Source organism: Gossypium hirsutum, chromosome A07, assembly GCF_007990345.1.
Source record: "Gossypium hirsutum isolate 1008001.06 chromosome A07, Gossypium_hirsutum_v2.1, whole genome shotgun sequence".
NCBI lineage: Eukaryota > Viridiplantae > Streptophyta > Magnoliopsida > Malvales > Malvaceae > Gossypium > Gossypium hirsutum.
In genome coordinates this window covers 9,790,437-9,862,317 of record NC_053430.1, presented here as the reverse complement: position 1 = coordinate 9,862,317, position 71,881 = coordinate 9,790,437, and the positions used below count along the sequence as shown (strand labels likewise).

The following is a 71,881-nucleotide window of genomic DNA, read 5'->3' as shown; positions in this document are numbered from 1 at the left end:
TGATAGTAAAATTTTCAGCTCATAAGGTTATATAATGACATGTAATTATAGAGTAATTAGTATATATATGTGGTCCAAATGGGAGATTGTTGGAAAATATGGACATCACATATATAATAAGGGTAATTACATGTTATTATTTACTATCATGATAGGTTAGCCCAAATTAAAAGTGATCTAATTTGGTTAAAATTTTATTGGGCTTTAATTTTTAAATAAAGTATGGGTCAAATATGTGTAGATACTCTAGTAATTAAGTTCTAATCAAATTCTAATTAATGATGGGCTAATTAGAATTTAATTAGAACTAATATGCCAAGGTTATAAATATTAGGGTTATAGTCCCCAAATTATACACAAGATATCTTTTTTAATATCCCATCATTAAGAAAGAGAGAGCAGATATTCTCTGAATTTCTTGTGTGCTAATTTGGAAGATTAAATCCCCAAGATCCAAAAAGTTTCAAGGAATCCATAGATTCAGGTACACTTCCGCATATAGTTCTGTTATTTATTTATTCTTAATGATTTGACATGATAGATCATGGTTTACAGTTCTAATTTTATATTAGTATTATTTAAAATTCTAACACGTGATATTGATGACCTTCATTTTCTTTCTAATATCAATATTAGTAATTCCACTAGGTGGGTTTAATGGTAGGCTTTAACACTAAATGTTGGGTCCAAATTGATAATCGAATGTAAAACCAAGCTGTGCCAAGACCAATTTCAACTCCTTAAGGCACAAGAAATGTAAAGTGCAAAAAAGTAAACAAGACAATAGATATTTACGTAGTTCAATTTCCTTACATCTACGTCACCTTGCCCAGAGATAATATTCACTATATTAGTAGCTCGTACAACAAGTGTTTTCAAGATCTAACACTCAACAGTTTAGACTCTTCACTTTTATACAAAAAATCTAAACATTTCCCTTCTATAATTTCCCCTTGAAAATTTAGGACTTTTAACCAAGCAACACACTTGGTTATTACATACGCAAGGCACTTTACAAACACTTGTTAAGTGTTGTGTAAAAGTTAGTGATTAAGTAATAGATGATGAGAAATACTTGAGAATATCATGTGAAATTATTCTTGTCATGTTATTCCTTGTAATTGAAATATAAAGTGAAAGCATGAAAATAATTTAAAAGAATATTCGTAATTGAATGGTCGTGAAAAGGCCTTAATAAACAAGGTAGAACTAGTAGGACATAATTGGCATGCCATAGGAATATTGTACGCTCCCTGACAATCACACTTCATTGCCCTTGACATTCCCTTGATAACACACTAATTTGCCCCTATTTAATTCCATGTATCCTTCTCAATTCTTCACCATTTCCTAAGGGATAACAAATCAAGAGGAATTGTGGTAAGTGACAAAGATTCAAGAGAAAGTGAAGTAAATGACTAATGAAATAAGTGTTAATGAAAGATAAGAACTAAAAGAACTAGTGGTAAGTAATGATTTTGTTTTTAATATATGTGAGAAAAGAGTAGTGACTAATGAAATAAGTGTTTCAACGCGTAGTGTTTAGGAAATGGTCATGTAAGAAAAGAGTTCAGGTAAGGCTTGACGAATCATATCTCATCTTCAATAAAGTATGGATTATGAATTGTGAAGTTAAATTGTGGAATTACAGTGGCATGTATATAGGTATAAAATTGGTATGGAAGTGGAAGATAGTGTTTTAGGTCCATTGAAGTATTGAATTTAAGTGGAAATGTTTGAGGACATTGTGGCTAATTATAATAAGTGAACATGTGATGTTTTGGATAATATTTTGGTGTATTTTAAGGTTGGAAAATGATTGAGAATGTCTAGGAGAGATAGCGGATGTTTAAGCATGATTTTGAGGTGTTTTAGGCTTGTTTTTGGTTCTCCTCCGTCAGAGTCTTGATACTTGTGGTCCTTGTATCGATACTTGTAAACTTCAAACTTAAAAATCTATAGTAATGGGCTCAAGTCGATCATTAACTTGCTCCAAGAAAATGCAATTTTTAAGTCCTAAAAGGCTTCTAAATGACTCCATAATGCCCTCGCTTCGTAGTAGGAATCTCATGAATGGTTTTAAGTGTTATATAAGACCCTCAAGGATCAAATTGTATATTAACATTTCAACTAATGTGGCACTTCATGTTTTCGTTAAGGTTGTAATGACTATTAACGGTCAAGTGATGAAAATATTAGAAGTTGATAACATTAGTTTTTAAAATGCAACTTTTCATAGTTCAGCAAAAAAAAAATCACAAGAAATTAGTGACCATTTTTTAGTTTACCCTTTTTAGTTGTATGTATATAATAGAGTAAGGTGGATGGTAGAATAAATTGTATCAGTTATGGAGTGGTGATGAATTTAACAATATCTATCTCCGACCGCACTAGTTGTCATTCTTAATTATTATTAAATTCTTTTCAATTTATGTTTAGGTTAGTTCTAGATGGACTTAGTAATCTATTTTATTGTTTACGATAATATTTGAAAGAGTCGGGTCAATTTGCGGTTGAATTTAAATAAGGTATATATGTCTAAAACATATCTAATAAAAATAAAAATAAAGCTAAACTCTTCAAATATAGGAAAATAAATCCATTTTCGGCAATTACAAGAACTCGAATAAAACCTGATCCAAAAAGTTTGTAAGCTTCATAAAAAAGAGAACTCCAATACTACAGCAAAAACCAGGAAGAGGAGGGTTGATCCTTAGTTGTAAGAAGATTTTGATTTTTGATTCATCACAACAACTGGGTATTTGCGAGCATTCTTGATTATCTTAGTTAAAGCGGCTTGGCCAAGATCAAGCCCACAAACATCAGCTAAACGAACAAGATAAAGCAAAACATCGGAAAGCTCATCTTCTAAGTGTTCTTTCTCATCAGCACTCCAGTTAGGCAGTCCTTTCCCAACTTCCCCTTTCCATTGGAATATCTCTGACAGCTCTCCAACTTCTCCCACCTGCATTATTTTAAAACCACGTAAATCAAGACATGGCAGGCTCTAATACGATTATTTACTTTTGTGTTTATGTTTATACAATAGACACAAGTTACATTTTTGTTGAAGTCTAACACTCGGTGTCCAATATATAAAATTTCCTAAAACATGTCAAAAACCTAAGTTGCTTCTTTGTTTTCTTCAAGTAACTTTGTCTCAACATATGAAGACACGAGTATGAGAATATGATTTTAGATATTCCTTTTTCTGTCTCACTAAATTAGCGACTTTTTAATTTTTTTAACTTTAAAAAATGAAATTTATTGTGGATATTAAAATTCGAAAATATATTATATAAGAAGTTTAACCTTAAAAAAGTCAAACATCATATTAAAACATAACCATAACCAATAATCTCAATCAAGTTGAAGTAAAACAGAGATGATGGGGAAAAGCTTAGAGAGTGGACTTACTAGTGCTAATAAGAGATTCCTTGGACTATGATATTCATCCCATCCTCTAACTTGTGCAAACTCTGCAAGCCTGATGCTAAGGTCTTTAAGCGAAACATCCTTTGATTTACTACCAATGCTATCATAAGAATTCTCCATTTCACCTCTCTGATTTCTCATCTATGCCATATTTTGAAACACGCATGCCTAATTTATAGACAAAGTATGGCGGAGAGAGAGAGAGAGAAAGGGAGATGCTACCATTATTTCCACTGTTTCTCTCTCTTTTATCTCACAAAAAGCACTATTTGGTTAGTGGAGATTGGATAAGCACTTTTGAGTATGAGTATAAAAAATAGCAATAATTTTAAATGTAGATTCAATCTCGAATTATTAGGTGGTTGCATTTAGCATATCCATAAAAATTAAAGATTAATTTTTTATTTTAATGAAATGAATTATTATTTTTTTAAAAAATTAAATATATATTAAAAATAAAGAAAATCAATTCAACTTATTTTTAGTTAAATTGAATCGATTTCGAGTAATTCATTTAAAAATAATTTTAAAATTGATTCAAGTATTTATTTGAACTATTATATTGATCAATTTTTAATCTAATTAATTTGACTCCTATTCAATTCCAACAATTATGACTGAATCGAAAAAAAATAAAATTTATCAATTTTATTAAAATTACTTTTCTTAAGAGATCACATTCAAAACTCAAGATAAAAATAATAACATCACGTTAAATTCATATTTATTACTTATTTAATATATATGCCAACAATTTTTTGATTTCGTGGAAAGAATATTATGTTGCAGATATAAAAACTTAAATTTAATCCTAAAGAATTTCATTTCCTTCCGTCTCTAATTATATAAAAAGATATTCACCATGTTTTTTTTCTTTCCATTTTGGTTCTTTTAATATGTTTAAAATTAAATTCTAATTTCTATCTCTTTACATTTTTATAATGTTACTAATTAGTTTTATATTTTTATAATGTTATTAATTAATTGAAAAAGTTAATATTGTTAACTTTCAATTAAAATATTATTTGGTTATACATAATTTGAAAGTAAATTTTTAAATTCCGGGATACCGGTTCGAAAAGAGACATCAGTTTGATTGACCCATGAATACAAACTGATTGAACCGCCTTTTTATTTTGAAATATTTATTATTTTTTATTTATTAATAATTTATTTTATTGAACCGTACGAACCAATAATCTAATTAATTTAATCATTAACCCAATTTTGAAAATCTTACTTGAAAGTATATTTTAATTTCTAAAGTTTTAGTTTATAAAATCTTAACATAAACATGTTTTCTATTATTAAATTATAAAATAAATTATTAGCTCTGCGAATGTTTTCCACAAATGTAGTGAAATGGACAAAGGAGCATCATTACTTTTATTATTATTATTGAGAATTGCAATACCAATCTGGACTATCAATAGCATCATGGTACTATTTCATCAGTAACCACATGAAATGTTTGTACAAAGCCTTGTTTATGGGTGAAGTTGCATCCAAATAATTTATATAAAAGTTGGGGTAATTTTAAGTTTGATTGAATAATTTCATTTTTAAATAAATTTCTTTTGATTATTTTTAATGTTATTGTCTTTAAATTTGTCAATTAATTTGGAATATTATTATTTTTAAGACTTGTGGTACTTGATTAGTCGTTGTTTAAGAACTTTTAATATCAGTCTAATGACTTCTATTAACGGTTAAAATGAACTTTTATAAGTCTTAAGATATGTATTTTTTTGTAATTACATTATGATGGTCTTTTCTACCAAAAAATTTTGAAACAAAAAATACACCCAATTGAATATAGATATAGGTATAGATAATTGCCTTATCTACACTTCCTTTTTCATAAAGATGTTATAAGAAGAACTAAATTGATAGGAAAACCAACAAAATATTCAAGATTATGAAATGGTCCCTCCACAAACTATTTTCTTTTCTCACATGCTGATGAAAATCATTTATATATATGTATCTATAAATATTCTTCCAGTTTATGATTATGGAGAAGTAACTTGTGCTTTTCATACTAAGCCATTAGTTGTGAAAACAAAAATACTTGGACCCTCGCCTTTTAGCCTCAATAGGTGTTGTACCTAGCTTTTTTGTTCATATTGTCCGTATAATGTCGGCCTATAAATGTCCATCCGTATTTGGAACGTGGATTAGTTTGGTAAGATTAATGAAAATCAAAATCTCATTATAAGTTATGATTATATTTGATTTTTTTAACATAATGTTTAAAAATACTTATAACTCATTTCTAACCCACAAATACGAAAATAATACACTTCAATGCATTCGAACTTACGTCCTTTTACATTAACGAAAATACTCATATCAATTAAGCTAAGACTCAATCTAACCTTTTATATATTTTTTAAAAATTCATAATGTTCAAATATACATTAGATAACATGAAGACTCAAAAACTTTAAAGGAATAAAATGTTAGAGCAGCCTTATCCTCCGACCTAGTTGCACTAGGGCTCTTGGAAACACACTCATTCAGCAATAATCAAAGGCAAACATGAACTTGCAGGGCATTAAAACCCCTGAATACCTTCTCTTTCCTTTGGTTTTTTTTCATAATTGACTTAAATAAATAAATTATTTATGAAAATAACCCAAATATAAATTTTTTACGAAAATAACCTATTTTTTACAGTACATATTAGTGTCAGTCATCTCACCACCGTCACCATCCTCTATCATTTCCTAACAATTGCTCGATGATTGTCTAGTCTATAAAAAAAAAATTTTGTCGACATTGTGTTCATCAGTATGTATTTTTTTCAAATACACTTACAAAATAGGAGTATTTCAAGATTTTTAAAAAATAAAAAAAATTTTAATAGGTGTTGGCATTATCGTTATTGGCATTGGTTCGAATTTAAAAAAAAATTATTTTTTGCTTTTATGGTGCCGACGTTTACGTTGCCGACACCGATTCGAACTTTTAAAAAATTGATTTTTTACTCTTTTGAATTTTTTTTTCGACATGCTCTGGTTGTCGGGACCAATAAAAAGAATAGAGGAAGAGAAGAAGGCAAACCAAATGCATGAGCAAGAACAATATAGACTTGAAAAATATAACAATTAATGATAACAGTAACAAGATTAATTAATTGTAAAATAAATAAAAAGCCAACATGGATAAATCAGGAACGAAAATAGATGGTAAAAAAAGAAAAAGAAATTGGGTTTGATAAATTTGACTTTCAATTTTATGGTTTTAATGTACTTAATATCAAAGATATTTTATTTCTCTAAAAGAAAGTCGTATATGGGAATTAAAAGTTTAAGGAATTGAAGAGTTTGTAATGAATTTTTTATTATAATTAAATTCCATTTAAAGGTTAAAAAAACCATGGAAAGTTTAAAAGGTTTTCATGCGATTAAACCATTTAAACCAATTAATTCATGCAATAAAAAGTTGTATATGATTTTTTTTTAGTCAAATTAACTGGATCCTTTATTTAAAAAGCAAAACAATAAAGAGCCAGGCCTATTAAGCCTAGTCCAGAGAAGAAAACAGAAAAAAAAAACAACTAAAACGGGCCTAAAAAAGCCAGTCTAAAACAGAAAACAAAACTAAAACCAAACAATATCCAGTTTGGTAGAGACGGGGAGCTCTAGAGGTTTTAATATAAAAAAATAATTTAAATGGTAAAAAGTTGTACATGGTTTCCATGCAATAAACCATTTACACGTAAAAAAAAACCATTAATTCCATTAATGGTTTTCATGCAATTTAATTAATGTAAACTTTTTAAACTTTCTAATTGCCTTTCCAACGGCTTAATTAATGAAATTAATTACTGTAATTAAAATATATATTCAACATGTATTAAATTCATGTTACTAATAAAATAAATAGGTATAAGTAAAACATACATTAAACATAACAAATAATAAATTATTATAGCTAGATAATTTATCTTTTTTTGTTTTTTATATTAATAAATATAGTTTTTGGAGATCAAAAACTTTTTAGCATTCATGTCGAAAAGGAGTGAAAAGTGTATATTATTTAAAATAAATTAAGCATTAATTAATGTTATATAATAAAATGTTTACATGCTCCTGAAGAGCTAATATTGCATCAAACTCTAAAAGGCTCTTCAAGAGTTAATATTTTACCTCTTTGTGATGCAAAATTTTGTAAAACATAATATTATTTTTCAGATCAATAAGATATATGTTGAAGGAAATATTTATGTGTTTTACATTAAAACCATGGATAGAAATGACATGAGATACTCGTGTTTTTGTGTTATGAATATTCCTCCAAAGAATACATTATACGTATATGACTGACGTATGAGATAGTGAAAAGAAGTCATAGTGTTGGTATGATCGGTTACACCATCCCGAGCCAATGATGGTGCAAAATAATGTGATGAAAATTTATATGATTTTATTAAAGAATTAGAAGTTATATTTTAATAATTGTCATCAAGTTCTTTGGAGAAAATATAGAGGCTAGTTGTGTAACACCCCTAACCCTAATCCGTCACCGGAACAGGGTTACAAAGCATTACCAAACTTTTCAGTTCAAATACAAACATTTCATATCCTTAAACATACGTATCAGAAACCAATCATAAATCACTTATATTGTCCCTTGTATGAGCCCTCGAGGCCCAAATTATGCACTAGAAATAAATCGAGACTAAATCAGGAACTCAAAAAAATTTTCGCAAAACTTAAAAATTTACCTTAAGTGCAGGGGACACATGCCCATGTGGCCAGGCCGTGTGGGCATTCGAAATAAGGCACACGGCCGTGTCCTAGCCTGTGTCCATACCCGTGTAACTCTCTAACTTAGGCGTGTGGCTTGGCCGTGTGACCTCTACACCTTAATTTTCACAAATTAATATGCTCATATGGCCTAGCACATGGGCTTGTGGCTTGGCCGTGTGACCCAAGTCAAAGAGTTACACGGGTATGGACACGGACTGAGATACGACCGTGTGCCTCATTTCGAATGTCCACTTGTTTCTAATGTATGTTTTGGGCCTTGAGGACTCATAAAAAGGACTTTATGAATAATATCTTACATGAATGTTAAATAATATGAAATGTCCATATTTGATCTATATATTTTGTTAATGCCTCGTAACCCTGTTTCGACGACAGATATGAGTTGGGGGTGTTACAGGTTACATTTTTAGATGATAACCAAATAATATATTAGCTCATGTATCACATGTGTGCAGCCCAAAGTTGGTGATATTATTTCTTGGAATAATTTGATTGGTTTTCAAGAAGTCCAGAATCTTGGATCTTATTTGGGGGTGCCTCTTCTTCATGACAGGGTCACTATTAGCACCTTAAATTTTATGATGGAAAAGGTGAGACATAAACTTCAAAGTTGGGAAGCAAGGAAGTTATCCATCACTGGTAGGATCACGTTAGCCCAATTCATCCTTATTTCAATTCTGAATTACTTCATGCAGTCGATGTTGATTCCAAAAAGGATCTGTACTAAGATTGAACAATTGTCCGTCAATTTATTTGGGGTTGTTCAGGAGGTCAGAAGAAGATAGCTCTTGTTGGATGGGACTCAATTTGTCAGCCACGATCTCATAGTGGCCGTGGGTTTCTTCATTTGCGAAACCAAAACACCTCATTCCTCATGAAGAATGGGTTTAATTTAGTGAATAAGGAGAGTGCCTTATGGATTCAAGTTTTTTGAGCAAAGTATGGCATTAGAGATTAGTTTCTTGAATCTATTTTTAGGTGTCATGGTTCGCATCTTTGGAAGTCTCTGTCTAATGTATAGCCTTTATTTCACGAGAACTTATCATGGTCAGTAGATAATGGAAATAGCCTTTGTTGTTGGAGAAATTCTTGGATCCCGTCTGTAGGCCCTTTGATATCTCAAATTCCTTCTCATGCCAACCTTGATTTGGGTTGCATTCTTAGTGAAATGGTTATGCTATATGGTAGTTGGAACCTTAATTAGTTTTGTGTTTGGTTCTTTGAGGAAGTGATTAAGTAAATAATTTGTATTCCTCCTCCCCATCCCTCTTCGGGGTCGGACAGAATTATTTCGTCATGCATGACTTCAGTTTTTTTTTTTTGGTTCACAACTCCTTTTAGTCTCTCAAGGAGAATTATTGGAACTCTAAGGATGTTTTCTGGAAGAATAGCTAGAATTATGAGTGTAATGACCCAAAATTCACAGGCACTGAAAAAGCGAGTTATAGGGCCTCCGTCTTAGTGAACCGAGTTTGTAAATATTTATTAGGAATATTTGTGAGACTAATTGTGTGTTTAATTAGGCTTTAATTAAGTGAATTTAGCTTAATTAAGAGAAATTAGGAAAAAGGGCTAAATTGAATAAGGGGTAAAAGTAAAATTATATATTAATAAAAAGAAAAGGAGACCAAAATGGCCAATATACCATTCACCACAAATGAGGCGGCAAATGTTGATAAAAATCTAGGATTTTTATTGTTTAATTATTATTAAATTATAATGTATATAATTATTTTATTATATGGTAATTTATATTAGTTATAAATTAAAAATATTATATTATATGAATAAATAAAAAAATTTGCCAAACGGATGGTGATGATATTGTACAATTGTAAAAAAATATATGTACATTTGTAATACTTATATTTAATTAGTAAATATATATTTATTATTTATTATTACTAAGTAAAAGATATTTATTAGATAAATAATTAAATTGTGAGATTTTTGTATAATAAACAAATTGATAGTAACAATTGTAATAATGTAAATATATACATTTGTATTATATTTATTTATTTACTTGAAAATTAAGTAAAAGATAGTTATTAATTAAATAATTATATTATGAGATTTTCGTGTATGATAAACAAATTAAGTGGTGACAAATGTAATGTAAATATGTGTTATTAAAAAATATTTATTATAATTATTATTATCATTATTATCATTATTAACTAATATATATATGTATAAGATATAAAAGAAATGAAATAAAGAAAGAAAGCAAAAGAAAGAATAGCAAAAGCCATTCGAAAACAAGAAGAAAGAAAAAAGGGGAAAACTATGGTTTGAAGGTTTAAAGCTTTAACAGTTAGTAAAAAACTCGAGGCATCGGCACCGAAAGGAAAGTAAAAGTTATCGAGGAGTAATCAAACAAATCTGGGTTTGTATTACTATAATTCAAATCTATTTATTATTAATTGTTATATTTTAATTAAAATGCATGGCAAGTAAAATTAGGTAAGCAATTGAAATGATGATATTAATTTGAATGAAATTGATTCAAAAATGTTTATGGCTATTGAAATTGAATGTGAATAAATTGAAAATTAAAAGTGATTTAAATTAAGTAATTGAATTATGAATTATGTGAATATCTGAAAGTATATTGATTGGAAACTAAAAGTGATTTGAATTGAATGAAGAAAATATGTGAGTATCTGAAATTTATATTGATTGAAAAGTAATTAGTGATTTGAATTTAATTGGAAAATGAATTAAAAATATGAATTAAATAAAAGTGAATTAATTTATGAATATGTGTGAATATGTGAATTGTGTATTGATTGAAAAGTGGTTTGAATTGAATTGAAATATGATTATATGTGATTATTTGAAATATGTATTGGTATTGAATTGTTTATTGATTAGAATATGGAAAAGAGAATTTGAATTGAATGAGAATTGAATTGAATGGTGAATGTGTATGTATAATTGAACTGTATATTGATTTGAATGTGAAATTGTAATTGAAAAGTGATCTTGAATTGGAAATGAAAGTGAATTGAGAATTAAATCGGGCTGAATCGGATATAATTGGCATGCCATAGGATTTAGAAGAGTACGGGATATATCGGCTTTGCCGATTAGGAACTTTACATGTCGTTTTTTAAGTACCTCGTGTGTCGTTTCAGGCACTTATGTGTCATATATTGATTAGGTACTATGTACCGTTTTAGGCACAATGTGTCGTATTGGTGTGTTTGGGTTGGAATCCGTGTATCCGCCAAAGTCCGGGTTTATTAATAGGGTGAATAACTGAAATGAGAAAATTAAATAAATTTGATTGATCGTACTATTAAAAATATGAGAAAGAAATTATGAGTTAAATTGTGAATGGAATTAAGATGTGAGATTTGAAGCATGAACTTAAGGTTCATGAATTTGCTAAAATATCGAATTATTGATATTGAAATCAGTTGAATAAATGAAATGAGAAAATCAAATGAATAGATGATTGAACTATTGAAAGTATGAGAAAGTGAAATTATGAATTGAAATGTGAATTGAAATTGAGATATTGAAATACGAAGTGAAAATAGAATGAATTGGAAATAATGAAATAGTGTATGAGTTAGTTGAATATAATCTTATGAATTAATTATAATTGAAAAATGTTGGTTTAAATAATTATTGAAAGACTAATGTTGTAAGGTTTTAGATATGGAATAGAATAAGTTATTGAATTAGGATATAGAAATGAAATATATGAAATAATGATTTTATAAAATGGTTATTGATGAAATGCATGAAATGGATATTTATATAATAAGAAGATATATAAATTAAAATAAAGAAAAGCTATTTAAGATATATATTATTAGAATAAATTTAAAGTTTAAATGCATGAATGATTTATTGAAGGTAAAATAGTATGAAGATTTAATGTGTATATATATTGTTTTTACCTTAAGTATTTGAATTATAGTAATACCACTAGGTGTATACTCAGCGTACGGTTTGTTTCCGTCCATAGATTAGATACAAAAATTTTGAAGATTTGTATTTAAGATTACGAATCTTTATCTTATCACATCTTCAAGCAACAAGAGGATACGTTTTAAAATTTTGAATAGAATGGCATGTACTTAGGAAAAATTTAGTATGTCCCAAGTAGTAGTAATGGATTTAAATATAAATTATTTAAATTTATTATTTGTCCGTTTTTATGTTCAAATATAATAGTAATTAGCCAAGAATTACTTTGGCACCAAATGCAATATTCCTATATCAGGTTCCTTGAGTCGAACATGGTATAGGGATGTTACAATGAGGGGCCACAAAGAGTAAAAATTTTCCTTTGGCCAGCTTCCAAGCAAAGGCTCCTGACTAACTTGGAGCGTCCTAGGCGAGGAATTGGACATAATAGCTCTTGTCCTATTTGTAATGACCCAAATTTTTACAGTTATCAAAAAAATACATTTTCGGGTCTCCGTTTCTAAAAAAATAGATTTGTAAATATTTATTAAAAATATTTACGAAGTTAAGAGAGTGATTAATTAAAGTTTAATGAAGCAAATTAGCTTAAATAAAGGATAATTAGATAAAAGGATTAAATTGAATGAAGTGTGAAAGTTTAATTATAGAATAAAGAAAATTAAAAGGACTAAATAAGTAAATAAACCAAAAAGAGTGCCAAGTGTATGGCAAAAATAAAATACAAGTATAATAAATATAATACACACATTTGTAATACATATATTTATTTGCTTATTATTTAAGTAAATATTAATGTATTTATTATTAAATTACTATTATATGATAAATAAATTAAAAAGTTGACAAATGTATGGTATGTATAGTGACATGTGTGATACTAATATACATACATTTGTAAAATACATGTATATTTACTTATTATATAAGTATATTATTAAATTATATATTATTATTAAGTAAAAGATATTTATATAATAAATAGATTAAAGAAAGACAAATGTAATAATATATGTGTATACAAATGTAAAATAGATATTGGATATTAAATAGATATTTTGTTATAACTATTATTAAGTTATTATAATATATATATATAAAGTAAAAGAAATAAAAAGAAAAAGAATAGAAAAAGAAAGAAAGGATGAAACGAAACAGAGAGCAGGGGAAAGAAAGAAGGGAGGAAAAAAAGAAAGAAGGAAAAAGGGAAAATTTGGGATTTCAAGGCTTGAAAGTTAAATAGGTAAGTCAATTTAGTCATTTTTACTTAATTTTGATGTTTTGGAAGCTTTGGGATAAGGTTTTGATGAAATTAAGTGAATATTTTGAAAGTTATTAGATTTTTAAATATTTTTCATGTTGAATAAAAAGATGAATTAGGGGTTAGATTGATAGGAATTCAAGTTAGAAATGAAATAAGGATTGAATTGTAAATTAATTCATAAGTTTTATGTTGTAGGGACTAAATTGATGAAATTTCGAAATTAGGAAAATATGCTGGAAATTTAATAGTTAAGTATGAGTTTAGTTAAAAATTGAGTAGAAATAAAGTACGAATTAAGATAGAAAAGTAAGTGAATTTAGTTAGGATTAAATTGAAATTAAAAGTAGAAAATCAACATTTTGCACTAAAACTATTTTGGAGGGATTGCGCATGCAATTATCCCATTCGCTGCAAAAAAACACGTGGATCCTCAAGAAAAATGGGTCGGGACACGGGTCAAAGGCCAAAACAACGTCATTTTGGCCTCTGAACCCACATATCAAAACGACGCCGTTTACTTCTTATTACTTAAGTCAATTTTTTTTTTAAATTTCTTTTTTACCAAGTTTTTTTTAAAAAACTCAAAGAACCCCCCATTTTCTCTCAATTCTCTGCTAGGGTTATGAAAACCCCTCATTGCCGCCGTCTGATCGCCACACCACCACCGTATCCAGTGGCCGGCGATGTACCAAAATGGGTCTTTTAGCCCTGTTTCAAAAGGAGTTCGAAGGTCTAGTCTTCTTGACCCGAAAAGAACCGAAAGAAGAGTCCTTACCCCCTTTCGATCCCGACGACGGAAGAGAGACCTCCAGTGACGTAACCACAGGCGATTTCAGTGAGACCCTCTTCTCTTTCCTTTTATTTATTTTATGCCTCTCTTTTTAGAAATAGATTTGTTCAAAAATAAATAAATAAAAATAAAAGGAAAACAGGAAACGAAAAGAACAACCAAAATAAAATAAAAAATCAACCTTGTTAAACCTCTGTTTTTTCTTTTTGATTTACTCGTACGCGTAAAAATTACAAATTGGAAGAATTGGGCTCTTATAGCCGATTAAGATGACTATCCACTTCATATTTTTTGAAGTTTTTGCTTCGTTTATTCTATTGCCTGTGTATTGCTCTCTGCCTTCACATTTACTTCTTGTTGTAGGTGTCAGAGATGCGTAGGACGTGTGGAGGGGTGGCCTGCTTAGAGAAATGGAGCTAGTCAGGAGCGTGGTGGTCGAGGGGAGGCCAACCGTTTGGCGGCAACATGCTTGGGTGTTAGGGCTGTTGTTGTTTTCTTTTCTTTGTAATTGTCTAGGGTTTCATTTGGGCTGTTAGGTTAGGTAATTTAGGCTTGATATTAAGCCATTTTGTTTGGGTTATAAATTTGTAAGTGGACTCTTAAAAAAAATTTTGAGATTTTTATATTTTATTGGTGTTTTTTTATTTGGGTTAGGTCCAGGCCAAAATTGGCCTATTACAGTTGCCCGTCTTTGCTCATTGTAGTGTAACGAGAAAGGAGCAAAGACTCTAAAAAGGTCAATTTTGTCTGGTCTTATCAAATCTTGACTTTTTGGTGCCTCATTTCTTCAAGTAGACTCATTCCCTCTCACTGCATCTTCAAGGGTATAGGAATTGGTGCTTTGACCCGCTCCAATGTAATTTTAGGAAAAAGAGACTTGGAGCTTCGATCTACTCCACTGCAACTTCAGTGGGATGAGACTCGTATTTTCAATCTTCTTCTCTGCAACTTCAGGAAAATAAGATTTGCTATCTTCAGTCCACTCCACTGCAACTTCAGGGAGATGAGACTAGTGGTTTCTATCTGCTCCACTGTAACTTCAGGGAGATAAGATTCGTAACTTCAACCTGCTCCACTACAACTTCAGGGAGAAGGTTTGTGGCTTCAATATGCTCCACTGCAACTTTAGGGAGATAAAGTTTGTGGCTTCAATCTGCTCCACTGCAACTTCAGGGAGATAAGATTCGCCATGATAACTTCAATCCATCCCACTGCATCTTCAGGGGTATAGGATTTTTGGTTTCTTTGATTTGTTACACCATTCTTTGGGGAACATGACCTGTTGAATTTATTTCATGGGAGATGGTTAGGATCTCATGATCAGAATGAATCAAATGCTCCTACTTAGATGTGAATGATGTTTGCATGAATGTAAAATGTCATTTTTAGCATGATTTTTTAATGCTTATGTTGGCATTGCTCGTTGTTCATTAACGTATTATTCGGTCATTTTTCTTCAGATGATATCTTTGCAAAAGACCCGAAGAATAAACACAATTTGGGGCTATTCTTTCATCAACCGTTTCAAGTTCTTGTACTATTTAGAAGTATTTCAGAGTAATATGCAGAACTCCTTTTTCTTTGAATATTATTAATCCATTAATCGTTATTTCAGTAAAGAACAAAAAGATTGTCGCAATGGACAAGATGGAATTTTATTGAGAGCAAAGCTCGAAGATGAATAAGGTAATCAAGATAGCAAATTTTGCTAAGATACAAAATGAATAAAATGAAAATAGATGCCCCAGATATCGTAGCATGAGCTTCTCTACACAAAACTTCTTGAGGACCCTTTGAACTTGATATGCGTTTAGAAGACCAAGAGCACTTTATTGATGCCCCAAGATGTAGCATCCCTCCATCTTGTTAATTCAGAGAAGACAAGACTACCGCATGCCCCATCTTCGATCAAAATTTGAATTTCCCATTATTGGGTTTTCAACTCAAAACCACTTTGGTCTCAAAGCGCCCTTTTACGGGTTTTTGCGTTGGCCTCTCCCTCTTTTTTTTTTAGGTAAAGTACATCTTGACCGAATCTGAATTCACGGGATTAGGCAGGCTTTTGCCATCTATCTCGGTCAAAATCAGAGCTCATCCAAAGAAAGCCTTCTTCACCACCTAAGGTCCCTCCCAATTTGGCATCCATTTTCTTCTGAAGTCCTTTTGTATGGGGAGGATCTTTTTCAAAACAAGGCCTCCTTCATGGAATTCTCTAGGGTGAACCTTCTTGTTATAAGCCCGCATCATTCGCTTTTGGTACATTTGACCATGGCGAATAGCTTTCAGCCTCTTTCCTTCAATTAAGTTCTACTGATCGTATCGAGACTGGATCTATTCTGTTTCATCTAACTTTAGTTCTAACAGCACTCGTAGAAAGAAATTTTCAACCTCAATAGGCAAAACCGCCTTCATCCCATAAATAAAAGAGAAAGGCGTTGCCCCGGTAGAAGTCCTGATAGATGTTCGATAAACATAAAGGGCAAATGGTAACTTCTCGTGCCAATCTTTATAAGTCTCAGTCATTTTTCCTATGATCTTCTTGATGTTCTTATTGGCTGCTTCCACCGCACCATTCATCTTTGGGCAATATGGCGATGATTTGTGGTGTTTTATTTTGAATTGACTGCAGACCTCCGCTATCGTGCTATTGTTCAAGTTCAGTGCATTGTCTGATATGATCCTATCTGGCATCCTATATCGATATATGATTTCTTTCTTCAAGAATTTGCTGACTGTCGACTTTGTGACGTTGGCATAAGAAGTGCCCTCTACCTACTTGGTAAAATAATCAATGACTACGAAGATGAATCGATGCCCATTAGACGCTTTTGGTGAGATTGGCCCAATGACGTCCATGCCCCACATGGAGAAGGGCCATGGTGAAGTCATGACATACAGTGGTGAAAGAGGTACATGAATTTTATCTCCATAAATTTGGCGTTTATGGAACTTTTTGGCATAGTTGATGCAATCTCCTTCCATAGTAGACCAATAATATCCGAATCTCATGATTTGTCTGGCTATTGTGAAACCATTAGCGTGTGTTCTGCATACACCCTCATGGACCTCTTCCAAGATTTTCTTAGCCTCAACAACGTCTACACATCTTAGGGGCACCTGATCCTTCCTTCTTTTATATAGGATCTCTCCATCTAAGATATAGCCACTGGCCAGCCTTCTCAATGTCCTTTTATCATTCTCAGTCGCTTGGTCTGTGTATTCACGATTCCTCACATATCGTAATATATCTTGATACCAAATGTGATCATCTTTTTCTTCTTCTTCATCGATGTTGTAGCAATGAGCTGGAGCCTCATAAATACTCTTTTGGATAGGTTTCACATCCTCTTGCTTGTTTACTTTGATCATAGAAGCTAAAGTAGCCAAGGCATTAGCCATCTAGTTTTCATCCCGTGGGAGGTACCAGAAAGTGATATCGTCAAACTCCTCAATTAACTCCAGAACTAGCCTTCAGTAATTGATAAAATTGGGGTCTCTTGTCTCCCATTCACCTTTGAGCTGATAGATCACTAATGCATAATCCCCATATACCTCTAATACCTTGATCTTGCGTTCTATGGCTGCACGGATGCCCATGATGCATGCCTCGTATTCTGCCATATTATTTATGCAATCAAAATCCAATTTACTAGTAAAGAGATAATGATCTCCGTTTGGGGAAACTAGAATTGCCCCGATTCTGTTGCCCACTGCGTTTGAGGCTCCGTCAAAATTCAATTTGCAAGGATGGCCTTCTTAAGAGTCTTCTTCAGCGATTGCAACATACATTAGATCCTCATTCGGGAAATCAAAGCTCAAAGGCTCATAATCTTCTTGTAACACCCCCTTTAACCAAGACCGTCGCCGGAGTCGAGCACGAGGCATTACTAAACTTATTTGAGCACTTAAACAAATTCAAACAATTTATATCACACTTTCCAGACAAGCTGTCCAACTGCGTTACAGACGCAAAAAAAATCATATCTTGAGTTAAAAAACTCGAAATCCAAATCCGTAAATTTTCCCAGAATTTAGGATCATATATCTACTTACTAATTTTTTTCTAGAATTTTTGGTTGGGCCAATTAGTACAGTTTATTAGTGGAAGTCTCCCCTATTTCAGGGTTCGGCTGCTCTGACCCCTGTGCACTACGAACCAAATTTCTCCATGTACAGAATTCAAATAACCAAGCCGTTTGTTTCTATTAAAAATAGACTCAATAAGGAATCCATACATATATAGTATGACTCCTAATTAATTTTTTTACAATTTTTAATGATTTTTACAAATCAGAACAGGGGAGTTCAAAATCACTCTGACCTTGTCTCACAAAAATTCAAATATCTCCTGATATGAAAGCCTTTTGCTTACACTGTTTCTTCTATGTGAAACTAGATTCAATAAGATTTAATTTAATATTTTATTCAACCTCTAATTAGATTTTCATGATTTATGGTAAATTTTCAAACTCAAACTACTGCTACTAACCAAAAACTGTTTTAGTACAAAATGTTGTTAACTAGTTTATAACATCTTTACTTCATTTCATTTAAACTCTATACATGCCATATAAATCTTCAAACATAAAACAAAAGATACCGGAATTGATCTGGATAGTGTGCTTTGTTGTGTTGATCCGATCTACCCACTTCACTTCAAGTTAATCTACATAAAAATATTAAACACACACAAGTAAGCTTATTGAAGCTTAGTAAGTTCATAGGTTTAAAAGTAATGCTTACCAAACATAATATTTCCAAACAATACCAAAACATTTACTAAAGTTTCCTGCGATTCACAACCATTGTTATAATAATTCACATAGTTGAGCTCAACAGTAACAACTACTCAATCTCTTTCATTTGGATCACTTCTCTTTTATTTCTTATAATCAAATTAGGAAACGGCTTACGAAATTGAGTACGTCGTTGCTCAATGCCACGATTCAAAACTCAGTATGGTTTTCCTCATTGAAATACCATACCTACATTTTTCAACTCGGTATGGGAAATGTCATACCTACATTTCTTAACTCAGTATGGATTTGATAATACCATACCTACATTTCACAGCTCAGTATAGATAATACCATACCAACATTTCACAACTCAGTATGGATGATACCATATCTACATTTCACACTTTGCCATGGAACAACCATGGTATTATCCGTCAATTCATCACACGTCACGATACGAACGTACTCAATCCTGCGTTTTTCCTAATTTGCATTTCCACATTTATTCTTTCATTAACAAAATCTACACAATCCCACAACTAATTCGTATATAATAACACATTATATACTTCAATCATTCACAAATAAACATCTAAGTTCAACCATATGAACTTACCCGACTAATTTGTAGAAGATATTGAAATTTAGGGACTATTCCGCAACCTTTTCTTTTCCTCGTTCTTCTTTGGATTCTTGATCTATAATATAAAATATTTCTACTCATTAGCATTTATTTGATTTCTATTTTACTTCACAATTTATGCTGTTCAAATTTCGAAATTACACTTTTACCCCAAAATTTACAGTTTTCACAATTTAGTCCCTGCTCTTCACCCATCAATTGAACTAATTTTTCTTAATTAACACTTTATTTTATCATTATAAACTATTTAAAAACTTTTTATATTCTGAATTTCAACAGAAACCTTCAATTCACAAATTTTTCACAATTAGGTCCTAAATATCATTTCCTATCAAAATCACTTAATAAAACCACCTTAATATGAAATTAAAACTTAAATTTCATAATAATTCATCATAAAATTCCCTTATCCATCCAGGGTAACTTCCAATTTCACCCATAAAATCAAAAACTAATGAATTCTATAAGTGGACCTAATTGTAAAAGTCATAAAAACATAAAAATTATCAAGAAAAAGCAAGAATTAAACTCACATGATGTAATAATATGAAAAAATAGCTTTCTCCAGACCTTCTATGGCGTTTTGGCTGAGAAAATATGAAGAAATGTCTAGATTTTTCAATTACATCATTATTTAACTATTAACTTTTATACTATTTCCAATTTTGCCCCTTGTTCACATTGTTTTCTTGCTTATTTCATACCCAAACCGTCCAGCCATTAACCTTTGAGTCTAATTGCTCTTTAAATCCATCTTTTTAAATACTTAAGCTATTTACTCACAATTTAACAAATTTTGTACTATTTTCAATTTAGTCCTTTTTAATTAATTAGCCATCCAAACGTTAAAATTTTCTAACGTAACTTTAATACTAACTCAATGACACTCCATAAATATTTATAAAAATATTTATAGCTCAATTTTCAATTTTGAGGTCTCGATACCTCGTTTTGACCCGTTTGACCTAATAAATTCTTTTAATTCACTAATTTCACCATTTCACAAATTCTTCTAAATTCTTACTTGACTCATAAATATTAAATTAGTATCTTGTTCAATCTTATTTTTCGGATTTAGTGATCTCAAATCACCATTTCCGACACCACTGAAAATTAGGCTGTTACACTTCTACAGCTCTACTGGCCAGAAAATCTGCTATTGCACTCCCTTTTACAGCCTTTTGGTTCACGTAGACTATGTCAAACTCATAAAGTAAAATTTTCCAACGAGACATTCTTCTGTTCAAAGCATTTGACTCTATCATGTACTTCAGAGGGTCTAGTTTTGATATGAGCCAAGTTGTGTGGTACAACATGTGCTGTCTTAGTCTTCGAGTTGTTCAAATCAAAGCACAACATAACTTCTCGATCGACGAATATCTTGTCTCACATTCAGTGAATTTCTCGCTGAGATAGTATATCACTTTTTCTTTTCTTCCTGACTCGTCATGTTGGCCTAGCACGCATCCCATGGAGTTTTCGAACACTGCCAAGTACAGTATCAGTGGTTTATCCGAGTAAGGTGGCATCAGTACTGGGGCATTGGAAAAGTAATGCTTGACCTTATCAAAAGTTTTCTAGCACTCCTCATCCCATATACCTGGGTTGTGCTTCCTAAGGAGGCGGAATATCGGGTCATATTTCTCCGTTAGTTGTGAAATGAATCAGGCGATGTAATTTAGTCTTCCTAGGAAATCTCAAACTTTTTTTTAAGTGCGTGGCGAAGGTAATAGTTCGTGAATAGTTTAATTTTTGTTTGTTTATTATGTTCTTTTATTTAGCTAAATAAACGAACATAAACAAGTTTTTAAGTCTCATTTATTAAATAATCTGAACACAAACAAAGCATATTTAGTTCATTTATGTTTATGAACAAGCTCATTTATGTTCATTTAATAAATCATTTAAAGCTTGTTTATTGCTCCATTAATATATATTAATAAAACTATTGTGGTTTGAATGTTTTTTATTACTTGTAAATGGTTAAAATACATGTAAGTAAGTAAAGTTATGTTTTTGAATTTATATCATTTGGCTACATTGGTACATTTTGGTGCTTGAAGAACCAATAAGTGTCTTAAGGTAGATTTTAGTTTTCTAAATTTAAAGTTTGCATGATTTGGTTTAGTTGATAATTTGCTCAGTTAGAATAGGTGATTATGCGTTGAAAGCCATAATTACAAGTAGTTTGAATATGTTTTTATATGTTAAATAAGTGTGCGTGGGTATGTCATGGTATTGATATAAGATAAGTGACATTTAAACATTATTTTTATAATTGAAAATGTTGTATTTTGTACAATTTGGTATGTTGGTCTCAAGACATTATGGTCATGTCTTGAGACATCATGGCATTTTGTATATTTTTTGGTTTAGGTCTTGAGACATGAATAGTTTAAAGCTAAAGGTTTGAAACAAATAAGTTGTATAAGAGATTAAGTCTGAAGACATTCCAACATCAAAACAGAAATGAAAATTATTATGTCTCTAGACATGAAGGCCATGTCCCAAAACACTCAACTGAATTTTGATATTTTAGTTTAGATTTGAATCTTGACTTTATATTTGACTCTGAGCGACCTCGAATCTTGTTAAACAAGATTGATTATCATCTAAAATGTATGTATATGATTATGAATGAAGATTGATTAGGAATATTCAATAATTAAGTTGCTCATGCAACGTAATGTGATGTAGCTAGTAGTCAAATCTAACAACCAAATCAGCTATAGGGTGTCATAGTATATATTATTTTCTTCATTTCCAATGACAGTTGAATTGGACCCTTGTGTATGCGAACCTTGATTTGAAAATAGAAATGGGGCCGACCATGTGATCCAATGGTACCAGGCTATGTCATTAACTTGTCACATGCTTGAAACTTAAGTCGAGCTACGTGAAGCCTTACGCTCAAACAACCAGCTATCAATTCCTAAGTTCAGCCTCGGTGAGAGCTTAATATGTTGGCAAGGTGCAAATAAATGTATGAGCAAAGGAAAAGTGCTAGCAAGAAGGCAAAAGGCCAGTTAAGAATGCTAGAAGGCTTTATTACAATGATCAAGTTTGTTTACCAAGGGTGGCATTACTCCCATTACGTGAAACGACTATCATTACAGTCCACACTTATCTTAGCCTAAAATATCTGGTTGATAATGCATGCAATTGATAGTTGTCGAGGTGTATAAACATCATTTCCGTCAGGAGACCTCTATCACCTGCCTGCATTATCAAGCTCTTACTCCGGTGGCTAAAGGTGACATTTTGCCTTCGCATTCTTATGATGACAATAGTGGGCCAAAGGGTCTTGATCCTAATCATATTGAGAGCCCTTCTAAAGCCTCCGAATTCAAGGAATCCAATTGAAAAACTTAGCAAAAAGATCTTGGATCTAGAACTACCAGTTGATGCGTCCTTTGGTACTGAAGAAGAGGGATTTTCATAAATGAAAATGGATCCTGAAATACCAACTAATGCTTCTAAAGAAAACTACCGAGATTGGAGATAGCAGAGAGAAAGAACCATCCATTACTGGCAATGGCTGCAACTTGATTCCTAGTTTTGTTTATTCGAAGAAAAAAGTAATGGCTGATTTAAATATTCCTGTCAAACTCGAGGAAGATATACTTCCCAAGTTCAACGACTTGCGGGATCTTGTAATTGGCCACTGAGAAACTTCATTACAGGATCCTCTAAAAATTCGGTTTCAAATTTTCATGTTCTGAACAAAGAAATGATGCCAAATAGCGAGGAAATGAAATATTGCGAAGCAAGCTTGTAAATTTTACACTTGGCTAAGCAGAAAATGCAAAGAAAACACGAACTAATTACTGTTGTTGATGAATTTATACGGTTGGTAACTTTGTTTCCAGGGTAAGGCAGCAATGGTTTGAATTCTCACCGTAAGATCTGTATACTGGAAAATTATCAACTACACACATCAATAATGAGCGAACTTGTGATCCTGAAATGCCTCATCGTTTGGATGAGACTAATGGAAAGCAATGCGATGAAACTTTACAGCATGTTTCAAGAGATCTCTACGAGTTACTATGAAGCGACTGCTACTTCAAGCATGTGCAGCTCAGATCATATTGTTCTTTTGGCTGATACGGTGAACTCCAAGTCATCCTCTGTTTCATCTTGGAAGCATGCTTTCAAGTGGAGTCCTATTGCAAGTCAAGCACTTCCAGGTTTTAAGGGGAAAAGTGCTAAATTAGTTATTATAAGCCCTCCGCTTGTCTTGACAAAAACCTGTTATCTAGTCCGAAGTCATGTAGTCTTATGACCGGCTTGCAGACTACAAGTTCGAATGGACTTCAAGTATGTGAGGTCCGTAAAGAGCTTGGATCTCAATCTTGGCTTGCCTAGTTTCTCCACCATTGCGATTGCTGCAGAAGATGTTTCGATACATGGTGAAAATACACCTTTAACACTCAATGAGTTGCTCTCCTCAAAGTCCAAAATGCACATACACTCGAGTGAAAGGAAAGACATAACCTATTCCACTGGAATCTGCCCTCAGATAATCTAATTTCGTGTGTGTACATGATGTTAAGTTGGAGAAGGTCGAGGAAGGTCGAGACAAGCAACAGACTTCTAATACTGAAGTCGGTAATCGACATAGAAGACTAACAGAGTAGGGGAAGACAACAAGAAGACGTCGAGGGCCATGATGTTCGTTGAGTAATTCTGAGGTTATATCAGGCCGAGTGTAGAAAAGGGCAACTTTAAAGACTTTTTGTGGGGTAAGCTAACTGTGTCATCTGATTTATCATGTAAATGTCATCTAAAATATGGGAGAACAGACGTTTGTGTAGTCAGATATGGATGATTCGAGTATCTTCAAATTTTTTTTTTGGGGGGGGGGTATATTTATAGGATTCCTGGATCTAATCCCTATTATCTTTTAAAAGCAACTGAATCAATTATGCAGGCTAAATTCTAATTGCCAATTGTAGAATTATTCTTGCAGTCTTTACAGCATAAACAGTAAAGCTTCAGAACACAATGGACATTAATGGCTAATCAGATAAATATATAAAGAAAAAAAAGTGGGGGGGGGGGAGGCAATTATAAGACATACAAATCTAAGTTATATTATACAAAGATCTTATATCATGCGACAACATTAATCCTGTTTTATGTTGTTTGATCGCGATGGACTGCTGGCTGTCTCTGTCGTTCGATTCATTTGAGACTGATACAGTGCTGCCATCTTACTGTAGAGTTCCATATTCATGGACTGCAACCAAAAAATTAAGCATTAATATTATTTACATTCAACTTACTCCAATTTTAGATACATGTTTGATTTGAATATTTTTATTTTTATTTTAACTTTTTTTATAGAGAGAAGGGGAACGATAATAAGAAAAAACTCCGGCCCCAATTCAATTTGGAATTTTCTGTTTAAAATTTAAATTGAGCTCAATTGATTGACTCAATCTAGATACTTGAATTTGAGTTCAGCTCATATATGAATTTTTATTTTAAATAACAAAAATTAAGGTTTGGTTTTTCAACATATAATAAGAATAAAGTAATAATTTAATATTATAAATAAAAAATTTGATTAATTTTGGGAGTTCGTTGAAATCGAGTGTTGATATTAGAACGTTTGATAGAGAGTTCAACAATTACCAAATCAAATTTAAAAAATTTTTTAAGTTGAATTTGAGTAGATTTCACAAGAATAAAAAAGTGCATATACCCTATATTTGACATACTTGAGTTAGGAAAGCGCAAGATGGGTCAGGCAAAGGGATTGAGTCACTAGAGCTCGCATTTGGATTTGATTGAGCTGCTGCAGTGGCGGTAGCTCTTGAAGGAATCATAGGCGGCAGTGCAGTTGCCAAAAAGGGTGGTGGAAGGTGCAATAGAGAAGGAAGAGATTGGGAAGCATTGGGAGGCGTGGCGGCGTTGATGTCTAGCAATCCCATGCCCATTCCTAAAGCATGGTTAACTCCCATGCCGGCCATGATCCGACCTAAAAGAGACATTTGCAGATGCTGGTGGTGGTGCAAGCCTAGTGGCATCAACATCATTGGAGGGAGGCTTCTCATACTCATCACTTGTACTTGTGCTTGAAGTTGTTTTAGGTATTCAATTACTTCATCAAGCATTGAAGCTTTATCTGTCTATAATCATGTTAAAACCAAATTCTCAAACTCATCCGTGTATTTATATATATATGATCAAAATAAATCTATCTGTACATATATTATAAATAAAAGAGATAAGTCCAAAAGAAATTATTATTGCCATAAATTTGCTAAATACAAACAACACAAAGGGTGCAAACAAAAGCAAGTTATTAGGGGTTGATTTCAAACTAATAAAGTTTCAAAACCTCAAATTTGAGTTTTATACTCTTACCTTCAGTGGTGGACCCACTAAGAGACCCAAGGTGGCATGTTCTCCTAAAATGGTAAAATTTTAATTTAAGCCTTTTATAATTTATAAAATTTTAAATTAATAATAATAAAATTATATTTTAGCTTTAACCCTTCAAAAATTATAAATATATAGACTATTAAAATGATAAAATTATATTTTTACTATCATGAAAATATATGATTTAATTCCCATCACTCAACAAAAGTTTTCTTGCTTCACTGCTTACCTTGCTTGCATTTGGCACCAGCTTTTGAAGAGCCTTCATCTTTTGATTAATTCTATCTCTTCGCTTCTGCCACAATGAAATATAAAATGTTAGCCATTGCAATTGCAATTGTTATAAAACCTTCAAGGGGAGATTCTAAAAGTAAAATAATTTTAATTAAGATTATCATATTGCATATTCATAGATTATAAGTAAATTAAAAATGTTTAATACTTCAATACTTTTAGAAATAATATATAATCATTTATCCATATAATAAAAATATAAAATTAAAATTTCATGCATAACAAAATATAATTTATATTAATAAATACGACTGGAATTTTACCCTTTCAGACAGATTATGAATAGCTGCTGCTCGACTTCGCCTTGTCGGATGAGACCGTCCTGTTTCATCTCGGCTTTCCTAAAAATTTTCAACGTTGTTCCCAAAGCAATTGTAATGAAATCGTTAACCAAAAAAAAAAAGGAGTTTGTGTGTTTTCTTACCGATCCATCGTGACAACCAGAGTCCACATCTGTGGTTTTGGTTTTCAAGCTTTGAAGAGATTCATCATGGGAACCCCAAGTCACCATTGTTGCATCATTGTCGATCTTGTAAAACGTATCACTGCCGCATTCACTACGATCTGCTTTATCTTTTTGAATCCCACAACTTATATTGTGTTTCCTGCATTGATCCGAATCTGAAATCGGCTGTGCCCGTTTCTTTGTCAACCGCGCTGCTACCGACACCGGCGGCAATCGACTGGAGCTTTCGCTGCGATTTCCCCCCGATGATGCAGCAATGGAACTTGTGTTTGTCGGGGTCTCATCATGGTTGTGGTATGTGGCTTGATGGACTATGGACTCTAATGTGTCATTTGACCTACATGTTGGCTTTGTTGGTGCAGTAGGAAGGAACCCACTGAACCCATGCATGGCTAGCTGCTGACCATATTGCCATGTTAGGTCTGCAACTTGATGGTTGGACCTGAATTACAAGCACAAAATAAGTTTTAAACATGTTAATTGGATTCAAATCTGACATCTGATATTGCATGAGATAAAAGCAAAAGGGCATGCATGCAACATAGAGTAATAAGTTCATACACGGGGACGAGATTCTGGTTTATATTATTACAAGGGTTGAACATGTGGAACGAAGATCTCTTGGTTTCCTCTTCTTCTTCTTCGACTTGTTGACGTCGTCGCCTTTGGTTTTTTAGATTCCAATTTGGTACTATACAGTGACTCATGATGATTTGATTCTTTCAAACTCTCTTTCTCTTTTGTTTTGTTTCAATCCGCAGCTTTTGAGGCTGAGTTTGGAGTTAGAAGTTCTGAGTTCAAACTGTCTTATGGGTCCCATTTTTGAATGTCAATTGATTTGATTTGACACACATGTGGTAGGCAATAGTTGTCGTAAGGTTGCCTTTGCCATCGCTTTCAACAGTTTTATTTATCTTTTTAAGAGACATACAAGAGAATCATTTTCTTGTAATTACTATCAAAGCTCTTATTATTTCCCTACACACTTACCAAAGATTGATTATTCTTTTATTCTTTTTTTATATTAATGAAGACCTTGAAAGAATTAAAAGATTTTTAGTGTTTTACCATTTTTCTATCTAAGCCTTTAATCTATAAAAATTGTAAAGTTTATACATTTTGTTTGATGAATTAGAAAATGCTTAATTGAGATATACTAATTTAATGGAAGTAGAAAATCATTATAAATCAATTTGTCTAAATTTCCCTTTTTTTCTTTTTCTTCTGTTAAAAAAATTATAGAAATTTTCTAAAATCTTAATTCATTCATGTTACAACGTCACAAATCGACTTCACATGATGGAATTACGGGTTGAGCTCGCACAATGAGCTCGCAACTCGCTTGTTGAGCTTACTCCCCTGCAATGTTATACATGCATAAGAACACGTAACACATATTCAACCTAGAAGAGGATATATATCGATATGTATGGAGCCTACTTAGCTTGTCATTTCAATGAACAATACTTATATCATATCATATAAACATACATACATCACAAACAAAAAAAAAAAGAAAAAGAAAGAGAGAAAGGCCTCAACAGCCCCATTAAAATATCAAAATAATAAATTTTGAGTCTAACAAATTCAAATAATTTTTTATTATTTTGATATTTTAAGTTTTGTGTTTGCATACGATTCAACCGCATTTTCTTATCAACATGATAATTTAAATTTTTATTTGCTGTTCATTAAATATGTGAAACCTCCCATGGAATATTTGAAAACTAATAAATTTAAATTTAAATTAATTAAAAAGTGAACGAATAATACATGGAAAGAAAATTAAAAAATAATTCAATTAAAATATCAAAGTAAATAAAAATACATATAATTTATCATATAAAATAATTAATAAATATTTGTATGACACATGGCAAATTTTGAAGCCACCCATGTGTCAAATTTATAAGCTATCCAGATATGATTACTTTCTTTTCTTATAGAGGTTTCATTTTTACTAACTTTTAATCTCACGTGTTTTACACATTTAATATTTAATTAATTTTTAAATATTATAATTTAAGTGTAATAATTAACATAAAATAATATATCTTATTTGAATTAATGAATATAATAAACAAATATATTAATTTATCAATTCAAATATTATAATCGAAAATTTTCAAATAATAATTAAAGTATTTTAACATATTCAACATACAACATAATTTTACTTTAAGTAATTAATGCAAAGTAACATGAATTATCATAACTTTTTTCTTATACTTTATGTTTAGAATTTTATTTAAGTAATAATTTCATTCTATACCAGTAAGATGCTTGGATTTACGTGATGAAAATAGAATTACAAATGTAACATATAAAACTATAGATATAACATAAATGTATATGGTGGACGTAACGATCCGTGGGAGTCCCTCGCAAGTTCCCTCTTTATAACAAAATATACTTTATGAATGCACACATGTGATGAGGTATAGCCATTCGTGGGAACCCCTTGTGAGTTCTCTTTTCTCATATATATATATATATATATGCATATACAGGCATGTATAGATAAACATATCGGATGGTAACCATCCATGAGAGTGATTGCCTATGGGTGTGAGAACAAAGACATTGGGTGGTAACTGTCCGTGAACATTAATTGAAGTAATTTTGCAAGAAGCAAATGTCAGATCAAATAGTCTCAAATAGTAAACAGGTATAAATGTCCGTAAATATCAATTAAGCCCCTTTTATTTTAGTAACCAATTGAATCTCTAAATTGATAATCTTGACTAGTAAAACCTTTTGACCAATGTTAACAGTTAAAAACTAATGGAAATATTTACGTGGCCATTAATGACTACCAACAAATGTTGACATGAAAATATCATATTAGCAAAATAAAAATTTTCAAAAAGAAATTAAGATATCAGCATTTGTTTGGTTGATGTGGTACCTGTTAATGACTATGTCTTACTTATCAAAATTATCAATTCAAAAATTCAATTGGATGAAAAAAATTTGAAAAAAAGCTTAATTAATTATTTTAAATTCTTGGAAGATATTTTATACATTTAAACCTACTTTTTTTAGCGACCCAACTGCTGATGCAATGAGACAGAATCTTTTGTTTTGGATCCAACATACCTTAAAAATAAACATTCAATCATTTCGTTTTGTAACGTTTTTTATAATCGATTGATTGATGTTGATTTTTAAAAATAAAAAATTAATTGAATCAATTAATAATTAAAACTCAATTTATTATATGATATTATTAGGTTTGTTGAAATTACTAACAAGTTTCTGATAATAAAATAGTTTATTATTCTTTGTGGCTTCGATTCATAAAAGAAAAAGTACTAATTATCAATATAAAGGAATAATAATAAGTAAAATCCGTCAAAAATAATAATAATAAATAAAATATTTAGAAATATATTCTTATAAAACAAGAGTGTAAAATTAATTACGATAACAATATTATAATGCAACATTAATTTTCTTGATGGACTATAGAGTTTATTTGATGTCCAAAATTTATAAAATATTATATATACCGTTAAGTGGATTTATTTATAAACCATTCTTATTTTTGGGTAGGACCCCTGATTTTATTGTTAGATTCCATATATGTTGCAAAATCATAGCTTTTAAAAAGATTTTCTTTGGAATTAATATTACAAATTTACATTTTAAAAAATAAAATATTCCACATCCACTCATTAGCAATTATTTATATGAAAGATGGAAAGAAATTTTATTCTCATTTCATGTCCTCCTAATAAATAAATGTCCTATTGTCGGTAGAGGTATATTTGTTCATCCTTTGGACAACAACATTTTGTATTCCATCCATTTCTCATTCTTATTTTAAAATAATTTTATTATCGAGGGAATCATTCATTTTGATGTAAAATTAAACTAGTTTTACACTTTTTTATATTTTTTTCTACAATTAATATTTTAATAATCTAACCATTATATTTTATATTCCATTCATATATATTATGCATGTCAAATTTAATGTAAATTATAATTTTTTAACTATTTTTTTATTTTAAAAACTTTCAACCATTCAATATATATATATATATAGTATTTTAGATCTATATGATAAAAATATTGAACCTGTTCAAAAATTTACATGCATGGAAAGTATACTTATATTAATAATTCAATGATTAACTCATTAAAATATTAACATTATTCGTACAGAAAGATACAAAATGGTGTAAAATTACTTAGATTAAAATTTGATTATAGAAATGAAACCAAATCATTGGGTCACAACTTGATCTAATCTATAAACAGACCAAACTGGGGCAACATTTTCTTTCAATCCTATGCCGTCCTTATCGATTGGGATAAGTTTTAAAATTACATATATGAATTTTTTTTTAAAAAATATAATGTTATATATAAATTTTGATTTTGTGCAATTTTATATATGAAATATTAGTTTGATTCAATTTTCACAAATCAGTAACACAATTACTGATTTAACATCACTTTACATTTATATATTTCATACAAAAATATTTATATTTATCTTATATAAATATAAATCTATATATTTACTCAAATATGTATAATTAAATCAAAATATATTTTAATTATACATCTAAATCAAAACTTTATATATCTATATATAATCACACTAAACCAAAATTTATATCTGCAACATATAATAATAATGCTACAAAAGCACAAGTAGTATTGTTGATAAGAATGCTTTCCAAGTTGCAACACCAACAATGCAAGCCATAGAAGATTTTGTGTGATAGTAGTTGTAACTGCTATGTCAATGGTTACAACAAGCACATTGACAACAAGATAAAATTATATTATTTAATGAATTTAAAAATATAAACATGTACTAAAATCATATGTAACATTAAAATAGAAAATTTTATCTAGCTTGATGTTGGACTCAAATGTCAAAAAAATTAATTTAATTTTAATATATATTTGATTATTTTAATTAATAAATTAAAATACTAATTTAAACTCTAAATTTTAACTAAAAAATTATTACTTTTAAAATCAATATTAAAATTATCAATAAAGCCTTAATTGTGTTGATAAAATTAAAAATTGAGAATTAAATTGTCTAAATTTGAGTTTTATCCTATATAGTTTTTTTCCAAATTTATTATAACAAAATGAAAACTGAAATGGATGAAATTCATTAACAGCCAACAGCTGCAATAGATTTTGATTTGTTCTCAACCAGACATAGGAGGTAATGAAACGTTAAACTGCCACGTGGACCTATAGTAATGAGCCACACTTATCCTCTTCGATAGCGACACTTGTCATTGTCTTGCATTAGATTTGACAATGAATCTCAACGCTCCCCCGTATTAATCTTTTACCTAATCTGTGGACCCAAAAAATAATAATTTCTACGCATGAAATTGAAATTTCTATTTTAAATTTTAAAATACGAAAAATTCAATTTATTAAATATCCAATCAAATTAGCATATGGAGAACAACTTAATTTTTTTTTATTTTCATCAAAAGAAAATAACTTAAAATTCAATACGAGATGGTCCTATTAGTTGAATTTAAAGATAGTGAATAGGCAACAATCTATAATAAAACAAATTGAGAATTGAAAATTTCGATTTTTTTATATTTTAAATTTAAGAAAAGAAAAATATTTATTATTTTATTGAAGATGTCTTAGTTAGCAATGCACTATTATTAATGCTCCAAATCTAAGTTTGAGTGAAAATTTTTATATTAGTAATGTCGATGAATCATATATTATCAATTTAATTTAAAATTTTATTGATGATTCAAATAAATTTAGATAATTTTTATTTTAACTTAAATTTATTAAAAAATTTATAACATCCATCCTGAAAGCAAATGATCATGTATATATATTAAAATTACTTAGAAAAAGTAGTCACCAAATCCTAAACAATGGTAAATAATAAGTTAAATATTCAACCCTCACAAAATTAACATTGAATATTTCTGTTTATGTATTATTGCAACTCAATAAAATATTTCCGACTAAATTTTAGTTCTATTGGCATCATTATTATTAATAAGTATGTAAGTTCAATGTGCTTAAAACATTAAGCCAGTGGCATTGTGATTATGAGACTGAATAAAGAATCAAAGCTTTTAGAGTTAACTTTGAATTAATGTTTTTTAAATTGAACTGGTGGTTTGTACCAATTAAGCCATTAGTTCATCGATCTCATTAAAAATTATTAAATTTTAAAAAGTTTAAAAAATAAAAATTTAGTTCAATCAATTCAACTACCCAATTCAATCGATCTGTATTCATTTTTGGATCAATTAATTTAAAATTTCTCTCCTAATTGATACCTTTAAAAAAGATTGCTTAAATCAAATAGGGTAAGTGAGGGAGAAGAGGAACACAAACAACGGGGTACGAGTGTGACTTTGAAAATGTTAAACATGTAGTAAAGCAACCTCGTTTTGGCTTTACTTTTTACGATATTCACCTTAATTCAATAATAAACCTTTAAACTATCTTTTTTGTTTTTTGGTAAAACCAGTTACTTAAATTATAATTTTGTAAGATTTTGAGCATTAACTATTATCTCATCTATTCAAGAATTAACAACTATGGATAAATAAATAAAAAGGGTTAACACGTCATTGGTCTAGTATTCAAAAACTATGGAAAAAAACTTTCCTGATAAGGATATCTTTCATTCGAAAATTGTGGAAAATCATCGTTTGCATGGTCTAGTATTCTAGCTGTGTTGCGTAAGTTGGCTATTGAATTCTTTTGGCAGGTTGAAAGGGGTCGTCTATGCGAATATGACATGATATGCAGGGGTTCGAAGATTTGCATGGCCATTCGTTGAGCTATAATGGTGTGTTGCCAAGGAAGGCAGTGGTTAGTGAGTTGTTGCGGACGGGTGGTGGGGGTGGGATAGGGAGTTGGTAAGGCAGGCTTTTATATTGGATGAGGCAGAGCGCATCCTTTCTATCCCGATGACTAGCCTGGGCCTAGCTGATACACTTGTTTGGAGCTACTCCCCAAATAGTTGTTATTCTATGAGGTCGAGTTATAATTGGTTATTGCTTCAAGGTGTAGGTTTTGGTCTATATGGTTTCTTTAGGAAGGCCATCTAAAAGTGCAAACCCTCCCAAAGATCAAGGTTTTCACATAGCGGGTTGGACATGAGTTCTTGCCTACAACAGCTAAGATAGTAAGATTGTCTCGATTCCCCTTGCTAATGATGCTAGCCATCAAAGACGTGGGTTTCCAGCTAAGACCGTCCTACATGCTTTGAAAGACTACTAGGTATCACATGACACCCTTGTTTAGCTAGCTTGAATAATGCTATGTTGAATGCATGTGTGTTTAGTTACATAGATTGGTTGGAAATGGCTATGCGGTCGCTTGACAAAGTTGTCTTTATAGACCTTTTGGTGCTACTTTGGAATTTATGGAATGACCATGATAATGCGGTCATGAGAGGACCTAGCACGGTACCTCATGTCATTTTAACTCAGGAAAAGGAGCTAAATGAAGCATTTTGTGCCCATAACTTGATTCATGCCTCCATGCTACCACTGAAGATGCGTGAGGTTCAGTGGTTGGCGTTATGTGACACCACGCCATACTCAGGTATGTCTTCTCTCTTAATGGGTGATGGAACCCCTGCTCAGATTTCGTCGATCGGTAATGGTGTTTTACCCACTCTATCTAAATTGCTACATTTGTCTAGTGAATTGTGTGTGCCAAGTATACGAAAGAATCTCTTGTCAGTATCTCAGTTTGCTAATGATAATGGTGCATTCTTTAAATTTCATCCTACGTATTGTGTTGTTAAGGACATTAAGACCCGGTAAATCCTACTAAAAGGCCACATTTGTGACAGGTTATATCATTTTTCAGTGCCCGCTGAAGCACCATTTGTTGCTCACACAAAGGTTACAAATAATGCTGTAGACTGTTCTGTCTTTGATTTGTGGCATAATCGTCTTGGCCACCTGTCTGCTTCTGTTGTTCAAACTTTTTTAGACGAATGCAATATCAAGTTTAATAAAGGTTGTAATGGTCGTATTTGTGCCGCGTGTCAAAAAAGGGAAGTTACATAAATTGCCCTTTTCTATGTCTACTACAACATATCAACCATTTGATTTGATTGTCTCTGATCTTTAGGGACCCGGAGTTGTTGCGTGTGACAATAAATGGTATTATGTGTCGTTTATTGATGTATGCACTCGATTTACGTAGATCTATCTTCTAACTGAAAAGTCTCAAACGTTAGAGTGTTTCGTTCAATTTCAGCAACTGGTCAAGACGCAGTTTGACAAGCCCATCAAACAACTTCAGAGTGATTGGGGTGGAGAGTACCGGGCCTTCACATCTGTTTTGGCATCTCAAGGGATTGTTCATCGGTTAACTTGACCTTATACTTCCGAACAAATCAGAGTTGCTGATAGGCGTCGAATCCACCAAATATAATTCCTACTAAATACTCTGGATAGTAGTAAGAGTGGTAGTAGGGTTGAGTCCATAGGGATTGGTACTCTAATCAACTTTCGAGTTTGGCTTATAACCAGAATGTCGTGTCAAGGGTCGTGGCTAGAGTCGTGCCCACGACTCAAAACGTACCAGCTGAAAAATAAGCAAATAAATAAGTAAAGCGGGGGATTTTGAAATTGATTAGAAATTAAATAATCAAAACTGCTAAGATAAATAATTAAATAAATCAGAAATTAAATTGGGATTTGCAATCAAATGTAATGAGCCTTAGCCTTAGACTCGGTAAATTTCGTGTTGAGAATCGATCCTCGAAAATTGATCTTCTCCTTCAAACGATAAGCTGGTTATAGTGGTTAAGAACGTCCTAACCACCAATTATTCCTCTCGTAGCTGGTCCCGATACGACTTGCAAACCAACCCTTACCGATTATCTAACCGAGATACACGTGTTCCCAATTCAAGATTCCAGAAGCCTTGCGTTCTGAAGAACCCAACTCGAATTAACGGCCTCAACTCGTTTAAACCTGATCACCTCTTCCTCAATTTGTTCTCCGAGATCCAAATACAGCACGGCCGATTCGTTTCTCCAACTGTCAGAAAACACGACTCCAACCCAACGAGTTCTTTTTGACTTGAAATTGAATTATCATTAAGGGATGAGTTGTCAATCCCGATACTTAGGAAAAATGTGAATACCAATTGGAAGGATTTTAGGCGCAAGTATGAATCTCACGATTCTTGACCAAAAAGAACACCGGCCTAAAGCTAAGATGGAATTTAGTTAAGCATGAAATTGTTCATGCTTTGTGAGTTTGGAAAAAAAGATTGATGATTATGGTGATGGAAATTGGAAAGGAAAAACACTTGAAAGGCAATTAACCCAATTTTAGAAAATAAACAAAACCAAGTGAAAAAGTGGTAGAATGCTAAACTCTAATTTGAAAAGGGAAAAAAGAGAGTATTTCTATTTCAAATAGAAGTAGGAATACAAAAACAAGAGATGATTTTCTAAGAACTAAAAGCCCCTATTTATATACATAGGGTTTACTAAAAATAGGCTAAAGCTAAATTAATAAAATAAATAATAAATAATAAATAATAAAATAAAATAATATCTCCTTTTTTTAGCTTTTTACAAAGTCAAAATTGATGTTAAATCCTTGGCTTTCCCATCTTTATGATTTGGCCCTAACTCAACGATTTGTTTTTCAATTTGAGCATTTTTTGCTCGTTTTTGACCAATTGCATCCCTGACAAGATTAATCCATAAAAACACCAATTAAGCAGTGATTAATTCAGAATTAAGCCAAATTAAACACAAGAATCATGTAAATTAACATGTTTATCAACTCCCCTCTACTTAGCTCATGCTTGCCCTCAAGCATGTTTGTTCTTTCAAACATTAAATTTGTTCTACAATTTATGAAAAATCGAGCCTCTTTTCGGATACATAATCAATGTAAACAATGGCGGGAAAAAATAAATAAACGCTCAAGATATAAAATTTGATCAACTAATTTCATAAAATTGAAACATGTGGACTAAATAATTTCACTAAATTGAGTTTGAATCCGATAAAATGCAAGGCATTATTTAATTAACTATGCATTAGAAAAAATTATTGACGTGGTCAAACCTTTTTACGCGAACTAGGATGACAACCCAAGCACCCTATCCCGGTTACTCAGTTTAAATCGTCTTAAATTTTATTTATTTATTTATTATATATATTATAAAATAAAGCTCAGTTAGCGGAATGTTTATAAATTATCGACTTGTCACTCGAACCTTTTTACGCGAGATAAGATGACAACCCAAGCACTTTACCCCGGTTACTCAATCTGGTCACGTTTTCGAAACTTCACTCATAACTTGAACCTTTATTTATTCACATATTTATTAATGCACAAGCAAATATAATTTTCCAAACAATCAATTTATACAGAAAAAATCAAGCTACATATATCAATTTTAAGACACAAATGTTGATTGACCTATATACTTGAACATTTTAATTCAAAATTTGCCCAATTGTCCAAATTAACTAAGTATGGGATTAAAGGCTCAATGTTAAATAAACTGTCGAATGAACTTAATGTAAGATTGAACACATGCAAAAGAGAGACATGCAGCAAAAAGCATGCATATTTACCATCCATTACCATCCATCCATCCCCCTACTTAAACTATAATTGTCCTCAAGCATATATTATATGAAACAAAAGTTAGCAGCCTAAAATAAAAAGAAAAAGTGAAGAATACTCCCCATATATGTTAATGACATCGTTGGTGTTGGGAGTAACGATTCTGCAAGATGTCGAGGATTGTGGAGACTTGGGTTTCCATTGTTCCAAGTCGAGCCTCGATTCGGCTTAAACCGGCCTCTACAGTCAGAGGTTGTTCCTCTTGTTCTCGAGTAGCAAAATGTGGGCGTTGGCGAAAAACCATATTCCCACGAGCAGTCCGTGTACATGCCAAGGACGAGAAATCGATTTCAGATATGGTGTTTTTTTTTTCAATTAGCAAGTCATGCCTACACCACCATCATGTTCGTCTTCTTGAGAATTCACGGCCTCCATAATGTTCCTGAAAACATCAATTTAACTGAGTAAAATAGGAATTTATTTATTTACACCCTAAATTTTTCTTAAACTAAAAATTAAATTAATAAGAATAAATGAAAATAAATTTGGGTTGCCTCCCAAAAAGCGCTTTTGTAATGAACCGAAAGTTACGGTATCGAAAATCGAGTCTTGAGTACTGTTTCCGTGAAATTAATTCATGAATATTTATTAGAAATATTTATAAATTATAGTTGAGTGGTTGATTAATGTTTGATTAATTTAAGTAGCTTGAATTTAGAATAAGGACTAAATTGCATAAGGTATAAAAGTTTAATTATAGATTAAAGATTAGTAAATGGACTAATCTAGCAATTAGACCCTAAGTGACATGTGTGTGTTAATATTGTATAACATGTGTAATAGTTGGTAAAAATATTAAATGTGTTAAAGTAGTTTTTCTTATAGATTAAGTTATTTTATTAGAATAATATTATATTATTAATATTGTTATATTGAATTTAGATTTATGAATAAAGGAAATAAAAAAAAAGAAAGAAAGAAAGATAGAAAGAGTTACAGAGAGCAAACGTGAGAAGAATGAAAGAAAAAGAAAAGGGAAAATTTGAGGATTAAGGCCCTAAAGCTTGATTGGTGAGTTGTTTTAGCTCATTTTCTTGTGATTTTTATGTTTATGGATGCCTAATTCAAAGTTCTACATGTATGAGGTTAAAATGAAGAAAAATAGTGAATTTTTAGATGTTTATTAAGTTGATTAAATTGAGGATTATGGGTTAAAATGATAGAATTTTAAGTTAGAAGTGATTTGTTAAAGGAATTTTTAAGTTAGATTTAATTAAGGACTAAGTTGTATAGAGCTCAAAATTTATGTTTTATGATGATTTTTTTATGAGCTTGAAATTGTTAATGAGTTGATTAAATGAAAATATGATGATTTAGTTAAAAAAAAAGATTAGTAATGGGAAAAGAACGAAATTGGAATTTTTGTAAAAGTTTGATAGAAAGTGAAAATGTGTTTAATGAATTAGTATATTGATGATTTTTAATTGTATGATTGTTCGTAGCTAACGTAGCACCGGATACGTCATCAAAGAAGGGAAAATAGAAAGTGAACGAATATATCGATTAAATCGATAAATAGTAGTTTGTATTTCTATAAACCGAGCTTAATCGTTATTGCTATATTTGATAATTATATTGTATGAAAATGAGAATGAGGTAAGTATTCTTACCATATTGAAATGAATGTGATTTTGAATACCCTATTAACAGTGTCGGGCTAGTCAGATATAGTTGACATGTCATAGGAATTGGAAGTATTGGGATATTCCGACATTGAGTCGATGAGACACTATGTGTCGACTACTGTTAAAGTTTCTGATTTGTTCCGATGAAGTACTTTGTGTACTATAATGTTAAAGTTTCGGATTTGTTCGGATGAAGCACTATGTGCTTATCCCGGAGTGTGGGTTGGATCCGTGTATCCGTCAGTGTCCGAGTTATGTTAATAAGGGTAAATAAAGTAAAGATTATTAAAGTACTGATTGATTTACTGTTATTGAAATGATGATTGATATTGAATAATAGCAATAATGTGTTTGAATTACCATGTTTTAAAGTTGATTAAGCTATTATTTATAGAAATACCACTGAGAGTATTCTCAGCGTACAGTTTGTTTCCGTGCGCAGGCTAGGTACGAAAGTATAAGGACTCAGCATACAAGCTGATCCCCGAACTCAAATTGGTGAAGTTTCTATCTTTTTGGAAAATGGTATTGTACCTAGGATGTCTTTTGGTCATTTTGAAAGTACCTAAGTTGTTAAGTGATATTTTGGTATGTTTTGTAAATGTTACCAAAACCTTAAGTATGGTATGTTTTTGATATGTTAGTGAAGAGAAATAAGAGGAAGTAATGGTAAATATTGTAAAGAGAAGAAATGAAGATGTTATAAACTTAGTTATCAACATTTTATACTAAAACAGATTTGGACAGTAGCAGTAGTCCAACTTTGAAAATACACCAAAAATAGTAGAAAGTGAATTATATGATGAATAAAATATGTAATTGAAGCTTAATGAATCTATTTTTATATGGAAGAAACAAAACAGGGTTAGAGCAATTTTTAGATTCCCTATTCTGGCTTTAGAAATTCACCATAAATTGTGTATAAATAATTAGGACTCATACTTTATATGTATGGATTCCTTATTGAGTCTATTTTTAACTGAAACAAACAGAATAGTCATTGGATTTTTGTACAGGAAGAAATTTGATTCGTAGTACACAGGGGTCAGAGTAGCCAAATTTGATTCGTAGTACATAGCGGTCAGAGTAGCCAAACCCTGAAACAGGGGAGACTTTTACTAATAAACTGTACTAATTGGCCTGACCAAAATTCTAGAAAAAAATTAGTAAGTAGATATATGAGTCTAGTTTTAAGAAAAATTTACGGAATTGGATTTCAAGTTTTGTAACTCGAGATATGATTTTTTTAGCGACCGTGACGCAGATGGATATTTTACTACGAGAATTGTTTAAGTGCTAAAATAAGTTTAGTAATGTCTCATGCTCGACTCCGGTGACGGTCTCGAGTAAGGGGGTGTTACAGCTTTTTTTTTAATGTCGTTAGCTCGATGACCTGTAAATTTATTCAGCCAGCTCCTCGAGAACCAATTCTTCAACTAAGTGGACTTAGAAGTTTTCATAAAAAGGTTTTAATCGCTGCCCGTTGACTTTGAAGATTTTTCCAGATTCTTCGCTTTTGACCTTGACTGCACCATGTGGAAATACGTGAGTAACAATAAAAGGCCCCAACCACTTAGTCCGAAGCTTACCTGCGAAAATTCTTAATGTAGGGTCATAAAGTAATACTTTCTGGCCTACCATAAATTGTTTACAGTTTATCTTTTGGTTATGGTACGCTTTGACCTTATCATTGTAAATTTGGGCACTCTTAAATTTCCTCAAGTTCCTGGATATTTAATTTATGATACTTACCTGCAGCTTCCAATTCCATGTTGCATAGTTTGACCGCCCAAAACGCCTTATGTTCCAACTCAACGGGAAGATGACACGGTTTACCAAAACTTAGTCGATAAGGAGACATACCTATGGGTCATTTATAAGCTATTCGGTAAGCCCACAATGCATCGTTAAGTCAGAAACTCCAGTCTTTCCTATCTGGCTTAACGGTCTTCTCCAAAATCAACTCAATTTCTCGATTCGACACTTCCGCCTAACCGTTCGACTGTGGGTGATAAGCTGTAGTGACTCGTTGCACCACTCCGTATTTTTTCAAGAGCGTATCAATTACTTTGTTGCAAAAATGTGTCCCTCGATCGCTAATCAAAGCTCGCGATGTGCCAAACCTAGAAAAAATACAACTTTTCAGAAAATTGACTACTGTTTTGGCATCAGCACGACGAGTGGCTTTTGCTTCTACCCATTTTGACACATAGTCAACAGCAAGTAAAATATAAACATTACCGAACAATGAGACAAAAGGGCCCATAAAATTAATGCCCCATATATCGTAAATTTCACAGACATGTACAGGGTTTAGAGGCATTTCATTTTTTTGACTCAAGTTTCCTACCTTTTGACACTTTTCGCAAGTTTTACAAAATAGATAAGCGTTTGATCTTATCTTTTTGCACAGTTCACATTCAAATACTTTATGCGCAATTCACATTCAAGTACTTTATGCGCAATTCGTTTAGGGCCAAAATGCCCACCACATGCATAAGAATGACAAAAGGATAGAATTGATTTTACCTCAGTTTCAGGAATACATATGTGAATAACCTGGTCAGAACAGTACTTCCAAAGATAGAGGCCGTCCCAAATATAGTATCGAGACTCACGTTTGATCTTGTCTTTTTTAGATCGCGAAAGGTTGGAAGAGACCATACCTGTAGCAAGATAATTTACCATATCTATATACAAAGGAAAAATCGTCTGGGCAATAAGCAAGTTTTCATCCGAAAAATCATCTTTAAGTGGTGTTACGTCCGTTGATGGAGGAATTCGGCTCAGATGGTTAGCCACCAAATTTTTACGTCCCTTTTTATCTTTTATTTTGAGATCGAATTCTTGCAGAAGTAGTATCCACCTTATAAGTCTTGGTTTTGCTTCCTTTTTCCCGATCAGATATTTAAGGGCTGCATGATAAAAAAAAACCACAATCTTAGTTCCTAATAAATATGAACGAAAATTTTCTAAGGCAAAGACTATAGCTAGAAACTCCTTTTCAGTGGTTGAATAATTGATTTGGGCAGCGTATAAAGTTTTAGAGGCATAGGAGATGACGTGTGGTTCCTTCTCGATCCTTTGTCCAAGAACTCTCCCACGCTATGGTCACTAGCATCGAACATTATCTCGAAAGGATAACTTTAATTCTATGGTTGAACAATAGGTGCCGAAACGAGTTTATGTTTGAGCGTGTCAAACACTTCTTTGCATAACTGGTCAAACTCAAATTCCTTGTTCTTCTGTACTAGGTTGCAAAGGGGTTGCACAATTTTTGAAAAGTCCTTAATGAACCGCCTGTAGAAACCTGCATGACCGAGGAAAGATCGAATCTCCCTCACAGTAGTGGGGTATGGTAGTGAGTTAACGATTTTGATTTTTGCTTTATCGACAGAAATTTCCCCTGCAGAAATAATATGACCTAGAACTAATCATTTGTCTACCATAAAATGGCATTTCTCATAATTTAGAACAAGATTAAATTCTAAGCATCTTTCCAAGATTTTTGCAAGGTTAGTCAGACATATCTCGAAGGACTCACCATATACAGTAAAGTCGTCCATGAACACTTTGAAAATTTTCTCAACTTAGTCTGAAAATATACTTACCATGCACCTCTGAAAAGTGGTTGGTGCGTTACAGAGTCCAAACGGCATCCGTCTGTAAGGAATGTGCCAAATGGGCACGTAAACGTCGTCTTCTCCTGATCCTCCGATGCCACTAGAATCTGGAAAAACCCTGAGTAACCATCAAGACAACAATAGTGAGACTTTCCAGCTAAACGTTCTAACATCTGGTCAATAAAAGGAAATGGGAAGTGATTTTTCTGATTTAAGGAATTCAACTTCCTGTAATCGATGCAGACTCTCCACCCGTTTTGGACCCGAGTGGGAACCATCTCACCTGCCGAATTCTCAATTACAGTCACACTGGTCTTTTTTGGTACTACGTGGACTGGGCTAACCCAACTACTGTCGGAAATAGGATAGATCATTCCGGCTTCAAGTAGCTTTTGGACTTCTTTTCTTACCACTTCCATCATGGGCGAATTGAGACACCTTTGAGCCTCTCTTTTAGGTACAGCATTGTCCACCACTTGAATTTTTTGCATGCAAGTTGAGGGACTCAACCCTTTAATGTCGGCTATTGTCCATCCAATTACCTCTTTATAGTCCCTAAGAACTCGTACCAAGTTTTCTTCTTCTACCCTCGAGAGTTTACTTGAGATTATCACTGGTAGTGTATTTTGTTCACCGAGAAAAGCATACTTCAAGTGGCTTGGGAGTGGTTTGAGTTCCAACTCTGGAGCCTGCAAAACAGATGGTACGAGCTTAGTCTGTGAGGGAGTAATTCAAAGGTTTTACCTGAAGCTTTCCGTAGTTGCGATGCCTCCATATGAGCTACTGTTTCGTGAACAGAATCTTCAATAGTTATCCTCTCCTCAAGTTTCTTAATGGCATCAAAGTCCAAACTCCTGCTAAGGACAGTTTGTAACTCATCCTTGTCATGATATTCCAAATGTAACTCAGTTAAAGGATCAATAATATCAATATTATAAACATTAGAAATCATGCTAGGACGGTTCATGGCTTCGTAGACATTGAATTTTACTACTTCCCCATCGAACTCCATAGTGAGTATCCCACTTCTTACGTCAATTTTCTTTTGTACGGTACTCAAAAATGGCCTTCCAAGAAGTATGTCTGATGCATTGGCCAAATTGTCATCCTCCATGTCGATGATGTAGAAGTCTTCAGGAAATATTAGCTCGTTTACCTTGACAAGAACGTCCTCTAATACTCCCTCCTTTCGGAAGGTGTCGAGGATCTCCATCTCGTCTCGCTCCTTCTTACATTGGACAAGTCGTCCGGAAAATGGAGGTGGTACTGTAAATGACTTTTGTGGTACCGACTCTACTGGAGCCTCTGTGCCAAGTTTCTCCCAATCTTGACTAGCGTCGTGGGCGCGACTAGTATCGTGACCACAACTTGTATCATGTACAGGCTCCAAAACCTTCCCGCTCCTTAGCGTCATAGCGCTTGCATTGTGTCGTGGATTTGGCTCAGTCTAGGATAGCAGTTTACCTTGAGACTTCAAAAGGCTAACCGTGAGTGCGAGTTTGTTCACTTGCTTGTCCAACTCCTGCAAATGCATGTCAGTTTTTTGTTGTAACTTCTCAGTACTGTTGGCTAACCTTTCCACTATAGCCTCCAAAGATAACTTCGAGGGTGGTATCTATTGATTCTGCGGCTGTCTTTGTTGGAACATTTGATTGAACCGCGAATTTGTCCCATAGCTGAGATTAGGGTGATCCTTTCACCCCATATTATACGAGTTTGAGTAGGGGTCATACCGTCTTTGGGGTGGTCCTGGGAAGTTCCTGACAACATTCGCTTGTTCTGTCGAACCCTCTTGTAAAATTGGACATGAGTCCGTCGGGTGGTCTGGCTTGGCGCAAATTCCGCTTAACTATACTTGGCCTGTTTTATCTAAAAGAAAAGTTTGAACAACATTAGTCAGCTTATCAATCTTATCTTCTAGAGACAAAGAACTTAACCCATGAACCCGTCTCATGGGTTCTGTAACCAGTCGGAATTGTTGAGAGTAACTGCTCATTCAATCTATGTTGTGGATAGCTCGCACACAACTTTTTGTATCGCTCCCAGTAATCGAAGAGCGATTCAGTGTCCTTCTGACGGATTCCTACGACATCCCTTCTTAGTTCGGCCGCTCGGGCTACAGGGAAGAACCTGTCAAGAAACAAACGAGACATGTCAGACCATGTGCTGACAGATCCTAGAGGTAAATAAAATAACCACTCTCTAGCAGAGTCGGCTAGTGAGAAAGGAAAAGCACGAAGTTTGATTTGGTCTTCGGTTACTCCCTGAGGCTTTATGCTTGTGCACACTATATGAAATTCTTTAAGGTGGGTGTGCGGGTTTTTATTCTGTAATCCACGAAAAGTGGGTAGTAGGTGGATCAAACCCGACTTCAGCTCGAATGGCGTTCCTCTTGCCGGATAGGTTATACATAAGGGTTGTTGTTCATCCGGTGCTGCTGCGAGCTGGCGTATAATTTGTTTGGCCATCTCGTCTGGTTCGTCAAAAAAATTTTTGGTGTAAGATATAGTTTCAAATCTGGGATTTGGCCGTTTACCACGTCGTATGGCTTCTTTTCGTAGTTGCCGGGCCAATTTCTCAATTTCTGGCTTAAATCCTAGATTTCTCGGTTCTGATCTGGTCATAAGGTAGACAAACAAAAGTTAGAAAATATCTCCAATCCCCGACAACGGCGCCAAATTTTGATGGGCGTCGAATCTACCAAATATAATTCCTACTAAATACTCTGGATAGTAGTAAGAGTGGTAGTAGGGTCGAGTCCACAGGGATTGGTACTCTAATCAACTTTCGAGTTTAGCTTATGAACAGAATATCGAGTCAAGGGTCGTGGCTAGAGTCGTGCCCACGACTCAAAATGTATCAGCTGAAAAATAAGCAAATAAATAAGTAAAGTAGGGGATTTTGAAATTGGTTAGAAATTAAATAATCAAAACTGCTAAGATTCAGAAATTAAATTGGGATTTGCAATCAAATGTAACGAGCCTTAGCCTTAGACTCGGTAAATTCCGTGTTGAGAATCGATCCTCGAAAATTGATCTTCTCCTTCAAACAATAAGTTGGTTATAGTGGTTAAGAACATCCTAACCACCAATTCTTCCTCTCGTAGCTGGTCCCGATACGACTTGCAAACCAACCCTTACCGATTATCTAACAGAGATACACGTGTTCTTGATTCAAGATTCTGGCAGCCTTGCCTTCTGAAGAACCCAAATCAATTTAACGGCTTCAACTCGTCTAAACCCGATCACCTCTTCCTCGATTTGTTCTCGAAAATTCAAATACAGTACGGACAATTTGTTTCTCCAACTGTCAGGAAACACGACTCCAACCCAACGAGCTCTTTTTGACTTGAAATCGAATTATCCTTAAAGGATGAGTTGTCAATCCTGATACTTAGGAAAAATGTGAATACCGATTGGAAGGATTTTAGGCGCGAGTATGAATCTCACGATTCTTAACCGGAAAGAACACCGGCCTAAAGCTAAGATGGAATTTAGTTAAGCATGAAATTGTTCGTACTTTGTGAGTTTGGAAAAAAAGATTGATGATTATGGTGATGGAAATTGAAAAGGAAAAACACTTGAAATGCAATTAGCCCAATTTTAGAAAAGAAACAAAACCAAGTGAAAAAGTGGCAGAATGCTAAACTCCAATTTGAAAAGGGAAAAAAGAGAGTATTTCTATTCCAAATAGAAGTAGGGATACAAAAACAAGAGATGATTTTCTAAGAACTAAAAGCCTCTATTTATATACATAGGGTTTACTAAAAATAGGCTAAAGCTAAATTAATAAAATAAATAATAAATAATAAAATAAAATAAAATAATATCTCCTATTTTTAGCTTTTTACAAAGTCAAAATCGATGTTAAATCCTTGGCTTTCCCATATTTATGATTTGGCCCCAACTCAACGATTTGTCTTTCAATTTGACCACTTTTTGCTCGTTTTTGACCAATTGAATCCCTGACAAGATTAATCCATAAAAACACCAATTAAGCAGGGATTAATTTAGAAATAAGCCAAATTAAACACAAGAATCATGTAAATTAACATGTTTATCTGTTGCTGAACGCAAACATCGACACATTGTGAAAATGGGCCTCACACTATTGGCCTAAGTGAATCTATCCATGGAATACTAGGACTACGCGTTTTTCTGTGAAGTACATCTTATCAATCGCCTTCCTACTGCAGTTCTACATGGACAGTCTCCTTTTCAAGCCCTGTATGGTTGTGATCCCTCTTATGATTATTTACGGGTTTTTGGCTATTGTTGTTATCCTTACTTACGTCTGTATATGACACATAAGCTAGAATTTCGGTCACAACCTTTTATCTTTTTGGGTTACAGTACTTAACATAAGGGATATCAATGTCGTCTTCCAAATGGTAAGATTGTTGTTTCAAGACATGCTTTTTATGAAAGTAAATTTTTCTCTTCTGAACATGACTTTAACACTCCGGATCGGGAGTCTGGTGTGTCCGTATCTACCACTTTTCCTCTTGTTTAGAAAGTCTCTGCTCCTCTTGTAGACCACTCATCACAGCTCCTAAATCTATCTAACTTGTCATCTGCTGGGAATGGGTTGTCACCGACTGACTCACCTCCGACTGGCCCAAGTCATACCCATGAGTCTAGTCCTCTGCCTAATGATACTGACGGTTCAACCAGACATGCGAAATGTGTTCCTTCATCTTCTCGTGGTTCAACCAATGTATTGGCTGATGTCAACACTCACCCGATAGTGACTCGAGCCAAAGCAGGAATTTTCAAGCCCAAAGCTGTGATCGTTGAAGCTATGGAACCGTCCATAATAGTGGAAGCATTCTCTACTACTGAGTGGCGAGCTGCTGCTCAGGCAGAGTAAGATGCCCTTATTCGTAACTCTACCTAGGAGCTTATTCCTTTACCACCAAACCGCAAGGTCATTGGGTACAAGTGGTTATTTAAGATTAAAAGAAATCATGATGGTACTATTGCCCAACGAAAGGCCAGATTGGTAGCTAAGAGCCGTTCTCAGGTTCTTGGGTGTGATTTCAAAGAAACCTTCAGTTCAGTTGTCAAGCCTACCACTATTTGCGTTATTCTGTCAATTATTGTGTCTAGAGGGTGGTTTTTTCGACAAGTAGATGTAAACAATGTCTTTTTAAATGGTGAGTTGGATACTGAAGTATTTATGCAGCAACCTCCGGGGTACGTTCAATATGATTTGACTGGCAAGCCACTTGTGCGTCGTCTGAAGAAATCTTTGTATAGCCTTCATCAGGCACCCCGCGCCTAGTTTGAAAAGCTGAAGCAGTTTCTTGTGTCAATTGGTTTCGTCGTTTCCAGATCTGATGCGTCATTGTTTATTCGTATCTAGTCTGACTCCACTCTTTATGTCCTGATGTATGTCGATGATATTATTATCACTAGTAGCCTGTCTACCACTATTGATTGGTTTGTTTGTTTGCTGAATGATGAGTTCCCACTCAAGGACATAGGTAATCTTCACTATTTTCTTGGGATCGAAGTTCGTTGGTCTTCCTCCTGGTGTTTCCATTTGTGTCAGGCAAAATACATACGTGATATCCTTGGTCGAGCTTCGATGACTAGTGCGAAGAGTGTCCACAACCCGATGGTGACTTGCTGGTGCACTCCAGTACGTGGTACTTACTCGTCCTGATATTGCATACGCCGTAAACCAGATATGTCAATTTATGCATAACCCTACCAATGTTCACATGGCCGTTCTAAAATGCGTTTTGCGATACCTATGTGGCACTACTGATTTCGGGGTTATTTTTTGGCCGTTTGCTCGATTATCGTTAAGCGCTTATGCCGATGCCAACTGGAGGCTAGATTTTGATGACCGCCGGTCCACTTCGGGCTACTGTGTTTATTTTGGCTCCATTCACATATCTTGGGAGTCTAAGAAACAACAAGTAGTCGCTCGCTCTACGGCTGAGGTAGAATATCATAGTATTTTCGCAGCCACTATTGAAGTTGTTTGGTTGCTTTCGTTATTTCAAGAGCTACAAGTCAAGTCGGCTGATATTCCTACTATTTGCTGTGATAGCTCCAGTGCAGTAGCTGTTGCGGCTAACCCTGTCTTACATTCTAAGTTCAAGCACGTTGAGTTGGACTTGTTCTTTGTTCGCGAGAAAGTAACAGATGGGTCTATTGTAGTAGGTGAGGTTCCGGCTTGTGACCAAGTATCTGGTATACTTACCAAACCACTTTCAGTGACATATTTCGCTCGATTTTGAACCCTTCTTCAGATATTACTCGCAGGAAAGCTGGGTAAATGTTAAGGATCATATAGTTAGCAGGTTGCTAGTCAGTTAAGCAAGTGAGTAAGCAGTTTCAGATTATTTATTCAAAGCTTATATAGCTTATATAAACACATTACTGAAGAATAGAAAAGAGATCATGTAATTCATCATTCAGAAATTGAATCAGTTTTTCAGTTTGCAACCTATTTGTTTTCAGTTGTTTCTTTTCTTCAAATCAATTTTTTAATATTCTTACCTAGTTTCTAACAGACTGATGATTCAGGATTTGGATGGTTTTCTACATGACAAATATATGCAAAGGGTGATTGAATGAGGCTGGTGCAGTTATAGGTGGGTTTCATTTGCCACATTATTCCATGGGCTTTGTATGATACTTAAGAGTGATGTTGTCTCAGTTGTTAATAAACTTTGATCTGATTGTCTTGATTTATCTATTTTTTGCCATATTATATTTTGTTAAAGACCAAAAACTTGATGTTTTATTCGACTCTTGGTTTTTTCTTATGTAGCCTATTCGGGTAATGAAGTTACAGACTATCTTAGCCGTGTGGGCCTATAAGGGTGAGGATACTCTCACGTTTGGGTTAAATTACCCTTTCTCTATTTATGACCTTGTGATTAATGATGTTTAAGGTTATGAATGAAGGACTAACCTTCATGGCCTTTTGCTCTAAAAAAAAAAGAAAGGGTACCCGACAAAAAAAAAGTATAGTTTGACGGCTTATTATTCAATTAAGCCATATATTTATGGAAATGTTATTAAAAGATGTTTTTATTCACTATTTTCTTATTAGCCTTAGTTTATATTGCCATTTCTTGTCACAATGGAGGCACTTAGACATACATATTGGTTTCTTATGTTTTTATACATGATTGCGTTATTAGCAATTAGAAGTGTACATTTATTTTAAAAATTAAATTAGTTTGATGGGGGTTGAGTGTCTGGTGCGTATGATATAGGTATTACTATTTCAAGTTTCTTTCTGCTTTTGTTATCACCATCTAGAGTAAAAGGAAAGCTTGTTCATATAACGAAAAACCAAAAGATGTATCTTTTCATTATTATCTCCTTTTAGAAGTTGCCATGAATGGTATGCATAGATGCATTTTGCCTTCCCATAAAACCATGTTTGATATGCAAGAATTGAATGAATGAAGGGGAATGGTGATCATGCCATATGATGAGGCAGCTTTGAGTGGTGAATCTAATTAACGATTTATTTATTGGTTCTGAAATAGAATAGTGAAGTCTTCATGCACAAGGCACTATTTCCTAAACTGGTTGATAAATGTATTATTGATTGGTACCCTAATTGCGCCTGAAACATTGTGCTAGATTCTTACGAGGAATGTCGGGGTCCTCCACGATTATTCCTGTTGGACAAGTGAGATATCTTTTTATGTTGAAAGGAATTTTCATTCTGGCGATGAATCTTCATTCCAAATTTGATGTTGCGAGTGCTAGGGCATGTTTAAAGCGTTACAGTGATATGGTCCACTGTTTAAAGTAGAATAAGCTTTCTTGGAATTGAAGGAGTAGAAGGTCAGAGGGAAAAAGAAAGCTTGTAAAGTGAAAAAGAAAGGCAAGCGTCTAATTTTAATTTAGTTTCTTTTGGGAAGGGGAGGCTGTATAGATACCATTGATAGTGTATAGATACCACATATGGCATCAACTTTTTCATGGGAAACATCAACTTAGATTTATATTTTGGCAATTATTAGAGCAGTTCTCATTTATTGTAGAAATTGAGAGATAGGTCTCTAAGATGTCCCTTGTAATGAAAAAAAGCTTTGTGCTTTGCATGATAAATACAAATAACCACCCTACTTATAAACTTGATTGGACCAATTATTTAATTTCAGTAGTGATCAAGGTTTCTTAATGTTCGAATTAACCTTTCTTCATTTTTAGTTCAGAATCCAAGAGTTTAAGGAAGTAGATAACTTTATGAAAAAGGTAAAAGTGGGTTGTGTAATATTCCTTGAATGAAAATCTATTTATACACAAACTATCAACAAAACTTCTAAACAATACATCCCCTCAAGTTTAAGGTCACACATGAAGGTTATTTGAGTAGTGTTTTTTTAACTATGTCATCAATTTGGTGGTTACCTTTTTTGAATTGACAAACACGGTCAAGTCTTCAAAATTTGGTGGTTACCTCAGATAAACATGTTCATCAAGATGACCTTGTAAAAAAGCAATGTTGACATGAATCTGTTGTAGTGGCCATTGATTTAGAATAGCAATCGATAGTACAAGGTGAATGGCTGTAGGATTAATTATAGACTAAAAGTAGAATGATAGTCCACACATTCTTGTTGAGTGTACTCTTTTGTAACAAGTCGATGACCCATCTAATTTTTACTTGATTTTGAAATTCACTTGCAATTAATTACATTGGCATTTGGATCTCGGGGTATAAGGGTCCAAGTTTTATTGCTTTTTAAGGCATCAAACTCCTCTTACATGGCTGCTTGCCACAGTGGATATTTGGTGGCTTGTTTGAAAGAGGCGGGTATGGGAGAAAGGCGAGCTAGATAATCAAAAACCTTTTTTGGTTTTGAGAGCTACTGATGATTCGATTTGGCTGGTAAATAATAGGGATGACTAGTGGAGATAGTTCAAATAAGCAGATGTTTTGAGCTGGGGGATTGATTGGCGATATGGTAGGAGATAGAATTAGAGGTAAAAGGTAAAGAAGTTTGAGTGGCAGAAGTGGGATGAGATCCAGTTGCTTGAATGGATAAATGATGACTAGATGTAGGAAAAGATGGATTTATTTATTTATTTATTTATTTTTTTGAGAAGAGGTGATGGGAGAAGTTTGTAGTGAAGATGGGTGAGTTTTATGGGTAGGGTTGAGAGATTGAAGGGAAAAAGAAGAGTTCAAATTTAAGTATGAAATACTTGAATTTGACGAATTTTCTTTTGGGCACAATAAGAGTTATGAAGTTAGGTATCTTGTTGAAATTTGTGTACTTGAAGACTGATGATGGGATTTGCAATTTCTAGTGAAATAAGTGGAGAGGAGCTGGTAATTGAGGTAAATATTTTTGGTAAGAGATTTTTGGATAAAGCACTAAAATCTCTATCGGTATTTGAAATATGTTTCTTAATCTTAGAGAAAATATTTTTGAAAGGAAAAATGTCTAAAAAAAATTGATATCTCTAATTTTTTTTATTTTATATTGTATCAAAATATTGATGACGGTGATGAATTATAGAGAATTTTAAATAAACACAGTCAGAAAATGTGTTTCAAGTTTATTGATTATATGGTTTAAGCCATGTATAACAAGCCAACTAAAATCTTGTAATGCTTCATAATTTATTTTATCACCGAACAATTTATAATAAAAAAATAATAATTTTGAAGAAGTGTACAAATTTTCGGTTGTTTCAATTATGTGTCAACAATGTTCAGCAAGAGCAACAATTTTTGGGGGTGAAGGGTGAATATTTTGAGATTCTCTATACATATGGGAAGAAATATAGGGTCCTAGACTCTGATTGAAAATATTTTCTACTAAAGGGTGAAATATTTGAAATATTAACTTGATTTCATTTTTTTTAGGTTTAGGGTGTATAGTCAAATGCATTGGCCGAGACATTTGAATATGTTAACTATGGTTGGGTTGGAGGTGAGGAAAAAAAAAGGCTAGAGGACCGAGACTCTGGTGGAAGAATTTTCAAGGTTTTGATACCTTTATGAAAAAGATAGCTATGTAAGATTTCTTAAATGAACATCTATTTATATATATAAACCATTAACAAAACTCCTATATAAAAAAAAAGAAAAAAGAAGAAGTTAAATTCAAACTCAAATAAGAAAGCTAATTGTAAAATGACTTGATCAGTCAATAGAGTTATTTTTTTAGCTAACTCATGTCAAGTTTAAATATTAGCTCTTACAGTGTGTTTGGTTCAGTGTATTAGCTAATCCATTACGCCCTGATTACGCGCCTATTACATTACGCTCCTATTCCGGCGTTTGGTTCACTGTAATAGGTATTACGCGCGTAATACAATCCCGACCTAATCCCCAAATTCCCTGCTTTTCTAATCCCTTCTCAAATCGCGTATTACACATTACGTCCGGCTTCCCTTCCCAACTCTCTGTTTTACCCTCCCTCCCTACCCGACCCTCTCCTCTTCTGTCCTCATAATTTCTCCTCGTCTGCCTTTATCGATTTTCTCTGTCGATCGTTTTTTCCCTTTCATTTGTTGCAGCACGTTTGAAAGCCACTGCTTCATTAGGTTCTCTCGATCTTGGCGTGAGGTATGGATGAACTTTTCATTTTAGTTTTCTGTCTTTGCCTTGGATTGTGGGTGCTTTGCATGCTGATTTGCTTGTCTTTTCTGAAGCATGATTAGAGAGGGTTATAAATCATCATCTTCATTGCATGAGAAGCATCGGTTGTTTATTTCTGATAGTTGAATCGATTGTTTATTTTAAAAAAAATTTAATTGAATAATCATGATAAAGTTGGAGATATTATGAGCAGTAATATGTATATATTGGGCTGATAATAGGATGTGAGTTATGAAATCTGTTCTATCGAAATAATTTCTGTTTAAAAGAAAATCCGACACCCCCACCCTTAAGAAATTGTGCAGTGCGGTGCTTCTCTACTGTTAAATACAATAAAAATGCATTTCTCCATCCCCAGTCTTTTTCCTTCTCAATAAACCCCAGCTCTAAGGAAAACTTTGGTCTTACCTATCTGCCATGCAAGTTGTGTTAAACAAAGAGTAGTAAACAAATTACAAACCCACTGATAAATGAACACTGATTGTTGTGTATGAATGATCACGCAAAATCTTTAATCATGAAGCATAAAAAATATGTTCTAATAACATACTGGCAAAGGTTGTCCAATGCAGGACTTTCATTTGATTTTACGATAAAGTTGAGAGTAGATGATGTTCTAATATCTGATCTATGATTTGAATGTTGTTTTCATTCTTTCATGCTATTCGAGCAAGTATTGTTCTCAATTTGACGGCTTACTATCTTTAAATGCTTCTGACAGTATCATCAACTGATTAATCAAATTTCGCAAGATAACAACTGTATTTAGTTTCTGATTTTCTTACCTGAAAACTTCAGTAGACCTTTCTCTCTAGGCTTGGATATTTTTGTTTTGTTTGGGTTAAGGGTGTAAACCATGATGGATGATATGACCTGTATATTTTCCTGTGTTATGGTGGAGATTATGTTTCTCAGACTAATGCCAGATATGCATTTTTGTTAAACTATCTCTTGGGAAAAAAATGATTTGTGTGGTCCAATGCAGATAGAAGGGAATAATGCGAATGCCAATGATGCAATCATGCTCGACAAGGATGGTTATGTATCTGAAACAAATGCCACAAACATTGTAAGACTAGGATTTCCCCCTAATAGCTTAGATCTATATATGAATTAGGGGTTTGGGGAACATTAAGACTGAGTATTGTTCTTGGATTTGTTCATACATTTTTGTCTCACAATTTATGCCAACAAGTATATACAACAAGTCTATTTAACAAGTCCTTCCAAACACATTTTGTAATGGTGGGATCTTGTGCACATCTTGTAATGGTCAACTCTTCATGGACTCAGTCTCACATCGAGAAGCTTTGGGGTATTCCTAACTGCATTAAGCGAGTTTATCCACCTTGTGATACTTCGGGACTTTAGGTTCTGTTTCTTGTTATTCATCACCAATCATGGTGCATTTTATATTTTTTAGTGTCATTCATCTGTGATTTCTTACCAGTTTACATCTGAAACAGGCACTTCCTTTGGAAAGGTCGGTGGAAACTCCAAAAATCATATCTGTTGCACAATTTCGTCCCGAGAAGGTGCACATACTTACATAGACCTTCAAGCTAAATTTTTAATGGTTCTGGTGTTTCAGTTTTGGAACCTTGATTAGTTCTAGAAACTCTTTACAGTTTGATTTTTTTTAACTCAGGAGCTGCAGGAGTACATGGCTGCAGGAGTACATGGCTGTGATTTCTTACCAGTTTACAGTTTGCATTAGTGTTGTAGAGTACATGGCTGCAGGAGCCATACCTATAGGTGAGCTAGCATGGCAACTGATATTATAATTTCTGATTCGAGCTACTTTTGTTTTCCATTTTAAAAATGTTTTTAAAATGATATTCATTTTGCTCGACTCCCCTCAGCTCATAATTCTGCTGGCCCGAAAATGGACATTGTTTTAGATGAAGATGGACACAAACAGGATTTCTTGCTCAAAATGTAGAAGAATATGCAGATGCAGTCCTGAAAATCGTGAAGATGCCCGAGTCTGAAAGACTCAAGATAGCTACAGCAGCAAGGAGAAGAGCTAGCAGATTTTCGGAGCAAAGATTTTACGATGATCTCAAAGCCGCAATCCGACCAATTATATGCGATTCTTCCTAGTTATAGGATTGCATTAGAAGATCACAGTGACATAGAAAACAATAGTTATACTTGTTCTTGTTTATTGGGGTTCTTCACCCTTTCGATCTAGTCATTAGAAAAAGCTTAGTTTAGATTTGTCAACAAAATAGATATACTTAATACACTAAACCAAATCCTCATTCTTTATTTTATTTGTTTTAAACTTAGGTTACCTTAATTAAACTAATTTTATATGTAATAATTAAATTATATGTAATAATTATTATTTTAAATTATACAAATTCATAAAATATAATTTATTAGTTATAATTATTTTAAATTTTATTAAATCATATATTTTAATTAAAATATATTTAATATTAATTATTTCAAATTTTCTTTTATAGTATCATATATTATGATTTGAGTAAATTCATATAAGACTATTAATTATTAAGAATTTTATTAAATTATATATTTTAATTATAATATATTTAATAATAATTATTTTAATTTATATTTTACAGTATCATATATTATGATTTGAGTAAATTCATATAAGAATATTAATTATTAAGAATTTTATTAAATTATATATTTTAATTAAAATATATTTAATAATAATTATGTTTAAATATGATTAAATTATTTATTATTGATATTAATAATCTTATTAAAATTTAAATAAAATAATTTACCAAAACAAATTTCTGCTAATTATTAAGAATTTTATTAAATTATATATTTTAATTAAAATATATTAAATAATAATTATGTTTAAATATGATTAAATTATTTATTTTTGATAATAAATAATCTTATTAAAATTTAAATAACAATAACAATAATCATTTACCAAAACAAATTTATGCTAAGGGTATTCTAGTCATTTTAGTTTTCTCCATTATGCTATTATACCTCTATTACATTCAACCAAACACAGTTTTACTATTACGCCTCTATTCCATTACATTCAACCAAACAGTTGATTTGCTATTACACATCTATTCCATTACACCTCTAATCCAATACACCTCTAATCCAATACAGCGAACCAAACGTGCCCTTAGTTTAAAATATCGGATTGTTTAGTGTGCTTTCATGTAAGCAGTTCATTTCATATCATATCAAAGGATTAAGTTTCTTCTCTTCTTTATGACATTCCCTTTCCATTTTTTATATCAATATAGTGAAATTATTTATAAACGGAGCTAGCGGCACCTTCTAACATTTTGGTGCACCATTGTTTTAGTAATCAGTTTACATTTTCTTTCTATGTTCAGATTGTTGTTATATGGTATATTGCCCAGTGCCCATACAGTTTCGTATGCTATTTTGGTCTAACCTTTTCTTTTGTATCTTTAGACTTATGAAAGGAGAAGAGAGAAAAAGAAAGAAAGAAGAGAAGTTAAGGGGAAAAAAAGAGTAAGTAAAAGAAAAAATTGCTTAGAAAATATAAGGACTAACTGTGCAATATGACCTAAACTTCATCTGAATGACCAAAATGTAACTGTCGAAATCATTTTGAAAACAGGAATGACTTTGTTTGAAAATGGAAATTAAAACCAGAGTTGCCATCGATATTTATTAGGTGCGATCGAATAACCTTTGTTTTTAATAAAACATTTTAATTTAACTAAAATGGCATTTTGGTCTACGAAATCCAAGAGAACAAGTTCGGGAGTCGGTTACGTGCGAGGAAGGATTAGCACCCTCAACACGCGCAAAAATTAGTATCAAATTGATTAGTTAGTGCCTTAATGTCGAAAATTGAGAATCGGGAATGAGTTTGAAATACGATCCTTTTTATTAACATTAATTTTAAAAAGTTCGAATTAAATCAAAGTGATTGCTAAAGATTTCCTCTTCTTGAGATATCAAAATATCACATCCCGTAAGTTAGGACACGATACCATGAACTCCCGAGCGCAAATTGTCTTTAACTTTAATTGAAAATCCATGTGTTTTAAAACTCGAAAAGGATATTTTCTATTTAAAAACAATGAGAAAATCGAAACCCCGTAAGTTAAGGCACAATTCCTCGATATTCCAAAATGCAAAACATTGCCTTATTTAGGAAATTTCATTTTTGAATGTAACAAGTACGATATTTAAACGACGTGTATTTGTTAGATTAAAATAAAATGATTTATTAGATAAATGTATTGGGCTTAATGTATGATACGACTTAGGCTAGATAAAACAAAGATATATCGTAGAGCACGGGATAATACAACATAAATACAATGTTTATACAAGCAAATGACAATAATAAAAATACGAATAAACCAAATATAATACATACAATGGTAACATTCACATAACATATATCACTTAGGCATTAATCACTAGTAATCAAAGACAAATGAATTAAATAAAATATAACCATTTTTTAAAAAAAATAAAGCAAATTAAAATGAATAAAGTATAAAACAAATTTTATGATGATAAGAAATGAATTTAAAATAAATAATGTGAAAAAAAAATTAATATCACTAATGTACAAAAAAATAGAATATATGTAAAAGAAAATTTAAAATAGGTAAGATACAAAACGTCAAAGAAATAATTAGTATATATATAAAAATAGATATAACGATTTGAAATTGATAACAAATATAAAATTTTACAATAAATAATAAAACAATTTAAAATGAATAACACATAAAGCGAGTTTATAAAATGAATGATGTAAGAGAATTTTAAAACCTATATTATATAAAGCAAGTTACAAAAGATTCATATGAATAATTTTAAAATGGGTGATATATACAATTAAAAGTGTAAAATAGATAACATGGAATAAGTAGAATGAGTTTAAAATAAGGTATAAAATAACTTTGAACTAAATAATATATAAGTTAATTTAAAATTATAAATATGAAGTTTAAAATATATAATACGTAAAAGGATTAAAAATAGACAATATAAATATACTTTATAATAACGATTTAGATATGATATATAAAAAATTATTAGAAATACATAATACATAATAACTAAAGAATAAACGACGTAATATAATTTGAAATAAATATATGGCAAAAACAGTTTTGAAATAATAGCAAACATATAAAAACTTAAAATAAATGGTATATATATACAAATATAATAAGTAAGGATTATAAATAAATAATACATACATAAAGTAAGTTGAGATAAATAGTAATAATTAGAATAAACAACATATTAAAATGAGTAACAATAAATAATAATGATATGACCAAACTGTGTATTAAAACAAACTAAGATAGATATGAATTGAATGAATTTAGGATATAGATGAAAATGAATCAGCATTTCAAGGTATAAATTTGAAATAATAATAAAAAAAGGCCACCAAGGACTAAATTGAAACGCTCTGAGACTTGCGAAGACCAACTGGAGTAATATTCCAAGTTTAATACGCTGCATTTCGTATGTTCAGTCCAGGGATCAAATCAGAGAGGGAATAAAATAATCGGGCTAGATTTAAAAAAAAAGGCAAATCAGGACTAAATCAAATATCAAGAAAAGGGGGGGGACCAAAGTGGGTAATTTCACGCGGACCCCCCTTCTAAACGGTGCCGTTTCATAACTAAATAAAAGGCCCAATTTTTTTGTTTATTCCATTTTTTACCCTAGTGTTTTTAAAGAAAACAAAACAGATAGCATTCCTTCTCTCTCTCTCCCTCTTTCTCTTCTCCTCTTAGCCTCCCCCATGGCCGGCCATGGGTTCATCGGAGGGTGTCTCCACACCCATGAACGGCGGCCGGTGTTAGGTGAAACGGGCCCCTTTCGGTCCTTCTCCGAACGAGTACGGAATCGGGGCCTTCACGACTTGCAGTACCACAAAGAACGGAGGGACCCCTCGGCTCTCTTTCTCTCTGTTACGGCCAATGGCCAGACCCCGAGGGGTTCGGCGACCTACGGATCGGCAAGAGCGTACCGGAGCACACCCCGAACAATAAATCAAAGGTACTTTTATTATTCTTATCTTTATTATTGTTTTGTGTGTAAAAAAAATGAAAAAGAAATAAAGAAGAAGCAAATCTAAGTAAAAAGGATGAAAATTGAAACTCAACAATAATCACCTTTCGAAATCGTCTATTCTTTTGATTAACTCTTGTTTTGGTAAAATGTCTATAAAAAAAACTACAAAGGTGTATTTTGGCCTTTTAAAAGCCGATTCAAACGACCCTCTATTTCTATTTCCTTTGTTGTTTCTGCTTGTCTCTTTTGTTGCTTTTGTGGCATTTAATTTGGCATTTAATTTGTTGCAGGTGTCAGATGGCTCTCAGAGGTGCGTGGAACGGCCATGACAGAGGCGTGGTGGCCGAGGGGAGACCAACAGTTCGGCAGCAGCAGCATGCTTGGGGCAAGGGCTGCTGCTGTTTTCTCTATTTTGGGCCATAAAATGTTGGGTCACATATTTGTTGTAAATGCACTTAAAATTTGGACTTTTTTATTTGGTTATTTGGGTTTTGTTTGTTTTATTATTTTAGGGCTAAAATTGGCTATTACAATAACAAATCGATATCATTAGTATCCATTTTAGGACTTTAAAATTTTGTGATCAAAACATAATTTAAACTTAAGTATTTTAAATTTGTAGTCTGCCCAAATAAAAAAAGAAAAACGATAAGACGAAGAAAGAAAGTTTGGGAATTGTAGCATGCTACGGTGCTAGAATGTTAAAGCAGTGGGAGTACAACGTAGCCATGATCTTTTGCAATATATTTTTGCTACATCAGGTAATTAATTCTAGCATATTTTCCCTTAGAAGAGTTCATTTTGATCAACTGTTCTGCAACAGAAAATTTTATTCAATTTATGGCAGTATGGTTCATGACTCTGACCTTAAATACTTTTGTACAGTGACCTTGATATGCTAACAGCATTTCCACTGCTCTTCACCGGAAACAGTTTCCGACTACTCTGCCAATTGTTTGTTAGTTTTATCCATTCCCTCCTCCATTTATGTAGCCTGAAGTCCTCGCCATTCTCCACACTTTCTATCAAAATTTTGAAATATACTGCTGCTCGGGGGCCGTAATAATCTCGTAGAAGTCCACTCCAATACTTGTTTCCTAAACCAATGCAAGAAAAAAGAGAATTGGAAAATTGTGGCACTGCAACTTTGAAAGGTTTAATAAAGCACGTAAGTCCAAGGTATATGCACCATCGATGTTATCCAGACTCCAGATAAACATCAAATACAGGTGTGTGTCGACATGGATATAATATGCGTAGAAAACAATAGTAGGACATGAATATTTAGGGAAAAGTAAAAAGTCAAGGTAATACTGCACCACAACCATGAAACTCATTTAAGGATATAAATAAGCTGGGGTTGAAAGATAAAAACAAGACTCAGGCAGTGAGAGGTAAAAATACCATAATCACGAAGTAGACTTGCTTCCTCCTCTGTGTTGTCAAACCACATGGTTATTTGAGTTCTTGCATTCCACTCGAACTGTATTTTCAGATCACGTCAACCCAAAACATGCTTGCATTTTGAATAGCTTGTATGACACTTTAAAAGGGATTCTAACCTGTTTCTCTTCTTCTTCATTTTGTGCAAGTTGTTTAGCACTTTCTAGCCAAGGTCCCAGAAGAAATCCATCATGGCATGCTAAAAGAGTGTCCATATCTTCAACAAGGTCTAGAAACTTTTGACTGAGAGAGGTGACTTTGTCAACATCTTTAAACTTATAGGCGTCAATGATCTTTAAGAAAAGCTCATTTGCATATTTAGCCAGAGATTGTCTAGTCAGGTCAACTAAGTCATAGCTGGGCATCAAAAGTAGAGTGCCATTAAAAAAAATATTGAAAGAAGTATGGATAATAGAGAGTGCACATTCTAGAAGTTCTACGATACGTCACAACTGGCAAAGCATTGCTAAAACAGTGTATTGGAACCAAATAATCTACCCGTAAGTATTGCTTGCTGATAGTTCTTTCCCACTTGCAATAAAAAGTTCTAATGCCTTTATCACTTCAGAAGTTGAATACCATAGATGAGGTTGCTCATATGCATTTTTTTTCTCCCTTAGAATGGCCCTTCTTGAAGTTGGTTTACCATAATGTGGATACATCTCAAGTGGTGATGAAATAAGGGATGGATTGACATCTGGAAATGCTACAATAACATCCCTATTTTTGTCCTGCTCAAATGTTTTCATTTATCAACTATATAAAGATTAAGATGATAAATATATGCTCAGAATTGTGTACAGAAAAAAAACCATTCTGTATATAATACTTGGCAGAAAACTTAATGAAGATTGAGGGACTATTTTCTATTGTGATTATAGCTTTCAAGTCAGTCAAGCTCATGGAACCAGTGGACCATGAATCATGCCCACCCTGATACATCTATACACAGCAGAAGGGGAAAAAGGAGGGAAAAAAAAACATTTCAAGTTTAAGAACTTACATAGGCTTCATCCGTGCAATTGTAGACTGTGTGGTATAATATATTCCATGCGTCTCTTATTAAAGGAGATGACCGTCCATAACGCCTTGCTATATACAATTCAATCCATGCCTGAAAGATGTATTTTAGTTAAGAGACAGATTAGTTTAGAATTTGGTAAGCTCCACTGAAAATGCACGTCTCCCAGCTCCCACACTATTCCTTCAAGTTTTTTGTCCAATCAACTAGAAGAACTATTCACTCTTCTTTTTCCACCCTTCCTTTCGCATCCTCTTGCTTGTCCTTTATGGAGCTCAAGGTCAATTAATAGTAATCGTATTCTTGTCCTGCCACTTGATTACTTTTCCCTTCTTTAGAACAGACTTGTCCAATAAACAATCTTAATATAGAACAGAACTCATAATCTGTCTTATTACATAGAGAAAAAATTGTCATAACCTGGGTTTAAATCTAGAAACTTTTACCAAACTTACATGCATCATATTTTATTAAAAAACTAATGGTGAATAGCACATCTGATTTGCAGACGTGTAAGAGTTTAAAATTACCTTGACATCTTTTTTGTGTTGAAATGCCATTTCAGACATGAGATCATAAACAATTGGATTCTGTTCTATACCTTCCATTGACATTCCAACGCCAACCTTAACCAAAATTATTGGAGTCAGAAACAGATTTATATTATAAAAATAAATATATAAAAAAATCATGGCAAATATCAAAAGGCCAGAAGTGTATTAGTCAGTTCCAAGAAAACTCATTTGCATGACATGTAATACTCGTACATGCAGGCATGCAAGTTGACATGCAAAGAGTAAATGTTGCAGGATATGATCAAATGAGAACAACTTTGTACAGAAATTGCTTACTGATATAAAAGGTGAAACAGCCAGATCTTATGACATTCAATAACTGTTTGATGGTATTTTGAAGGAAGAAATCTGTAGTACAGCTTACCATTGTTGAGTTTTCACTTGTTAGAGCTTCAATAGGGCCAGAGGCTATTGCATCCAAAATTCCATACATCTCAATATTTCCTGCAAAGTTGTGTAGCATGCACCTGTAAAGTAGGATGCCAACAGATCAGATAAGAAACAGAAGAGAACAAGTTCCATACTTCAATTTTGCTTGCCTTAAGGTAGGCAACAGAGACATAATTTTAAGGGATGTATGAAATAAGCAAAATTTCTATCAAAAACCCCAAAGAGATCTAGATCTCTCTCTAACAAGGCCTATGGGTTCAATCCCTTTGATAAGCTAAACTATGAATCACAATAGGTCATTGCAGGAAACTAGATAAAGAGAAGATAATTGATTTCAACATCCCCATCAATTGCCTTGTGACTTGATCCTATTCTCGTGTCCTTAATAGTTTCCTACTATGCAAGGATAAAAATTATTGATAAAAACTTGTGGACACAGGAATACATCAACATGTTAGTTTTTGCTTGTACAAATGTGAGTCTGTGAGATAGAGAGAGAGAAGTGATGCAACGATAACTTTCCAGATGTAAGGAACACCATAAAACTGTGCTGAAGAAATCCAGATGGGTTTCACTTCAGCATATAAATCAAGGACGACCAGCTTCCCCAGGGGAACAGAGTGCAGAAGTGCCTGAGAAAAGCATGGTTACTACCAATCAATGAACAAGACATTCATCTTTTAGTTTTTGTTCTCTTCAAAACAAAATGCTAGAATGCATGATAATGTATGAACATGCTCCTTTGAACATATATCAAAAATATGATTTCATCTTAATGCACACACAAGTACATAAATTTTCCAATTTCATACTAGAAAAAACATTTACATCCTTCAGTTCTGAACAATAATGCCACAATATCATTAGAGATTCAGGGAAAGCTAATTATGTAACCTTATATTTGTATTAGGCTAAGAGAGGGGAAAGGAAAGGAAAGTGAGGGAAAGGAAGATCTTTTCCCTTGTTTGGATTGACTTCTTTATTTAAAGCAAAGGAAAGAAAGGGAAACTGAGAATCCCTTGCTTTCCCCTAAAAGGCTTAACTTTTTAACCTCCATTTGGGGAGAAAGCTAGGGACATAAAAGAAAAAAAGTTTTTTAAGAGATAAGATACCTATTTTATCCTCTTCATCTTTTATACAAATTATATATGAAAAGGATATAATTGTAAAAAAAATATTATACTTAATCCTTTCTTGTTCATTGTTTAACCAAACAAATATTGTTAAAAAAAAGTTTCCTTTCCTTTGTTAATTTTAACAATCCAAACAAAATAATACTTAATTCTTTCCTTTCATTGCCTTAACTTTCCTTTCTTTTATTTTACTTAATACAAATATAGATTAAATCTTATAATCTAGAAGGAAAAACTATATGATTTCTTCTTTCCTACAGTTTATATTTTCTGAAATATGATGATATTTGGGCTTGTTCATGTTGTTAGCGTGGTAATCATAAGGAGTTACCTATAATTTAAATCCTAAATGGTGCTCGAATTTAGACATTTATAGGGCTGAACCTGTAGTATTCCCCTAGACATCTCACTCATACTATGAAATGTTTATGACATTGATTCCGAAACTTCTGAACCTGGAAACCCTTTATTCCTATTCCAAGAGACTACTTCATTACAAACCATCTATTCATTTTCGAGATGAAAACCATATACTAGATGATTGAAAAGCTTTATGATTTCTTCTTTTTCACAGTTTACATTTTTCTAAAACAAGATATTTGGATTTGTCGTGTAAGCGTGACGATCATAAGGGGTCGCATAAAATTTAAATCCTTAAGTAGGCTCCAGTTTTCACTCATACTATGAAATGTTTATACTATCAGTTCCGAAACTTCCTGAACCTGGAAACCCTTTATTCCTCTCCCAATAGGCTACTTTGTAAGAAACTGACTTGACACTTGTAAGACCACTCACTGAACTTACTCTCTGCAGTTTGTAAAAGCTGCTGTCTTATGCTGCCACTGGCAATCTCTCTGATCTATTGTGCCATGCAGTTCATGAGTTGTGAGCCTTCAGACAGTTTACAAAGGGAAAATCTTTGATCCAATGCAGGAAGGAAACTAGTCTTTGGAATTGGTAACATAATAGTTTAACTACATTTTAGAATTGATAATTGGTGTTCCATTAAAATTTGCTCCTTCTATGCATTTTCATCTTTCATTTCTTCTTGAATGATAATTCAATTAAACTAACCTCTTCTGCATTGATCTTATGCAATTAAACGGATGCTTCGAATGATAGTTCTTTCAAATTTCAGGGTGAGAAGCTTCTTGGAAGCCTTGGAGGTATGTTCTCTAAAACTTGGAAGCCAAAGAAGACTCGTGCAATCATTGGCCCCCTTGTCACAAGAGGTCATCTTCTTTCTGTACCCTCCATGAATTATGTTTGTTTTCACTCTATATGATAAGTCGGAATGTGTAATTTTTTATAATTAGAGGTTCTTGGTGATTTCGGAGTTGTTTCTGATTGGTCTATTTTGTCCTGTTTTCCTGAACTGAATGTGTAACTTACTCAAAATACAGATGATTCACAAAGAAGGGGTGCCCATTTGGAACAAAGGAAGAAGCTTGGATTGACTCCTGTTCCTCGTGGAGGTTCAAAGTCTCAAACACCTCCCCTGGAGCCCACAAATACATTTCAAAAAGTTGAGGTGTGTGCTGCGCCTGTTTTTTCCCAAAAATATAAAAAAAAAATTTATATGATTAGTGAGTGTATGAAACAAGGCACTAATTCTAAAAGGCAACTTTGTTGCATATTTCTGGGATTGTCGTAACAGGTTGAAAAATCAAAGCAAGATGTTGCCCTCTCCGATTTAAGTGATCTACTAGGAGAACTGAAGGATATGGCCATTGACATGGGATCTGAAATTGAGAGGTTAGTTTCTTGTTAATGTTCTCACCTGGTAGCCCGGTATTTTTGGTTATATAACTACATTAGAAAATAATTTGGCTTAACCATTATCGCAGGCAAAACAAAAATCTGAATGGTCTCCAAGATGATGTGGATGAGTTAAATTTCCGAGTCCGAGGTGCAAACCAACGTGCTCGTCGATTACTTGGAAAGTAGATCTTCGTTATTGAAAATCTCGATTTTTGGACTTGCTTGTTCTTGCTTGCCATCCTGTCAAAGCCTTCTGTCTAGCGTAATTCCATGCACACACAACTTGGGCTTTAAGACTGTCACCTGGTTTTTGTTTCTCACAGTCTATTAATACAATCCAGCTCTCTGCTACTTATTTGCTTTATGAGTTTTCTCTATGTTCCATGACTTGGCATTTTTGTCACTCGGATTTTGAGGTGAGTGTTGGATATGGATATATCTCTTTTCATAATATAATATATATTTAAAGGGTATTTGGAAGGTTATACCTTTGTACTTATGTCCCACGCAACAAGAGTGTCAAACGCAGGTTATAACTTGATGTGTAGAGGCTATTAAGTGATCTTGATGTGTTTCCTTGGTTGCTTACAAGATGATTGATGTCTCTTTGGATAGGTTTATATGTTGGATAGAGTTAATTTTCTTTAATAGTTTATTTGTTTTGTCAAAATTTTGGATGTTATAAAAATATTGTTGTTGCAACATTTAACAGTCAAATTATTTTTTAAAAATTTTCAACTTAAAAAAATTATAATATATTAATAATATTAATTAATGAGATTTATATTGTATCTAATGTAATTCTATTTATTAAAAATTGTCTTCATTTAATAAAGAATGATTAGTGTATTATTTTATATAAAATTTAAACATTTAGCATTTGAGGTTTTCTTTTTGTCTTAATTTAGTATTTGAGTTTGGTTTCAATATTCAATTTAGTATCAAGATCAAATGGCATCATGTGGCCCAATGAATATTTAACATGTGTGTTTTAGTAAAAAAAACATAGATACTTAATTGGGATAACAAAAAATTTAGGCACCAAATTGAATATTGAAGCCAAATTTAGGTACTTGATTGAGACAAAAAAAATTCAAGGATCAAATTGAAAAAAACTCATATACGAAAGTGAATCTTGAAGCCAAACTTAGATACCAAATTAGAAAAAAGAAATCATGTACCAAATTGAATATTGTAGCTAAACTCAAGCACTAAATAATATATTAACCCTAAATATTTTATTGAAATAATAACTTAACTAAAATTATTATTTTTATTTCAATTAGTAATAAAACTAATTTGACTAAGATTTTAGAAAAGAGGTTATTATAGAGAATTAATTTAATAAAAATATACTTGATTGTTGTTAGAGATAAAAAGTTATTATAAAAAGTAAAACTAAAACATAAAAACTTGATTCAACAATGAACTTTATAAATGAAAAACTGTTATAATAAAAAATTATAAAAAATAACTGTTATATAGTGGATTAATCGTATATGCTCACGTCTTTTTTCACGATATCTAATTTTGTATTTAAAGTTTGAATTTTGCATTGGTCTTTTATTCTAGTATCAAATTGATTAAAGATCTTGATTTCTAGATTTAATTTTAGGATTAAATCAATTTTTTATTTAAGATTATTATAAATGATAAAAATGGAAATTTTCAAAAATAAAATTATAATAGTGATAAGTGTCTAAAAATTAGAATAATATAATAGTGATAATAGAGTCAATTTTAAATAAATAGGATGTAAGAAAAGGATATTTAGACATCCACATTTGAGTATTCAAGCATTTTAAAATGTATAGATAATATAATACATTAAAAATATTAATTTAACTCTTAATATTTATTGTTTATTTAATAAACAAACAAAATCAAATATTTAAAACTCTAAGCCCATAAAATGTAGGAATAATGTGATTTTCAATGGAGGAATTGAAATTCTAGTTTATGCAAAATCAATTACTATGACTAGTAGAAGGAGGAATCAGAAGATTGAACAAGAAAGTAATCAGACTTGTTAGCAACTGCTGCCCAAAGAGTGGTTTAAACTGAATACGGATGATGCTAAGCATCTGATGATCTGATGACAGGTAGAGCCTCAGTTGGCAGACTGCTTTAAGATCACTAAGGTAAATGGATAATTGGTTATAGTCGAAACAGAGGTATATGTAACATATTTGATGCAGAACTTTGGGCTATTATGGATGGTCTGGATATAGCACGAAGGAGAGGTATTAAGTAATTGATGGTGAAGAGTGACAGATTGGTTGCGGTTAATATGCTTAACGATCAAACAGAGGAGGTCAGGTCGAGCTTGGTAAGAATCGTCAGAGAACAATTAACAAATGAATGTAATATAAAGGTGTCGTGAACTTTATGCACAGCGAATATGATTGCAAACAGTATGGCAACTTTAGGCAAAAATGATGCTATTGGATTGAGAATTCATGGAGAGCCCACATTCAAATTTTTACGAATATATGCACTCCTTTAAAGCATTAGTGGTAGATAGTACAAGAGAAAACCTTATGCTATTGTTAATATCTGTTTTAATATTTCTACTTTTGTTAGATTGGATTTAGAGTTTGGTGATACAGTTCCTAGTTTTAATTTGAGTTGAGATCTTGGTGTTGGAATTATTTAATTACTATGATTAAATTTCTATGTAATGCAACTTTTGCATTATTGTAAAAATCATTTCAATTAAAAAGGATTCTGGTCAATTTCAAACATTATTTTAGGGTTAATGATGCAAGCAAAACTCGAGAAGGTTAAACGTCGTAGAAACCCACGTAGGAAAGGGTGGACGAAGGACTACGGCCAGTTAACACAAAGTTGGGAAACATGAGTGTGGAAACCCTATTTATGCTCTCAGATAGAGATGATACATTAATATGAAAAAGCCAAGTATAAATTACTCTATAAATATTACAATATTCAATTCTACTGTATTATCCGTGCATTACACCAGTTATTTAATATTAAATATATATTTAATAAATTTACATTTTCTTTTTGTTACGTAAATATAAAGGTGGTAAGTGGGATGGTTCGGGAAGACTTGAATCGAGTTGCCTTCAAATTTCTCAAAATTTCTCGGGCTCAAATTTTTCTCAGCTTAAACACTTTTAGATTTGGATTTTTTCGTACTCAAATTTTCCCGAATTCTGTTGGACCAGGTCGAGCAAACTTAAACAAATTCAAATAAATTTGATGTTTTATAAATTATATTTCAAATGTAATGATTAATTTTACATTTACATCGTGATGACAAAATACAAATGTGCTCAAATCTTTATATAAATGTTGTATTTTAATAGAATTATTGTATAACATAATTAAAAAGTGCTAATTATATATAATATTTATTTGATCAGTTTTGTAATTCAAGCTTGTATTTATGAAAATGTCTCAAACTAACAAGACAATATTTTAACAGATTTTCGTTTCACTTTTCATATAAATTATGCGTACAATGAGTACATACAAATATGTTTCTTTAACCATAGGTGAATTCTTTACACTTAATTTAATTTTCATATCATTAAATTAATATATTACATCATTATATACTTTATATAATCAATTAAATTTAAAATTTTGTAAATAAAAATAATTATTAACTTTAAATATTTATTATACATATATAGTAATTGCATTAAAAAATATTTTATATTCATAATTAATGTTTTTAAAATTTATTTAATTTATAGTTTAACGTAGAGATGTATTGTCATTTATAAATTTTTAATATAATTATATAATATTTAATAGTCTATATTTTTATAATTTTTAAAAAATTAAATCAAATTTTTATCATTTTTTGAAAGGCCAAACTGTAATTTTATCATTATTAATTTTATAAATTTTAAAGAGCCTAAATGAAAAAAATTTCATTTTAAGGGGTTAGAAGCCATTTTCCACTCTAAACCTGTAACACCCCAAACCCGGCCCAGACGTTATGACCGGATCCGACATGCCACATCGAAGCGTTCAAAACATTTTATATTGTTGATCCAGAAAAACTTACTTAGTGTTTTAAAAGATAATTTCATTATAGGTTAAAGTGAATGGAAGCTGTGCACCAGGTAGGAAACCGAAAAAGAGGTGGTGAGTCCATCGGACTGCTTAAGTACCAAGCTCCCTTCGGATCCAATCCTAGACATGCATACCGCCATTGCCACACCTTAACGTCATGGATATTTCTAGGAAACCAATTTGATTAAGTCATTTTAGGAAAAGTGATTAATTTTGGAAAATACTTTCATTACGGAAGCTTTGCTTGTTGTCGTGTTATTTTGAAATCAATTATTGTTTTTGAAAACGCGCCCTAAAGCTATCCAATTTCAACAGTTAAAATAAGTAATACCTATCTTAGTAATACATATTAAAACCATCAAAAATAATTAAGCGGCCTTATTACATTTAAAAACCCAAAACTTCAAACGTAAATAAAAGGATGTCCAATTCACCAGAAGAAAATCAAACTTTCAAAACAGGTGGCCACTCCGAATTCCCTCACAGCTCCAAGCCCACTATGGTTAAGGATTACCTGCGTGGATGAAAATAAAAAGGGTGAGTTTGGGGAAACTCAGTGTGTAAATTAACCCAACCATAGCCTATATCAGCTCAAACTACAGAAATAGGATAAGTTGGCCTTAGCCCAGAACAGAATTCAGAATAAAGCCCATAGGCACATAACAGAACAGAACAGATATTACATGTTTATGAAGAAACCCAACCCAGATTCATCCATAACACCCCCGTACCAGCCTTACACCATGTGGGGAGACTACTCGACCCACCCAACCGCTACACACCACAGAAATCGCAGCGAGGCTGCCAGATATTGTGACGAAGTCACCAGATATAGATATTGTGGCAGAGCCACCAGAACAGATATATGTGGCAGAGCCACCAAATCAGATAATTGTGGCATAGCCACCAGGACGCTTCCTCCATAGTATAATCCATGTCCCTATGCAACAGATATATAATCATGGCATACATCATACAGAATCAGATCGTCATGCTTTTCAGTCAAAATTAACCTTAGGGGTATAACGGTAATTTTACACCTAAGGGTATAACAGTAATTTTTCATACATAGGGGTATTATAGTAATTTAGCTACTTTTAGGGTTTTCATGCATATCCTAACTATTTACGTACTATCAGAACACTTACCGCGCATACTTACCGAATTGGGCCCGTTGGCCCATGAACCCGATCTTTGGCCCATTAAGCCCAAATTATCAAAATGTATGAAATTGCGCGTACTGCAGTTTATTACTTTAGATTACCAAATATACAAACCCAACTATCTTACGAGCATTCACACACTCGCAAATTCCAAAAATACCGACTTTTCGGCATTTCGGTATTTCGGCTTTTGCCAATCTAGTCTATGAGAGGGTGTCAGTTACACACCTGTTTGCGACGATATGCTGACGAGATCCACACACGAACCGCCTACAATTGGATTACTAACACGTTAATCTAACTATTCAAATACAAACTACGTATTAACCCCTTACAATATTCGGCCAACCACACCTACAGATCATAGTAAGCTTATAAGAAAACAATAAGCAACTCATTAACAAATTTTTGTCAATGTTTACTACATAATCATAATTTCACTGCAAGCTGTCTTCCTGAGCAACAGTCACTAAATTATTTATAACTGGAGCTACGAAACTCCAAATCAAGTGCCGTTAATTTTCCCTGAAAATAGACTCATATATCTTCTATCCATAAAATTTTCAGAATTTTTGGTATGGCCAATCAATACTAGATTTTTCTTAAAGTTTCCCATGTTTCACTGTTTGACTAATCTGACCACTCTTCATTACGAATCAAATTTATCATTGTACAGAATTCAAAATATGTTCTCGTTTATTCCATTTGAAACTAGACTCATTAAGCTTTAATTACATAATTTATGCAGCTTCTAACTCATCTCTCACAATTTATGGTGATTTTCCAAAGTCACGTTACTGCTACTATCCCAAGCAGATTTATTACCAAATCACTCTTTCACACCTAACTTGCATGCTTGTTATTTAAACATGTATATCACCAATCAATCATCACATATCTATGATTTTACTTAAGTATAATCTCCATTTCATCATTTTAAAGCACAACATGTTAGCCGATTTTTCCCCTTAGCATCTAAGGCACATGCATGCTCATTTGTTTGGCTCAACTTCAGCTATCTTCCATTTTTCATCAAAAGAACATAAAAAAACAACAACTATTTCCTTCATTTTAA

General features: G+C 32.5%; 6 protein-coding genes and 1 pseudogene across 8 annotated transcripts; 3 read left to right on the top strand and 4 right to left on the bottom strand.

Annotated features, from left to right (window-relative positions):
* Positions 1-2,559: 2,559 nt before the first annotated feature.
* On the bottom strand, positions 2,560-3,759 carry LOC121232099 (dCTP pyrophosphatase 1). Its single transcript, XM_041117527.1, has 2 exons — positions 3,418-3,759; positions 2,560-2,965 (listed from the first exon to the last, which is right to left on the bottom strand). The coding sequence occupies exons 1-2, from the start codon at positions 3,574-3,576 to the stop codon at positions 2,714-2,716; spliced, it is 411 nt and encodes a 136-aa protein (XP_040973461.1). The 5' UTR covers positions 3,577-3,759; the 3' UTR covers positions 2,560-2,713.
* A 20,760-nt stretch (positions 3,760-24,519) lies between these two features.
* LOC121232098 (transcription factor UNE10) lies at positions 24,520-27,518 on the bottom strand. Its single transcript, XM_041117526.1, has 6 exons — positions 27,306-27,518; positions 26,703-27,186; positions 26,542-26,619; positions 26,214-26,279; positions 25,318-25,728; positions 24,520-24,833 (listed from the first exon to the last, which is right to left on the bottom strand). The coding sequence occupies exons 1-6, from the start codon at positions 27,449-27,451 to the stop codon at positions 24,720-24,722; spliced, it is 1,299 nt and encodes a 432-aa protein (XP_040973460.1). The 5' UTR covers positions 27,452-27,518; the 3' UTR covers positions 24,520-24,719.
* A 12,946-nt stretch (positions 27,519-40,464) lies between these two features.
* Positions 40,465-44,055, bottom strand: LOC107943019 (uncharacterized). Its single transcript, XM_016876748.2, has 5 exons — positions 43,426-44,055; positions 42,637-43,330; positions 42,329-42,424; positions 41,685-41,933; positions 40,465-40,607 (listed from the first exon to the last, which is right to left on the bottom strand). The coding sequence occupies exons 1-5, from the start codon at positions 44,053-44,055 to the stop codon at positions 40,465-40,467; spliced, it is 1,812 nt and encodes a 603-aa protein (XP_016732237.2).
* An 8,790-nt stretch (positions 44,056-52,845) lies between these two features.
* Positions 52,846-55,505, top strand: LOC121232097 (GDP-Man:Man(3)GlcNAc(2)-PP-Dol alpha-1,2-mannosyltransferase-like; annotated as a pseudogene).
* Positions 55,506-58,904: 3,399 nt separating this feature from the next.
* Positions 58,905-59,753, top strand: LOC107943018 (uncharacterized). The gene is made up of 2 exons (XM_016876746.2): positions 58,905-59,255; positions 59,561-59,753. Exons 1-2 carry the CDS (start codon positions 58,999-59,001, stop codon positions 59,691-59,693), a joined length of 390 nt encoding a protein of 129 aa, XP_016732235.1. The 5' UTR covers positions 58,905-58,998; the 3' UTR covers positions 59,694-59,753.
* A 329-nt stretch (positions 59,754-60,082) lies between these two features.
* Positions 60,083-63,733, bottom strand: LOC107943017 (alpha-N-acetylglucosaminidase). 3 transcript variants are annotated; one of them, XM_041117524.1, is made up of 9 exons: positions 63,594-63,733; positions 63,222-63,331; positions 62,674-62,776; positions 62,265-62,360; positions 61,717-61,827; positions 61,212-61,444; positions 60,833-61,070; positions 60,675-60,753; positions 60,083-60,367 (listed from the first exon to the last, which is right to left on the bottom strand). In XM_041117524.1, exons 3-9 carry the CDS (start codon positions 62,770-62,772, stop codon positions 60,138-60,140), a joined length of 1,086 nt encoding a protein of 361 aa, XP_040973458.1. In that variant the 5' UTR covers positions 62,773-62,776; positions 63,222-63,331; positions 63,594-63,733; the 3' UTR covers positions 60,083-60,137. The 3 variants fall into 3 exon arrangements, with proteins under 3 accessions (XP_040973458.1, XP_040973459.1, XP_016732234.1); XM_041117525.1 differs by lacking the exon at positions 63,222-63,331 and having other exon boundaries at positions 63,594-63,722; XM_016876745.2 differs by lacking the exons at positions 63,222-63,331; positions 63,594-63,733 and having other exon boundaries at positions 62,674-63,125.
* A 1,115-nt stretch (positions 63,734-64,848) lies between these two features.
* On the top strand, positions 64,849-65,944 carry LOC107943020 (SNAP25 homologous protein SNAP33). Its single transcript, XM_016876749.2, has 4 exons — positions 64,849-65,064; positions 65,236-65,363; positions 65,490-65,587; positions 65,680-65,944. The coding sequence occupies exons 1-4, from the start codon at positions 65,001-65,003 to the stop codon at positions 65,777-65,779; spliced, it is 390 nt and encodes a 129-aa protein (XP_016732238.2). The 5' UTR covers positions 64,849-65,000; the 3' UTR covers positions 65,780-65,944.
* Positions 65,945-71,881: the final 5,937 nt, after the last annotated feature.

What these genes read in the sequence shown, in the direction of transcription:
- LOC121232099 (XM_041117527.1), bottom strand. Translation starts at nt 3,576, where the DNA reads ATGAGAAATCAGAGAGGTGAAATGGAGAATTCTTATGATAGCATTGGT. An exon ending in GGAATCTCTTATTAGCACTA is followed by an intron (nt 2,966 to 3,417) that starts GTAAGTCCACTC and finishes AAAATAATGCAG; the next exon opens with GTGGGAGAAGTTGGAGAGCT.
- LOC121232098 (XM_041117526.1), bottom strand. Translation starts at nt 27,451, where the DNA reads ATGAGTCACTGTATAGTACCAAATTGGAATCTAAAAAACCAAAGGCGA. An exon ending in CTGGTTGTCACGATGGATCG is followed by an intron (nt 26,620 to 26,702) that starts GTAAGAAAACAC and finishes GAAAATTTTTAG; the next exon opens with GAAAGCCGAGATGAAACAGG. An exon ending in TGGTGCCAAATGCAAGCAAG is followed by an intron (nt 25,729 to 26,213) that starts GTAAGCAGTGAA and finishes ACATGATTATAG; the next exon opens with ACAGATAAAGCTTCAATGCT.
- LOC107943019 (XM_016876748.2), bottom strand. Translation starts at nt 44,055, where the DNA reads ATGACGCTAAGGAGCGGGAAGGTTTTGGAGCCTGTACATGATACAAGT. An exon ending in AAGATTCTGTTCACGAAACA is followed by an intron (nt 43,331 to 43,425) that starts GTAGCTCATATG and finishes TCTGTTTTGCAG; the next exon opens with GCTCCAGAGTTGGAACTCAA. An exon ending in GCACCAACCACTTTTCAGAG is followed by an intron (nt 42,425 to 42,636) that starts GTGCATGGTAAG and finishes TTATTTCTGCAG; the next exon opens with GGGAAATTTCTGTCGATAAA.
- LOC107943018 (XM_016876746.2), top strand. Translation starts at nt 58,999, where the DNA reads ATGGCCGGCCATGGGTTCATCGGAGGGTGTCTCCACACCCATGAACGG. An exon ending in CCCCGAACAATAAATCAAAG is followed by an intron (nt 59,256 to 59,560) that starts GTACTTTTATTA and finishes AATTTGTTGCAG; the next exon opens with GTGTCAGATGGCTCTCAGAG.
- LOC107943017 (XM_041117524.1), bottom strand. Translation starts at nt 62,772, where the DNA reads ATGCTACACAACTTTGCAGGAAATATTGAGATGTATGGAATTTTGGAT. An exon ending in CAAGTGAAAACTCAACAATG is followed by an intron (nt 62,361 to 62,673) that starts GTAAGCTGTACT and finishes ATTTTGGTTAAG; the next exon opens with GTTGGCGTTGGAATGTCAAT. An exon ending in ATGAAGAAGAAGAGAAACAG is followed by an intron (nt 60,754 to 60,832) that starts GTTAGAATCCCT and finishes CTGAAAATACAG; the next exon opens with TTCGAGTGGAATGCAAGAAC.
- LOC107943020 (XM_016876749.2), top strand. Translation starts at nt 65,001, where the DNA reads ATGTTCTCTAAAACTTGGAAGCCAAAGAAGACTCGTGCAATCATTGGC. An exon ending in ATACATTTCAAAAAGTTGAG is followed by an intron (nt 65,364 to 65,489) that starts GTGTGTGCTGCG and finishes TTGTCGTAACAG; the next exon opens with GTTGAAAAATCAAAGCAAGA. An exon ending in ATGGGATCTGAAATTGAGAG is followed by an intron (nt 65,588 to 65,679) that starts GTTAGTTTCTTG and finishes CCATTATCGCAG; the next exon opens with GCAAAACAAAAATCTGAATG.